The sequence below is a fragment of the Sinohyriopsis cumingii genome, chromosome 2 (genome assembly GCF_028554795.1).
Source record: "Sinohyriopsis cumingii isolate HCF-2022 chromosome 2, ASM2855479v2, whole genome shotgun sequence".
Lineage (NCBI taxonomy): Eukaryota > Metazoa > Mollusca > Bivalvia > Unionida > Unionidae > Sinohyriopsis > Sinohyriopsis cumingii.
Window position 1 is genome coordinate 8,848,064 of NC_142962.1, and position 72,089 is coordinate 8,920,152.

At 39.5% G+C, this 72,089-nt stretch overlaps 2 protein-coding genes across 2 annotated transcripts in view; both read right to left on the reverse strand.

Annotated features, from left to right (window-relative positions):
• Nucleotides 1–7,991: 7,991 nt before the first annotated feature.
• Nucleotides 7,992–59,607, reverse strand: LOC149804317 (A disintegrin and metalloproteinase with thrombospondin motifs 16-like). The gene is made up of 4 exons (XM_089932511.1): nt 59,475–59,607; nt 31,523–31,633; nt 31,206–31,247; nt 7,992–8,099 (listed from the first exon to the last, which is right to left on the reverse strand). The coding sequence occupies exons 1-3, from the start codon at nt 59,571–59,573 to the stop codon at nt 31,221–31,223; spliced, it is 237 nt and encodes a 78-aa protein (XP_089788637.1). The 5' UTR covers nt 59,574–59,607; the 3' UTR covers nt 7,992–8,099; nt 31,206–31,220.
• A 7,056-nt stretch (nt 59,608–66,663) lies between these two features.
• LOC149804318 (metalloprotease mig-17-like) overlaps nt 66,664–72,089 on the reverse strand; it is a 13,658-nt gene continuing 8,232 nt past the window's right edge. Inside the window, exons 4-6 of the mRNA XM_089932193.1 lie at nt 70,212–70,252; nt 67,296–67,404; nt 66,664–66,844 (exon numbers count right to left, since the gene is read on the reverse strand). Of these exons, the coding sequence (XP_089788319.1) occupies nt 66,664–66,844; nt 67,296–67,404; nt 70,212–70,252 (331 nt within the window). The remainder of the gene's footprint in view (nt 66,845–67,295; nt 67,405–70,211; nt 70,253–72,089) is intronic.

Here is a 72,089-nt window from a genome sequence, read left to right on the forward strand (position 1 = left end):
ACATTCAGATGTTACAAGATCTGGTCCAGGTGATTTACATTTTGCTAAGTTGGCTTATTGTTTTCCTTGTTGCTCTATATGTTAAAAATTCATCGCACTTTTCCTTTTGATCTACTGCGATTGTCACACAGTTTACTCCATCTATATAATTTATTTCTTCCGTTTCAAATCTTTTGGACGTGTACCAATATTTGTAAAAATTCCTCACGCTGTTTAGTGTCTATTTGTTGCAGTGTGATTGTTGTTCTCCTCTATAATTCTAAGTGTTCTCTCCCCCGACTCCCTTTTATATAGATGTGTTTTCCTCACATTTGTCTCTTTTCCTAATGTTTCATTTAATTGTTTCGTAGCCTATTTCGTTCTCTTCTTCAATCGTTGTTCTTTTATTGCTTCCTTAGTTCATATTGTTATTTATTATGTTTACTGGCCTGATTCTGCAATATTTATTAGTTTTAATTAAAAGTTCATATTCTTTTTCTTCTAAGATTTTATTATTTATTTTGTACTGGCCCAACCCCCAATTTGTTGCTATTTTCCTTGAATAAAATTAATGTTATTAGTTTATGATCTGATATCTCCTTGTCATTTATGGTGCATTTATTTATGCATTATTTTTCCCAGTTGGGCTTTATTTTGCGACGGAAAGTCTACATTTAGGATATCCATGTTTTAAGTTGATCCTAAAACTCTTTTCCTACGTTTAGTTGTATTCATAATATGTCCATTTCATTCTTTTTAATGGTTGCAACTCATGGCCAATATCTGATTTTACTTACAGGACTCTAAATTGTTACATTTCAATAGACAAAAAAATATTCCCAGAAAATAGTCCTATCCCAAGAATTACAGTGAAACCACTGTGCATATCTAAAAACTCTCCGTGGTCGTATCTTAAACTCTCATGTTTGTGCATTTAATAGTGCACCAGGTAACTTGCATTACTAATAGATAGACACACAAAACGACACGACACGAATACATAATACATACCTCTTAAACAATTCGATGTGGATAAAAGTCATATGCTAATGTAAGTATTTTGTTGTTTTATTTAGACATTATGATTGTGAATACAGAAAAGACATAACAAATTGGCATATCTTTAAACTTAATGACATAACTTAAAACATTACACATTGACTATACTGATAAGACTTTGATTTTATTTTTCAATACTAATTATACTTTCATTACAACTATCATCACCATGTTGGAAGGATGTTTTCTATTTAACTTACTAAAATGATATTCCAATTATTCATAATATAAAAAGTCTCTGCACAAGTCTCACAAGAAATCATATTGTCAAGCATTTAATAAATAATAGAGCGTTTGTTGTTAATTTGTTTCCGGGTCTGTTCTTTTTTCCTCTACCAATTTACTTCACATCAGGGGTTGGAAGCTTGTAGTTCCGTTGCATTTGTTGTAATATCAGCTATTTATTGACTCTCAGTCTCCTTCATGAAATTAATCCCATCTGAACTGACTTTCATCCACATTAGACACTTCCTCTTCTGAGACGTGGGTGTTCATCACACTAATGTTTACGTGGAATCATCAGGGTCTACAATAAAATCTGCAGTTGTACGAAAGTGTATTTGGCTTCCAATATATATGCATACCCAAATGTTTGACAGTACCTTATGGGCCAGAATATTGAATCTATTACAAGAACTAAAATTCCCTAAAAGTTTCTAGATTTTTTTAATATTATGCAGTAGTGCTCCTGTAATTAGAGTGCCTTGCTGATGACAGGCTGATTTGAGTACAGGAAGGAGAAAAACTAGATCATAAGGATCAAATGATCATCATTAGTTATTACGAAGTATAACATTTCACCTAATCGCTCGCACCATTCAATTTATTCTGCAAAGTACAGATTTGGATACGTTTTCAGTACCACAAATGGTAATGATTTGCAATTTTGCAAATGTGGTATGGAGAATAATAGTATATATCTGAATGATTATTTTTTCGTCATTTCAATAAAACGTCTCAGATAAATGTTCATGGTTATGACTTTATATGCACCCATCTTCAGTTCCGGTTCGCACTCTTTAGCGTATATTAAGAGGAACCATTCAGTAAGTAAAAATTTAGGAAAAGTAGTTACGTTTGGAACGTAATTTATTCATTACTTTATTTGCCGAAAATCAATTAAACAGTGTGCTAGGTTCTTCCTCTAAATTGGATGTTAATTGGAATTGCAACACTGACAGCACACGTCTCACAATGAATCAAGCCTGGAGATCTAATTGTAAAACAAAATATTAATGTACGCCAATTTTCAAATCAGCCTCTAGAACCTATTGTTATCATAAAATTATTTCATACTACATAAACTAGGTGTAAGACACTAACTATATAAACGACGGGGACTGGATAATGTAAGAAGAGAGAGCCCGGGCAAAATCTTAGGACATACGTATCCGTTATAACACAAGTTTGCTAAAATGCTTCAAATACAACATCCAAAGAAAACAGATCTGCAAATAAGGACAAAGGAGCTTTGTTCTAGATGTATTTCACTGGAGATATTAAAATGATTACTACACAACAATTCAAACTGGAGAACATTCACTCACAGTGAAACGAGTTAATATTGCACGAGAGAAAAGAGAGACAAGGGACTGTGGTATCTTTCTTTGATAGACAGTTCTGTAATAACATTTTTGCAACTCTAATCTTAAAATCTTGAAATGCATGAAGAATATATTCATGCTTTTGAATCATACATCAACAAAGGAATAGATTAAAAAAAAGATGTGTTCATATTTTACGAATAGCTGGAAAGCATTGACAGTAATAGACAACCGTTTAGGAGAAAACATTTTTGGAGGGCATAGTCGGAGAAAACTGTTTTAAATGATTAATTTACAAGGATGGAACAACTACAACGTATTTAAGAACGGTATGCAATATGTATATTTGGTAATATTGTTTCCAGCGGAATCGTAATATCTCTCCTAAATTTAATATCTCTACGAACTGTGTGGCTCTATCTCCTGTTGAAAAATATAAATTCCATATTGAAAATGTGCATCTTTTACAGGTGTCCAGAGGTAAATATGCATCGGAAACATTTTAAATTTACATTCCGCATAGGTTAATTCATTTCATCGTCTGATAATATTCAGCTGTAAACCGCATCAGATTCATAGTGGAAATGACGTTTGTTGCCTTTAATACATCAGAAGGCGTAGACTTCCAAACCCAATGCTGTTAGTCTTTAGTTTTCGTGGTCTTTTCTGGATCACAGACACACATATTTACACACACAGACACAAACACACACACATATATATGTATAGGGCGATATATATATATATATATATATATATATATATATATATATATATATATATATATATATATATATATATATATATATATATATATATGGTTAGGTACCTACTCTTACGCTGTCGTTTCTTGCCTTTTTGAATTTTGGGAGCTGACAGTCATTTGGCACATATCTATGACGCTTTTTATTAGGATTCATCAGCAGGGAAGAGATATTACGAACGTACGCTTGTTTTTGGAAATAAGTCTTATATTTGATTTCTACTTTTACAAGTTCGTGACATTAATGTAGGGCAAGAACTAGCAAGAAATATGAAAATCTGGTGTTACTTTAATAAACAGGCAAAAGTTCTTCTCTCATTGTGTTTTGAACATGATTCCAGAAATATGGTAGTCAGTTTTAAGTTATCAAACTTATTACATGGCATTAAGAGGTCAATTTACTACTAGTAAGGTTATTATTTTTCCCGCTGAGTCTAATACTTGAAACGCGAGATATCATTATTAATTGCATACAATAAGTAAAATGTATTATATTATATTATAACTATCATGCAAGAAAATACGAACATAATGTTTTCTTTTAAAACGTGTCTTCTAAACCTTCATAATTTGAAGATTAATCTAATTATTAAATCTATATATTACAAATGAAAAAATACTGAAGCAGACATTGTATAGTTTCTTAGTTATTCGGGCTCGTTTAGGCCTATATTTTAGAGAAATTCCATAGCCACGAGATATAGAATAAATTCCTCAAATGATATATTATGGAGGAACATACCAAGATGGATGCTACGGATGCGATTAATTGTATATTTATTGTTGTTTTAAGAGTTTGCTATAACATTGAGGGTTTATACAAGTATGAATATTTGTTATTCTTCTGTACGACATGTCATCGTAGAACAAGTGTATAAAGCGCTCAAATAAGTCCTATAAATGGCATGTTTTATAAATTATTTCCATTGTATTTGTCCTGGAAATATATTGTCTCTGACAAAACTTTCAATAGTTTCATGAATATTATATTTGTGCAAAATATTGCATATGGTGAGAATAAAACCATTTTATTCTGCAATATTTCTTTCTGGAGAGAAAAATGTAGAACTTAAATAAAAATATTCTTTCAGATGTTATATTTTCTGAAAGATTGCACAAATTGCCAAATAAGTTTGGCTTCTATTTATCAACTTCGATAACAGTCTTGTAATCAACGAATTTTTTTTTTCGCTCATTCAGGATCGTATGGATTGGGGAAATCCGTGTATACGTTTTGCTCAATTATGTTGAAATTCATCCACCTTTCTAAGGCCATTGTTTGTGATACAGCTATAAGGGTATGATGGTATCACAATTATTGAATTCAAACTGTCTTCATTTTTGCCAGTCCTTACAAGACAATATAATGATTTTCTCCCTTTCGTACCAGCTATGTCTACATTTGTCAAACATAAATTACAGCATGTTCAGTTACATTTAACATAGGTATAGCATGAATGCTATCTTCCATGTTATTTGTCTATTCTGGCTAAGATCTGTTATACAACGCTTATTAATGTTGAAGTCGAATTTCATTTCAGAGAGTTTCACTTACATATAGCAAGTACATTTTGTAAATCGAATGGTGTGTTTGCAAGCAGTTATATCATCTCCTAGCGATGGAATTTCAGATGGAGCGAACCCATTAAGTAGCCCTAATTGTAATTCCTGTAATTCTTGTCGAAGGTTTTTAGTGTACGTAAGGTATAAGGATGGTGTTCAAACACCTCCATGTTGGAAGCCCCGATTTATTGTAAAAGCTACGGACTTTTTAAATCTCTCCACCAAGACCATGAATTGCATTTTTGAATGCAAATCGTTGGAAGCCCAGCTTTCTGAGCCTACTGGAAAGTCCACCGTGCTTCACATCATGAAATGCCTTTTGGATATCTAAAAAAGCAGCTAACACTCTTGAAACTATTTACAAAGTGGACAAAAATAATTTCGTTTAGAATCAAGGATGCTGCTAAACACCACAATTAGTTTCGAAACTCGTGTTGTTCGGTATTAGGGAAGTAAAAATATATAGTACTATTAGACCATGTAGTCAGTCTTTCGAATACGCACTTCTCAGATAGTTTATTTAACTCTAGCAACGGAGCAATATATTCATAATTGTCAAGGTCAGTATAATATTTACCTCTAACTTGAAATATGCGGACAATTAATCGTCATTTTCAATTGCAAGAAATGTAACACTGGTTTGTTACTATTTTAAAAAGCATTGGGATAATTCAGAATCAACTAAATTGTACTTGCATAGTCTATCTAAATATCCGCGTTGCTCGTTTAGCGAAGATTATGTGATTGATGTGCATTAGTAAAATTAATTTTGTGCTTATCTTTTCTCGCTGTCAAAAGCTTTTATATCTGGTATATCAGGTCCCAATTAGTAATGCAAAATGTCAAATTAACAGTCACTTACACCATTTCATGGCTGTTCTGCATATATACGGCAAAAATCAGTCTGCCGAATTAATTGTTTCTGCTTGAGGTGGCAGTTTTTTTTAGGTCTAATTGTTGTATTTAGCTGTTCTTTAAGACTATTGCAATTTTCACAGAACCCAGTTGGTATATGTTTGATAGTATGATCTTCGTGTAGGTTTTAATATCCTTTGAATGCACATGATGAATGCTTATACGAAAACAAATACGTACTCCTTTTTAACACTTTCAATGAGTCTGTCAGTATGTTAGTGGTAATTCTGTTTAATACGTTGGTCTTAAATACGTCGTGGTTCTTTCAATGTCTGGAAAAATATTAATGTAGATAGTAATTTACATTCCGGCATCCATTAAAGTCGGTTTGTCTGAGACAGCAGAATTCTTTCTCCAGCATTTAATTAAAATACATTACATTGATATTTAAACAATAATAAGCGAATGGTTCAATATTTCTTGGATATATAAACAAAGCAAATGTTAATTGTATTGTACTCATCAATTTTAATGTAAACGACTTCACCAATATACTGCAACTGATGATCTGATGTTGATTTGTGGCAAAGTTATTTAAGAGAGACAATGTATACCAAGTAGGTCGAATTGAGAGAAACGTCTGTATACACTAATTAGTCAGTAAACTGGGACAATATCGCCGCGAAAATAGATTAGCAAGGTGTTTTTTGTGGCATTGTTGTGTTGCGCACTGTTTACATAATTGTGTTCTCTTTCAATGCACAATCAAGAAAATATAGTTTTTTCTAAGAGCATGGGTGCATTATTTGCTCAGTTGAAACATTTCAGCTAGTTGTGAAATGTCATCATACTGGAAAGTGCGTTAGTATTTAAACAAAATGGAATCCATAAATGCTCGCGTACAGGGATACATTTAATAAATTGTAACTGTTAAAGTTGCGCACTATACTCATTCACATAGCTGGTAATGTAGATGGTGTCGGATGATATTGGGAATTATAATTTATATGTGGATACTTTAGTTTATTTATTGCTCGTAGTTTTGGTGAAAGCCTTTGGGAAAAAGATGAAACTATTAGAAACGTGTGAAAGTAGGCAAGATTAATTTGATTTTGTTTTATTATAAACCACTCCATTTGCTATCTAAGATTGTATCATCTCATAAAGATCGTGCCCGCATCTTTCTCCATTGATGTCTTTATTAGAAGGCTGTGCTGGATCGAGGAATATGAAAGTTGCACCATATTCATAACTCTGTTTACACTAGTTAGAAACCACCCTGATGTGTCTGAAAAGTAGGTATCATCATGGAGATTAGAAAATAACGGCTATTGTACTGTATCATTTTTGCTGCCTAACTTTGCTCACATACAAAACTGAAGATAGCAATATGCAACTTATAGCATTAAAGAGATGGTTAACTACGAGAGTCTTCAGATAAATAATCCGAAACGGAACTCTGACGCGATTTTACATCGATACTACTAATCAATATTTTATTCACTCTCTCTACTGAGCATGCAAAAACATTGAATGATGTTTTATTTCATATTAAAAAGCATTTTAACATGCTGAAAGTTTCACTATTCTGTAAACTATCGATTTTCTCATATTCGAGTTACTCGAGTCTCGCGTTTACACGCGTTAATATTAACACGAAAGAAGAAACACACGCACCGTGACCTTTGTCATTGTCGTTTAATGCAACAACATACATCCGTACACACTTGCCAGAAAATCAGACTCGATCGATTTAATTACAACTGATATTGTTTATTGATTCCGTCTAAGAAACTAACGTGAACAAACCGTTAATATTATACATTTGTATATTTGCTTTAAACAAGTATTTTATTATGGTTAGCACAGTCATCTTCCTTCGTAATGAATCATTAGCATAACGAAAGTTCTACTATAATGTAAACTCCCGATTTATGCATATTCTGCTCACTCGAATGACGCATTTACGCGGATTAAAAGTGAGCAAAAAGCAGAGAAACACACCGTAAGACTTGTCATTCGCGTTTATACCACCAACACACATCGCTACACATTATTATTCACCGTTATACCCCAACCTACATAGACACACACACGCACCCACACATGTAAACACACAGAGAAAGTAACCAAAAATAGTATTGAGATAAATATTTATTCAAAATTAATGATGCCTTCTGAAGTGATTTTTTATATTCCAAAGCTTCAAGAATAACTGACTCAAAATACCCATTAGTCTTTTTCAAATTCGATTTCTAGTTGCAAAATCCACACTCTTTGGAAGATATACCCCTTTGTTTCGTCGTTGTCCATTAAGAGCTGAGGGAAATCACATTCTGTGGACGAGATGGCAAAGAATAAAAAAGTAGGGTAAAAACACAATAAACAACACAACTATATTAGAGTGCCTGTAACAATATGACCAAGACGAGATAAAGAATGTATCGATCAACTGACGGACAATCGAAGGTAAAACTACAAAGCATCCCATACACATGTTCTGGGGGCCCCGAGTGGCCGAGTGGTCTAAAGCGCTCTCGTTACGGATCACTGCCATCTCACCTCTGTCTGCGTGGGTTCGAGTCTCGGATTCGGCTAATGTGGGTATGTGAGAAAGCTTGCCAGTAGCTTCTCGTGGGTCGGTGGTTCTTTCCGGGGTTTTCCCGGGTTCTTTCTCCACCATTAATACTGGCCGCCATGTATAGCCTATCGTGTGCTGAAAAATGGCGTTAAACCCCACAACAACACATGTTCTGTAGCAACTCTATCCAGCATAATGTAGAAAAGTAGGTCAATAAGGAATGAATGTCTTGTTAGTTAACTATAATTAGTTTCTTTATTGCTTTGTTCATAGAGTTCCTGGTATACTGTATTTTAATTTAATATGTTTAAGAAATCTTTTGTGAAACAAGGTAGACTTTACAAAGATATCTAAAGTTTATAACTTCTTTTCAGATCCAATAGTAGTGAAGGGGGGCACTATACGTACAATGGGAATTAGCATTAAAAACACCCTTGGGGCACTATACGTACAATGGAAATTTAACATAGAGAAAAATCGTGGGGCACTATACGTACAAGGGGAATTTAACATGGCGATAAATCGTGGGGCACTTTACGTACAAGGGGAATTTAACATGGGAATAGAGTTTGGGCTTGTTTAGGGACAAGGGGAATTGAACATGGGATTTTTTTTTTAAAAAAAAAATTTTTTTTAAAAAAAAAAAAAAGGGGTAGGCAATTCAAAAGACTATCTCTTTTCGAGAAATATGGCTGGCCCTGAAAAGGGCCTTTGGGTTTTCTTCTTCTAATTTCTTCTTTTCCTCCACCAACTTCTTATTTTATCTCCAACACTCTTTCTCTTCTTTTTTTTCCTCCTTCTCTTCTTTCTTCTCTTCCTCCTCTTCTTCTTTCTTCCTCTTCTCATTTTCCTCTTCTTTTTCAATTTTTTCGTTCTATGTTCTTATTCTTATCTTTTCCTCTTCATCCTCCTTCTCCTCCTTGATCTCTTTCATGACACCACTAATCTTGTCCTTTGCTTTCCTTAAATTGTTAATTTCCATCTTTACACGATGGGGACTATAGGAATAATGGTCTTCAACCAGTCTTAATAGCATCTGTTCCATTATTCCTAAGTTGTCTAAAACGTCTTGCAAGGTTTGTAATTTGTCCATTTGGTTTGACGCCATCTTCTTTGTATTCTTTGCAGAATGGTTTGAACGACGAATACTGTGGATTCTTATACGAAAAGCGCGAACGTGAAGGAAAACATCCCCTAAAACATAAAATGGATCTTACCTAGATGATGACCGAACATCGCGCGGACGTGAAGGAAAACATCCCACTTTTCTCATTTCATATAATATAACCCTAACTATACTCTCCACATTTGCTTAGAAACCCATAATCTACTATTCACACCAACATACCTGAGCTCTTACAAACACACAAACACATACACTTCCACTATTAATAAAGAGTTAGTTTTTATTTTCACACTACTCTACCTACATACATTGGCAAATTAATAGTTATTTCTTTTCTAGAGTATTGGGTAGCCCTGAAAAGGGCTGTTTTGTTTGGAACTTCATGGACACCTGGTTAATGGTGGCACCTTCCAGGCCTGGCGCCACATACACATCTTATCCCCCAGTTACTTTTTACCTTTTGGGGGGAGAGAGCAGAGGCAGGATATGTCGCTTCAGAATCCCAATTTTCACTCTCTGGGATTCTGAAATTTTTTCTTCTCTCCTTTTCCTCCTCCTCTTCTTTATATCTTCTCTCCTCCTCTTCTTTTTTTCTTCTTTCCTCCTCTCTTATCCTTCCCTCCTCGACAATGGCTTCAGCGGCCAGTTCATTTAATATGCGCCTGGCATATTCCAGATGCACATGAAGTTCCAACAGTTTCTCCAGTCTCGTGTTCATTTTTGGTGTTGATCAATCAACAAGGGTAGCTCGACTGCCCAACGAGTTTCAATTTATACTGAAAGCGCGAACGTGAAGGAAAACATCCCCCTAAAAACATAAAATTCATCTTACCTAGATCATGACCAAAAAACAACAACAACGCGCGGACCTAAAAGAAACACTCGCTCACTTTTTTATGCTACCCATCACTTCAATGGACTATCCACATACTCAAAGCAATCCAATCTAACCCAAAATCTACACCTCAATCAGCCCCCCCCCCCAAAAAAAAAAACAAACATCATTTTAATCTACTATCCACACCAACCTACTTTATCACTTACAAACACAAACACTCAAACACATACACTTCCACTATTAATAAAGAGTTAGTGTTTATTTTCACACTACTCTACCTACACACATTGGCAAATCGATCGTTATTTCTTTTCTAGAGTATTGGGTAGCCCTGAAAAGGGCTGTTTTTTTTTGGTTTTTTTTGCTATGGCATTCTTTTTTTAGTTTCTAAGAATGCGATGTCCTCTGAGGATAGACTTTCTGGCGATTGGTCTGCTTCTTCGGAAAGAGAAGAAGAATTCTTTGGTGTCGATACGACAATCCACAAAGCCTCTGTCAGCTTCAGGTTGCTGCTGCTGTTGCTGTTGTTGCTGCTGCTGTTGCTGCTGTTGCTGCTGTCTCTGAAGTCTGTACTTCTCTGTCCATTCTTCTTTCTCCCTGTTCATTTCTTCTCTGAAGAGCTCTTCTATCAGGTCTTCAGTGATTTTTAACATTCTCACATTCTCTATTTCTTCTGGCTTCGGTATCAGACTGTGTCTGACCCTATGCAAATTCACGTAGGCTTCGTTGAGCTTAGCTAGTTTGGAGCACATCTTCTTAGGAGGACGAGTCGACAATGGATGGCTAGACTGGGAACAACCCGGTTCTTAAAGTGAAAGCGCGGACGTGAAGGAAAACATCCCCCACGGTTTTCGAGCCGCAACGTTCATGAGAGGGATAGTAAGAAATGAAAGAGCATCAATCCAACATTCTTATAGCTAAACAAACCACAAAGGCATTTTTTTTCAAAACACAACATTTTTTATTCAAAAATCACTTAACACTAACTAACAACAACATTTTTAACAATAAACCAACACTATAACATCAAACAATTTTTTCAAATCACAAACAATTTTTTTCTTTAAATGCAATCTACTTTAAACAAGGCTGACAACTTTGTGAATGAAATTGTGATTTCCACTGTTGGAAATCATTAGGCCATTGATGGACACTACGTTTCCTAGCTTGAGACAAAAGATAAGCATAATGGTCACAAAACCATCGATCTACTTTCACATCGTTTCTAGCAGAAGAACGAGGATCGAAATGAGTCACTAAATGTTCTAAGGAATAGCCCAGGCTGCGATGATGCAGAAAATACACGCAATATTGTCCACACACAAAGGAATCTGTGCCTTGTAATTTCACGTTATTGAATCGGTTGGTTTGAGCATTTCTTCTCATAAAGTCGATGATATCGTCTTCCAAAGGCGGCAATCCATACGAATCGAAATATTCCACACATCCTTCTTGAGGAAAGTAGACGGCTACCCAGTGGGTTCCTGGGAGATGACTGTCGTCCGTGTTGATCACGTAAGCTTGATGGTCTTAAGTTTGCGATGAGGGAGTTCATCTTTAGCACAGACGACAGGATTCCAAGAAGACGTATACGAACTGTGGTTCAAAAGGTAATAAAGTTCCCAGGTATCCATTGTTTTGTGTTGTTTTTTTCTTCTTCACAGGTAATAATAAGTCGTCAATTCGATCCTGACTTTTTGCTTGAAAATGTCTGACGAATAAACGGTTATTCGTTCTGTTTCTTCACTCTGATTCAGGAGAGCTTCGATACGATGGATCTCTTGAGTGGTTAATGGTGGACAAGAATGTTCACGCAAGTCTTTATACCACTGGTGCAACACGTCTTCGTTCGAGATGAGACTCCAAGCTTCGTCCAGATACTCGTCCAATTTTTCTTCTTGACTCAACATCAGGCATTTATCGTGTTGAATTTGACTGGGATGATCGTTTTGACATCCATAGCAATTTTTCTTGATCGATTCCGTCATTTTGTCGACCAAGTGTTTGGCAAAACAGGAGACTAAATGGGCTTCTTGTTCTGGCCATCTCGACTTCATCAAAACTTCTTCGTCTTTGTCTTGAGATTCTTCTCCTTCCACGGTCTCCTCACATTCCATCTCCAAAGTTTCTCCACTAGGTAAAGAGGGATAATAGTCTTCCATGGCTTTCTAATAATCTAGAATGACTTCTCTCAAACTGTTGATTTCTATGGTATTATCGAATTCTGCATACAGGATGACGTTCACTGTCTGGATCAGTGGCTTTGCAAACTGAAGTTCCACACGAATCTGGCCAGATTTTATAGGGTGGAAATGTCCCTCGTCGCTGCCTTGGTCTGGAGTGAAATCGAAAGCCCACAAAGCATAGCCTCCGTCATAATCGTCGTACTCAATGCCGTGACTGGTGTTGGTTCCTAACTGACCCGTGGCTTCGTACAGGGACAAGTACGATCTCAAGTAATTCTTCTCGTCGTCACCAAACTTAGGTTCAAAGGGTCGGGTACACAAGGTCTTGCCATCGCGACTGACTTCGATCTTGGACACGCCGAAGTGTTGAAAGTTGAATGGATTTTTAGCGATGGCTCCGTTGAAGGCTTCATTCTCGACCATACCAAGGATTAAACGCTTGGGTAGCTGTCCTTGAAACAGATGATCTTGGGTTATGGATTGAAGGTTAGCGGGAATGGTGAACGTTTTCACTTCCACGCGTCGGATGGGATACTTGGCGGTCGTTCTGCTCAACGTCTGACTGATTTCGTTTGCCACTTTAGGTAACACTTCTACGCGTCGTACGTAGAGTTTGGCTTCTTGGATTATGCTTTTAGGAGCCTTAGCAAGATCAGCAGCCTGCAAATGGAAAGTGGTACTGCTGCGATTCAGTCTCAAGCGAACATTCACCCCGTTCAGCAAATATTTCTCTTGCAACCACATGTCCAAATGCAAACGATCCATCAGTTCTAAACTTTTCTTTTTTAAGATTTTGTTTTCTCTTGCCTCAAAGCCTTCATTGCTTTTATCTATTGAGTCGAACTTGTCCGGTGTGTCATCTACCCATAGCACACAGGCATTGAGATGACTTGTCTTGGCATCTGTTCCGTACGTCAAGAGATTTTCCAGGTAGGCACGGTAAGGGTAAGTATCCATGCTGCTGCTGACCAGTTTGTTATTCAAGTACAAATCCACTGAGCTGAACAAGGAATGCATGAAATTGTTGACGGGAGCTATATCGTCATCGTCTTCTACTCCTTTATCATCTTTTTTTAGAACTTGGACTTTCAAGTACAAGTAACTGCTATTCAGATCGATGTAATCTTCGGGCTGTCCTTTGATTTCAAACTCGATGGGAGCGGAATCGGTCAATGAGGAGATGGGATTAAATTCCACCCACTGAAATTCTTGCATGGTCATCATGGTGGGGGGCATGGCAAACAGATCCAGTTCCGTCTTGGAACAAGCGCAAGACTCTCGGTGCATCATTTTGTTCTGTGTTTCAATAATCGAAAACGTCTAAGTCTCGAACGGTTCTTCTTTTCTTGGCCTTTCTCGCTTGAAGTCTGGTGAAAGGGTGTTTTCTTCTTCGTCGTCTCTTTCTGCCTTGTCCTTGCTGAATGCTTGACTCGGTAGCGTGCAGGGCATTTATAGGTGTGTCTCGTTGGCCTAAAATGTCTTTGCCCGTTTGCAGCAAGACATTTTTGCCAGCCCTCATGAAGGCTTCTTTAGGGTTCTGTTTGTCGATGATGACATTTTGGAGAAATTCTTTGCCTTGCGTCAGTGCCGCATCTTTCAAGGCGTGCAATCCGCGTGTCACCATCGGTTTCAAGACTGGGGCCACCGAACGAAAGGCCGATTTTAACATGTCTCCTAAACCGTGTCCTCGCTGTCGAGCCACCCCTTGGTACACTGGATACATGACTTACTTACGAGTCGTGAGAGAACCGTTTTCGAAAATGGAGTTTCACCGTGACTTTTCCTTTGGTGAATGGAATATTTTGTCCCAGATCTCCTTTTATAGTAATGTTGACCGTGTCCAAATACGACTTGCTGACCGGCAAATAGTGAGGATGGACAAATTCGCGGTGGACGTGGTAAGTGTTTCCACCTTCCTCGTCAGCGTTCGTGGCAGAATCCACTTTGAAAGGAATGACACGCAGTAACGGTACGGAGGTGTGTCCCACCACGTTGTACTCCACTATATCGGAATACACAAAGATCAAATTCAGTCCTTGGTTCAGTTCTACCGGGAAACGAAAATACCTGGCAAAAATATCGTTGTCGGAAATGACTGGCAATTCGTTTTTCTTCATCATGACCATTCTCATCTCTGTGTCACCGCCCAATATGTCAAACAATTCAGGACAAAATAAGAAAGACATGAATTTTTTGGACCCCTCAGAAAATTTCATCAGAAAGCGACGAGCTATTTTGTGGTATTCCAGGGTGACACTTTTTTGGACATTACTCAAAGCTTTATGGAACACGCCATTAAACTTGGAGGCTATGGCGCTGACCAAATGATGACCACTGAAATAATAGCCTGGGGGAATGATAAAGTTGTAGGTCCACGTTTTAGTTTTCTCATCATAGGTTTTATTGGTATATGTGCTACTAGTCTTATCCAACTCTACTTGCAATGGTTGGTCATGAACTTCCACCTTAAAAGTATTTTGATTGTTAAGGACATTGTGGACTTGGGTCGGGTGAATCATTTCCACTAAAGCCACTTCCCAATGGGCTTCGTGATCTAACGGGATGGCTTGAGGTAATTTGGCCGTGTAACAGCACAACGTGTTGTTGGGAAACACCTCCATGGAACTGTCACTGGGTAAGGTTAAGTAAAATTGGTTTTGGTGACTCATAATTCCAGAGTTCTGTGGCTGTCCGAGGGGTTAGTGGATGTCAGAGGCGTGTCTCCGCCCAAAATGGGGTTCTGGTTGTGGTTGTTGTGGTTGGAGTGGTGACTGGCACTGACACTGGCACTGGACACAACGTTCCCGTTCGAGGAGAATTTCAGGGAGGGATTGGGAAGCAGGTAACCGATGCAACTGCTCAATAAAATGGTCCACAATTGTTTGTCTCCTTGTTGCAAACTCAAATTGGCGATGGCTGCCCCGATGACACAATACACCACGAAGATTTGGCAGAAAAAGACGATTTGCGTTTTAGGCACACGTTCTCCACACCACACCCACAAGGGTTGTTTTTGTAAATCTTGCACAGAAGAACTAGGGGAAGAAGGACTGGTCGACGTAGCTGCGTCTGATGTGTGAAAGGGCATGATGGTCACTTCTTCTTTTTATAGTCGATGACTTGCGAAGCGTCGATCCAAGAATCGAAACTGGGTGGATATCCTTTCCAACGTACTTTGACTTCTTTGACACGTCGTTTGCCCACTTTACGGGTTCTGCGTTCGAGAATGCTTTCGATGTCGTACACGTCGTCTTCTTTTTTGGTGACACGTTGTAACTCGGGCAAATAAAACGTTCCTTTGAGTACTTCTCCGTTCATGTCTTCCAATTTATAGACGGCAGGATGACGGCCATGCACTCGTCCAGTGACGCGAAACAGTTCGGTCGTCCAGTTAGGTAAGTAACCTTTGTCGAAAGTGCGTTTGGTTTTGCCAATGCGCACCCAATCTCCTACGGTCAACTCTCCACTTTTCTTGGGGACAGCCCTCGTCGGGGACGTACCGAACAGGCGCTCGAACACCAGCACTTCGTTGTCGGGAGTCACGTCTTGCGGGGCACGTCCGATGCTTCGATGGTAAGATTGGTTGTACGCTTGCACCAGGTGCGGTAAGATGTCGATGTACTTCAGAGTGTGGTGATGCGTAAAATATTTCCACATGCGTTCTTTCAAAGTGCGTTGAAAACGTTCCACGATGCTGGCTTTGGTTTCGGGATTCTCGGTGGTAAAAAAATGAATGTCACGTTTCTTTAATTCTTTTTGGAAAGCTTGGTTCAGAAATTCGGTGCCTTTGTCCGTTTGCCATCGAAGAGGGCGACGACCGCTTTGTTTCAACACCCGTTGCAGGGCTCGTACTAACTCGCTGCTCGATTTGGAAGTCAAGGGCACGACCCAGGCAAATTTGGAAAAGACGTCGATGACACAAAACAAATATTTGTAACCACGATTGTAGCTGGCCAAATGAGAGACATCGGCTAAATCGGCTTGCCATTGATGATCGATGCCTTCCACTCGGGTGCGACTTCTGGCAAACTTGCGTCGAATGGGTTTGTGCAAAGTGTAGGTAGCTTGTTCTTGTAACCATCGTTGCACTTGAGGTAAACGGAGACTTTTCAGTCGCGTTTTGGCAGCACGATGCAATTTTTGAACTCCTGCGTAACCTGCAGGATGCGAGGGATCGTAGTAAATGCTAGCTAAGACTTTTTCCATTTTTTTTGTGTTGATTGGTGTGTTAATAAGGCACCCACTCTTGGAAGAGGCTACTCTTTTTCTCTTGGGGTATTTTCTTGGATTGCAAGGCTTTGCGTGTGCGACCGGCAATAGGTGTCGAAGAGGAGGAGGATGTCTGAGCGGGGGATATCGGTTCTTGTTTCACTTCTGTCTTCACTTCTGTCTTCACTTTCTTTTTCTCTTGTGAGGAAGAAGGGGTGGCCATCATCTTTTTAATCCATCCAATTCTGGAGGTAGGTGGTGTTGTTAACTTGCGTACTTTTTCTGGTGGAGTTTGAAACCCTTCTTCTTCTTCTTCTTTTCCTTTTTCTGTCTTGGTCACGGGTACTGGTGGTACTGGTACTGGTACTGGTGATGGTGCTGGACTTTTCATCAAGGTCTTAAAATCTTTCAAAGTGGGTAAAGCTGTTTCGTCTAAAGCTTTCTGGTGAAAGAGTTGCAGTCGTTGCAAGAGTTGACCGTACTTTTGCGATTTTTCTGTTTCGGACAAATCTTGGCGATCCAGCAAGGATTGCAATTCGTGTTGTAACTGGGACATCTCGCTCAAATTGGGATTGGGAGGTAAATGCGGGGTGCGTTGTTCTTGCCACCGATGGTATTCCATCCATCGTTTGTAAGGCACTAAAGCTAGTTTTCGTCCTTCCATGGGGTTGTCAGGGGTGAATTCTGAGATCTTGGGACTTCCGAAGGCCTTTTTATCTTGCTCCCACCAGTCCTCCCAACATGGTTCCCAAGACTCCTTTCAGTATGGGGCCTAACAAGAGAGGTAAAATACCTCCACGTTGGACCAACATCTTTTTTTTTTGACGAATGGGAATTTTCTTTTGAACCATTTTCCGAAGAACGTGACGATGTTTGCCTAAGCATTGTTTCTGGTGTTTGGACAAAGGGATCGTGCCTTTCAAGACGTTCAAACAACATTCGCACACGGTATCGATGACCTCTTTGGAAGCCGTTTGAATGAGTTTTTTTCGTAGGGGTGGAGAAGCTTTGGACAGGACAGATAACAGGTCCCCATGTTTGGCTAAACGTGGTGGCAGTCCTTTCCTTTTCTTTCCTTCGGGTTTTCTGGAGGGTGACATCTTTGAGTCTTTAGGAGCACCTAAAAACACTGATACCCTACTCGGTCACAGGCCTTTTTTATACTGGAACGCGTCGCCACTGATTGTCTTTACGTTTTATCAGTTTGAGGACAGGCATGACACGTCGTGCAGGGGTACGTAACGGACTAAATCGAGCCAGTTCTTGTTTGGACAAATCCAGTAAACTTTGTAACATGCCCGATCTTTCTTGGACTTTGATTTTGGGAGAAGGTACTTTGTGAGCAGCAGCCACTGCCGCTAAATTGGAAGGTCCTGCCACTGGGGAAGTTCTTTTGGGGGTCATCAACGGAGAAGTTCTTGGTGTGATCAACGTCTCCAAGTACTCTTCAGTTCCTGGTGACATCAACGGAGAAGTGGACAAACGTGAGGCTGCCGGAGACGCAGTCACCGCTGTGGCAGGTCGTGGCTTGCGAGTGTAAGGTTGCGTCCTGGCCGAAGTGCCTCTCTTGCGACTAGTTTTCTTCTTCTGTGGACTTTTCTTTTTCTGAGGACTTTTTCTCTGTTTCTTTTTCTGGGGGCTTCTTTTCTTTTTCCGGGGTGATGGTGGTGGTGTCTGGTAAGAGGAGGGTCCTGCCACTGGAGAAGTTATTCTTCTTTGGGACCTGGTCTTTTTCTTTTTCTTCTTGGGGCTTCGTTGAACTTTTGTCTTGGGGATAACTTTGGGGGCATTAGGATCCCATCTTAAGAGTGAGCGAATGATGACCCCTCCTAGAGTACCGCTCCCTCCAGGTTTCAAAATGATTTGTTTTTTGGTTTGAGTGTCGATGCGGGGATCGGCCAGTTGGACCAAAGCGACTTTGTTTCGATCGAAAAAGCGTTGGGTTTGATGAGGAATCTGAATGATTCCTTGGAGTAATTGACGTGCCGTCACCGTGAACCATCGTAAGACTTCTTTGAGACTAGCTTCTAAGACACGGGCTCGTGTTTGTGGATCTTTTTCTCGGCTGATGCCATACAAGGCACGAATCAATTTGACGGGAAGATGTGACTGAAGGGACGTCATGTTCACACTGTGTGAGACAGACGAAAAAGGGTCTGAGGTTTTTATAGATTTTTTTCATGGGAGGAGTGAAATGAAGTCGAGGACGGAGACGTGTACAGGACAGGTCCTCCGTCTTGGCACCAGTGGTGAAACAAGTGGGTACGAAATCGCAAATCCTCGGGGGTCGTAGGTTTCAAATCGACGAGTAAATAGGCGTGTGGCGTTTGAGTGGCATCGTCGTACGCCTGAGTCAGCCAAGGCGTTCCTAACTGTTTGGCTAAGACTTGCACTTGCGATTTATCTCGAGGGCTTTTAAACAAGACTACGTAATGCGCATTGAGACTGATGGTGCGATGGGCTTTACTTTGTTGAAACAAATTTTGGGTGATGTAAACGACACTGGCATTACGGTGATGCCCTTTACGCGTAAACCACAATTTAATTTCTTCTTCGTCTTCTCCTAACATGTCGTCGAAAATGACCAAATGGGTTAGACGGGAGTCAGAGACGATGCCGTCGTCTTCTTTAGGAATGCCTTCCACAAACACGATGGAATCGCCTTGACTTTCTCGCAAGAGGCTGTACGCCGATTGCCACTCTTTGTAACACCACACGATCCGTTGAGGGGGCCGATCGATCAAATGATGTTTATGTTCGATCAAACGTTTGACGAATTCGGTTTTGCCTGAACCGCTAGGTCCAGCAATGAGCATGTTAAAGGGATGGCGAAGATACAAAGCCTCCCAACTGGCACGATCTAAGTGTTCGTCGATGACTTTGACAGTAGAGGAAGAGGGAGCAGAGACAGCAGAGGTAGCCATGGTATGAGAAATGTCACTTGTGACACGAAAAAACAAACAAGACAAGAGTTTATATACTTTTTCAGAACACGTTTATTGAATGTTTCAAATATGAACACGAAAGACAAAAATACATACAACCCAAATAGTGATGTACAGGAATATAAAACACAGCAAAGCGATCAAAGTGGAATATAAACAAGTGTCTGTACAACATGTTTTGGTTAACCAAGATGTCCTAGGGACAGTGTGTAATGTTCTTACAGTCTCTACATGAGGTATTGTCACACAAGTGTCCTCCCGGAATGACCTTTCAGGCATGTCCATGACAGTCCTGTCCTGAAGCGAGTGGTTGTTCTCGGTGACGGGTTCTTCTGGCACCGTCACTAACACAGGTTGAAAAGTAACTTTTTTCCTTGAACAACTCTTGTGCATACTGGGCCACTTCTTGGGTCCAAGCCTCAAAACCCCCCTTTTTCCAATCACGAACATCTGTCCAATGAGGGTGTAAGTCACAAGCTACACACACATCGTCATACACGTCTTGGGTCGCTAAAAGTTGACGAATCTTTTTTTCCTGTTGAGGTCGAGAAGTATCCAGATGAAAACGCAAGGCTTTGAGCAAAAGGAGTTTTTCGTGACCATTTAAGGCCATGGAGGTGGTAAGTACTGATCGTAAAGAGTCCACAAAGAATCGGCTGGTAAACGAAATCCCAGAAAACAAGTCACTAAGACACACACCACTTGTCGTCCAAAATTGAATGGATACAGTTCTTGTAATAATTGATGGTAATGATCCACGGTTTGAATATGGTCATTGAGTTCCTTCCACGGAATCTGTTGGATGACATGTGACATAAACCGTGGCATGGCAGCCTGTTTTTATATTCTCTTTTTTTCGGATGCAATAGACGTACTTTCTAGCCAGAGATCTTCGTTCTCCAGTAGGGAATCTAAATCTTGCATACTGTAACCGAAACGTCAGAGTTCGTTTAGGTGTTTCCTCTTCCTCTAAGTAGATTCCACGTAAAATATGTTGGTAATCCTTTAACTTGTCTTCCTCAATGTATTGCTGTAGGTGAATCTCGAAGTAACCATAATCATGAACATGTCGATCATTAGCGACCTCAAAGTTTTGAACAATGTCTGACCATTGAAAGAATTTCTGACGAATCAGTTCTCTTATACCATTCAAGTACCAGTGGTTAAAGATCTGGTGACGTATCGGATGCAATTGTTCTTTACGTTTCACTTGTATTTTCACCAGCTCTCGGTAAATGCGTTCTCTCAACTCCACAGGCAAAGCACGAATGTTCTCTTGTAAAGTATCCATGAATAGGTCATACTAAATCCTCTTTGGTCTGACACAAGAAATGTACTCTTTGCACAAACATGGTTTCACTTCAGTGTCGAATTTAAATCGTTGAGTCACTAATCTACACATTACAATTCGTTCAGAAGTTTCCTCTTTCACCAAGTTGACATTGTGTGAAAGATGTTGGTAATTCGTTAACTCTTCCTCTGGAATTCGATGCAATACGTTTACAATGTAGTAGATAGAATCGTCAATACCAAACCATTCCTTTTTATAACCAGGAGGTCGTTGATCAATGTCTGTCCAATGGAACACTTTCAATTGAATCAGTCCTTGTATAGCCTTCAGGTACCAGTGGTTCAAACACCGGTGACGTATCGGATGCAATTGTTCTTTACGTTTCACTTGTATTTTGACCAGCTCTCGGTAAATGCGTTCTCTCAACTCCACAGGCAAAGCACAAATGTTCTCTTGTAAAGTATCCATGAACAGATGATTATGGTAAGAAGTTACTTCAATGTCTCGGTCCCACTAAAGGTAAGTAATGACAATTCGGTGACCATCGAGCATGTTCTACGTAGGCCGAATCTTGCGGTTCCCAATGGTGAAGTGACACACCGCAACTGAAGCACTTGACTTTATCTCCTTCGCCCAAGTAGAAAAATCCGGCTCTGGCTAATTCTTCGGGGGTCGGTCCTCCCAGATACTTTGGCCATTTTCCTTTGAACGATTGAAGACGATTTTCAAAGTCGCAGTATTCCGACGAACGCACAGGAAACGAATATTCGTTTTTCACAGGTTCGTTTCGATGAGGGTTGAGTGAAATGGGTAGGAGTTTGCTCAGGGCTGGATGACATCCGTAGGGAGGTAAACGTGAAGGTCGACATTCCCCTTTAAAACGAAACCCAGTAAAATGTCCAAGAGGACGAGCAGCATCGCTTTCGCATCCCACAGGTTTGACACGCACAGCATCACTTTCCATGACAGGGGTAGGGGCACTAAAGTTCCCATGATGCTTTACGGCATCGCTCAGGTCACAAGGTACAGCATCGGTCCCATCGCAAGGCTCACAATCGCACTCGTCTGCAAACTCCGTTACGCAATTACAATGGTAACCACATGGACAATCGCAGTTTCCTTCCGGACATTTTCCGTCGCAATGCATGGGTCTTATCCATCCAATATTAGTCACACTAGAGGAAGATACAACTTTTTTACAATCCCCAAACTGGAACGATGTCTCTTTCAAAGTATTCATCTTGTTTGCTCGGTCTTGGTAGTCACAATGAACTATCGATCTTGCCTAGGGTTCCTTTTTTATATACAGACCAATACCGACGTGACCGTACGGTAAGGTGAAATGATTGGGAAGTCGAACTCGCTTCTGGTATACAATTTGATAGACTTTTTCCAAGGGCCGACTGACGATGTGGTGAGTGGGTAAACGTACAATTTTGTTCGGTTGGTAGGTGGTCACTTTAAAGTTTCCATCCTCTCCCGATTGCAAGGCTTCTTTCAATACCCCAAAGTTGACCACTCGACTGGTACGATAATTCAGAGTCAGTCCTTTCACTTTGCACGTCGTGTGCACTTCTCCTTGTTTGTCACGGTATTCGTAGCCGTAATTTTTGGGACCGCCACTGACGAAACTTAGAATCTTGTCGTCGGGATGTTCGTCTGTCCAGGCTCCTAAACGGTCTCCTTCGATGTTAGGGTGATGTTGAATCGGGTGATGGATGTAAATGCAACTGTCCGTGTCAAAGTACAGGACGCGTTCCCCTAACAGTTCTAAAGCTTCGTACAATTTTAAGCGAGCATGGGCTGTCACGTAAGCCGCAATGATGACATTTCCAAAAGGGTCGTCTTGTACAAAGTCCAGATCTTCTTCGTAATTGACCAAGATTAAATTCTCTCGAACGACGTCCACGTGTTTCATGTATTTGGTTTTGTCGTGAATCATCTGGAAGTAGCGGGAAGGTTCTGTCAAATATTCCGTCTTGGGTAAACACGGTCGTTGTGCCATTTTACCCCACAAGCAATTTAACATCACTTTGGCAAACGATCGCCTGCCTTCGTTTTTCTCGATGTGGTCTAAAGTGATGCCTTCTTGTTCCCGGTATTTCTCTTTGAATTGTATTTGGTCTTCGGGAGTGTGACACCAGGAAGGATAGCCGCTGGCTTCTTGCTTCAGTTTCAAAAAGGCATCCACGTAGTCTGCGAAAATGCCTTTCTGAGTAGGGTCACCCTTGTGGTATTGTTGTGTCTTGGGAAAGTGGCAAATTTCGTACACTTCTAACAGTTGGTATCCCATGTCCAGAGCTTTGAACAATTCTACGCTGACCCAGGTTCCCGTCAAGGCCCGTTCTTCCTGGGCGTGCTGACAAAGCTGGTCTTGGTTGCACGTTTCGGCACAAGTACGGCACAAGGGAAACATCAGTTTGCCTTGACAATGGTGAGGTAAGACGGGATGGTATAGGTTCGTGGGAGGCAAAACTTTGCACTTGATCAAGCCTTCGTATTGTCGAATGTTTTTCAGGTCGATGTGTTCCGTCAGCAATTGTGGGTGCCCTACGGGAAAACGACAATATTTGCACACGTAGGGATACAGCGAACACACGTCCAAGTATTTGATTTCTTCTCCTTTCTCTTCGTCGGCTTGGTACAGCAAACAGGTGGCATTGGTCCTTCCTCCGTACAAACTATCCCTCGGGTTCAGCGGGTCCACGAACTGGTAACTTTCCACGAGGCGTTTAAACTCGGGATCGGTTTTCATACGGTGATCGTACTCGTGCTCCCACATTTCCACCACTTGGTATCCTTGCTGTTCCAACTTTAGGCGCCGCTGACAAGTGTCCTGGTACAAGTCTTCCATGGTTCGTTGCAAAAACTGATTTTTAGTGCCACGGTCAGGGTAACAGACGGGACATCCGTGAAATAAGCAACCGTTAAACTCGTACACGATCTTGGGGTTTTCTAAGTCCCAGCCATCGACCGAATACGTTCCGATGGTCTTTTCGCCCCCTCCGTTGCGGGCATGCTGAATCCACTTGTCTTCCTTGTCGCACAAGTAATGTAACCAACGTAGGGCTTTGACCGAGTATTGACGTTTGACAAAGTGGGTCGTTTGAGGACTGATGACAGCCACGGTCTTTTCAGGCATGAATCGTTGTCGATACACTAAGGAACACGCTTTGGCAATGGTGCAAGCTTCTTTCAAAGGATCGACCCCTCCGTGTTCCATGAACAGTTCTCGAAATTTTCCACAGCAACGCCGTAAAATGTCCACGTCGGAACGACAATACTTTAGCATTTCTTCCTGAAAGTCGAAAGGGTCCGAGGCGTGAGCCTGGTACCAAGCGTAGAAAGCTTTTCGTTGTTCGGTACGCATGTTGTCGGGGTCGTAATAGTGAGCCTCAGGTAAATGGGGTAGAACGGCGTGTTGATTGGCTTCCGTATTGAAAAAGTGTGGAAAGTACCCTTTAGCCATTTCTGTCATTCCAAACGTTTTAGGCATTCGACTCAAAGGCATGGCCAAATAGCTCATCGAATCTTTAAACTGCACTTGTCCCACTTGCATGAAAATGATTTTGGCTCCATTCAAAGTCACTTTAGGACGTTCGGTGCCTTGTTCCGTATAGTACCTCAAAAGAAACTGTCCATCGTATCCGGAGAAATTGTGAGCCATCACCGTGGCATGACGATGACAATCTCCGTAACGTTCGATGTCCTCTTGGCTCCACGTCTTGTCGACGGGGTCTAAGACCCATTGGGCAAAATCGGCTAACGTGTTTGGTCCCCGAAAGATTTTTTCACGCCCTCCGGGTATCTTGCTGCAGTGAGGGCAATGACTGAAGATAGGTTCTTGAATGCACTTCTCGCACGCTCGATGAGCCACGCAGAAATTAGGAATGTGAATGCCGGTCTCTTGCATGCATTCGAAATCGAAAAAGATGAAATTGCCTTTCTTCTTGTGACCGTCCTCTTTCTCTGGTGGGGGTTGGTATTTTTGCACGTAACATTGGTGTTCCAAGTCCACGATGTGGTGACAAATGTGACATTTTTTCTTTCCTGAACATACGTGTGCCTTGGTATTATTGGTACGTATGACTTGTTCACACGTAGAGCACAATCTCAGCAGTTGACAAGCGCATTTCTTCTGTGAACCTTGCGTCTTCAGATGTTGTTGGTAACAGGTAGGGCTGACAAACGTGCGCAGACAAGTTGAACAAGGCACTGGTTCTTCGCTCAGACAGGGTGAAGAGGCCAAACATCCTGTGCATTTCGATCCACAATGCTTGTGTTGCTCTCGATTGTTATAACCATGGTCACATTTCTCACAGTAATAACTGTATTTAAGGAATCCGGTGATACTGGTAATGGTATCGAAATGTTCATCGTGATGATAAAGGTGAATGTATTTTCCGTCCTTAAAGTCTTGGCCTCGAAACAACAGAGGTCCGCGCACTTCTTGAGGGTGCACTTTCAAGGTGTATCGTGGAGCTAGGGCATCTTGCAATTTTTGCATCTCAGGAATACCACAGGGTGTGTCTTTGGACAGGCCGGCTTGTCGTAACAGGAGTTCTGCTTCGCTTCGTTGTTTGGCTCGATAGGAACGTTGAATAGTGTTCCAGGTTCTTTTCCATTCTACCGTGTCGTTCTTGTTGGCATAGGTTCGTCCCACCACGATGGCACGGGCTAAACACATCTGGTCATGAGGATTGTGAATTTGGACAAGGCTACGCTTAATGCTGCGAAGGTCGTTCACCAATAACATCTTTTTGCGTCCAGTCCCTTGAGGAGGAGAGACGTGGGTCATGTCCAATGTGGCTTTTCCATCGGTGATGTCAAACTGGTCATTAGATTGTTGCACGTGTTGAATCTTGTCCATGACTTTGGAAGCGGTCAATTCTGCAGGGGTGCTAAACTCGATCCAAACAGGGGATTTCAAACCGTCGTGTTGTATGGAAAGTCTCAAGCGATCGTCTTCTTTGGGTTGACATTGTTGCTTGAGTGCAGTGAGCAAAGAATCCCACACCTCAGTGATGAACACTTCTGCTTTCTCTAACGGCACTTCAGCCTTGAAATCTTTAAACTTCACCGTGTATTTGTAAGCCGTGGTTCTAAATTTACTAGAGGAGCGCTTTTCCGTCTCTCGAATGGAATAGTATTTTTCAGGGTTGACTAAGGGTGGTGAACTTGTTTTAGAGGGTTCTGATTCTGGTTCACTCATGTCCTCTTCAAAATCACTGGCATGAATTTGTGCCAAGATTTCAGCTCTGGTACGAGGCGATAGATCACGTTTCTGCCTCTTACTTTCTTCTTCCTTCTCGAATGAATGGGATCGTTTCATCTTGAAAGCAAAAAGTCAAATGACTCAAGTTCAAACACCATAAACTACTTTATAGTCATAGCAGACCAGCGTATATAAAAGGGTGTGTGTCTTGTCCTTTCACTATTCATTTCACTCTCAAGCCGAGCACAACGATGGAAGAGACTGACCAGATGGAACGTTTCGTTAGAGCTTTGCGAGGGGTCATTAGAAAATTCTCTTCAGACCAGCCTACGGACTACTCTCCTTCCTTTAGAGATAAAAGTCAAGATACTTGCTATATCTGTCAGAAGAAAGGGCATTGGTCTTCAGAGTGTCCAGACCGTCAAAAAAGAACAAAAACAGGGACTAAAAAAGACAAAAGTCAAGATACCTGTTATTATTGTAAAGAAAAAGGACATTGGTCTCCAGATTGCCCAAAAAAGAAACAAGAGGAATCAGAAGAAAAGAGGGATTCTTCAGAAGAAGAAGAGAGGGGTTCTTCAGAGGAAGAGAGGGATTCTTCAGAGGAAGAAAGCAGACAGGTGAAGAAAAAGAAACAGGAGAAGAAAAGAAGAAGGGAAGAAAGTGAGGAGGAAGAAGAGGAAAAGAGTGTGACAGTGAAGAAATTCAAAAAACAGAGAGACTAAACAAGGAGACAGAAGAAGTCAATGAACTTTTAATTAAAGTGTTGTGTTGAGAATTGTGAATTGGATTGTAAAAAATGGAGAAAAGAATAAATGAATGATATAAGGTAAGAGTCTTTGAGTTTTGATTTTAAAATAAGAAGCTACACTCACGCACTCATACACAAACACGTACTATAGGGGTAACATGGGTGGGTTTTTTTTGAGTGATTGGCAAATTGAAATTGTATTTCTTTTCGAGAAATGTGGGTGGCCCTGAAAAGGGCCTTTTTCTTCATGGTGCAGGGGTGAGTTTAAGCAATCAATTTTAACTGCCTTATGCCTTTGCCACGGCCAAGGCCTACTTCTGAACTGCGTAATGCTGATGATTGGGTTGAAATCATTAAGGGTGGTACGGTAGGCTTAGTCACAGGGTTGACGTGTTTAGCTCGGGAAGGTCGTATTCTCTTCGGTCGTGATAATGAAGTCTGATACATTTGTTTCAGACTTCTTAACTCCGCTAAAATGTCCAACAGTACCGTGACCGTTTGATTTTCACCCTCTTGTTTCTTTGCTGCTACTACTTCTTCTTCTTGCTGTTGCTGCTGTTGTTTTTTTCTTACCTCTTCTTCTTGTTGCTGTTGCTGTAGGAGAAAAGCCTGTTCCGCTTCCTTTTGTCGTTGTATAAATTTCTCCAATTCTTCTTTTTGTCTCTGTCTAAAATTTTCCACTTGCGGTAATGAAGAAGGTAACGCAGGTTCCGGAACAAATTCTTGCGAGGTAAGAAAATCCACAAAATCCCAATTCACTTCTTCTGAAAGTAAGTCCGAGTTCCCTTGGGCAGTCTCTCCTGCTGGTGCACCCCAATGGATCGTTTTCTGAGTTTCCGTCATGTTGAATGACTGTCGCATAGATTGACTGCACACAAGCGCTAGCAGATCTATATTGACTACGTGACGTCACAGACTGCTCTCTTCGGATTGGATGCGGCTGGCTGAATTTTGTAACGCGTGTTTGGATTGGTGAATGAACTCAATCCGTTTCAATCCTACCTGTACCTATAAATAAGCGCCGTTGACTGCATTGATTCACCTGTTCTCGTCGCTTCAAGATGTGGACTACAGTTGAGTCATCCACCCTTGTGTCTTCCATGATGTTTCGGACAGACTTGCTCATGTATGTCCGATCGAAGTGGACCGTTGTCCACAGGACAAACACCAGCCTGTGGATACGTAGGATCTACGTTGAAAGACAAGGATGCCTAAAAAGAGTGCTGATGTACGGACCAACAGTGAGACGTAGCCTAAGAACAAGAAGAAGACCAATGCGGTGCCATTTATGTTAATGAATAGATTAACATAAAACACAAAGGCCCTTTTCAGGGCCAGCCATATTTCTCGAAAAGAGATAGTCTTTTGAATTGCCTACCCCTTTTTTTTTTTTTTTTAAAAAAATTTTTTTTTTTAAAAAAAATCCCATGTTCAATTCCCCTTGTCCCTAAACAAGCCCAAACTCTATTCCCATGTTAAATTCCCCTTGTACGTAAAGTGCCCCACGATTTATCGCCATGTTAAATTCCCCTTGTACGTATAGTGCCCCACGATTTTTCTCCATGTTAAATTTCCATTGTACGTATAGTGCCCCAAGGGTGTTTTTAATGCTAATTCCCATTGTACGTATAGTGCCCCCCTTCACTACTTCCAATCCAGGACTGATTAGAGCCTTTAACAAAACCCAGGCTTAAAAGTAATTGCTGGAAAGCCAAAATCAGAAAAGAGAGAAGAGAAGGAAATGAAAATTCAGAGAAAGAAAGTAAAGAAAGATAAAAACTGAGAAAGAAATGCAGATGCTGATGTAAATAGAAAAAGGGGCAATGAAACTGAAGTAATCGAAATTCTACTGTAAGGCAAAACACACTTTTGCCACTTCAAAAGCCCTTTTGGTTTTAATGCTAACATAACTATTTGGTCAACATTCCCTTTACAATAAAATAAGTATATCAATACTTTCCTCATTTTGAGAAGATTGCTGGAAACTTGAAATAGCCAAGAGATCATTTCTGCTTATTACTATACATCGTAACTTTTGGCAAAGCTAAGAAGTCGGCAAAATAAGTTTCGCTTATAGTATAGTTAAATAATGAATCTTCAACGGTTATGAGTTTGTGCCTGATGCATATCGACAAAATATTAGGAAGTGTAAAACACTGAACAAGCCCATGCCGAATTCGCATGTAAAAATCGAATATCTGTAACTTGATATTTAGCCATAAAGATTGATGAAGATTTATTTCAGATAGCTCATATTAGTTGCAGAAATAAAGAATTACGTTGATTAGGTTATTTGATTGATCATTAAGGAGGTATTATCTCAATGATCTTCCTTTTACAACTCACTCTCTATATTCTAATCTGATGACAAAAGACAATCATTCGGCGTCGAAACAAACAAGATCATGAAATTTCCGGTTTGTTTCATATGGTTTTTCACGAACCGAAGCCACACAAGGGAAAATGAGACAAAGAAGTCCACTTGATGTATCGGCTGAAGACAAGTTGTCAGTGGGCTATGAAATTATTGTTCGAAAGAAATATCGACAGCAAATTCTTAGTCCAGACAATGAAACTCATTTGGCTGGTCATTTGGTAGTTAATTAGACTAATCAGACAATCTTGAATCATTTTATTGCCTGAAAATTAAAACTGATGTTTCTAAATGCGGCAGATCTTGTCACAATTGTCAAATTGTAGGAAACCCAGTTAGAAGATATCTAAGGCTATGTTTTTCTTTAAGAATATGTTTCGGTCATGTTTATTTGATTCAGGAATATAATTGGATGAGAATGTCCATTTGTTTCTGTTTGCTGGTAGAAAATATGTTCAATAATTATTGGGTTTTGGTTCTTTTGAAACATCTATAGACGCATTGGCGTTGAACCGTTAATGTTATTAATGCAGAAACCTCTTTCAAATGACGATTCAAAGCTTAATCTTTTTCAGTATGTATATGTTGTCGTTGGAGGGTTTTAATGCCATTTGTCGGCACTATATATACTATACATGGCGGCCAGTATAACTGGTGGAGGAAGAAACCTGGAAAACTCAGAGAAGAACCACCTAACCACTAGAAAATACTGACAAGCTTTGCCACGGAACGACGTTAGCCGAGCCCAAGACTTCAACCCACGCAGACAAAGGTGAGATGGCAGTGATTTGAAACGGTGAGCTCTTTAGACCACTCGGCCAATCGGATCCCCACTATATATCTGACTTCAAATATAAGTTGTCAAAATGAAATTAAGATATGGTATCAATTCATTGAAAGTAGTCCTCATCATGGTATTAGAGATCTGACTCTCTTGCTCCTACCTCAAAATACCTCGGGCTATGTATTATGCAATTGAAAAGAAAAAACACACAATGTTGCCATAAATATATGTTAAAGGAGTATGTTGATTGAGATAACCTAATTACGAATTTAATGACTTTAGTTGTACCGTTCGCACACAGTGAGATTTAAGCACTGGCTTGCAATCTTACTTAATGACTTTGGTTTGCCAATTTTCGTAATTCAAAAATTAAAAAATATCTGGAAGAGAAATTTTCACAGCTGTAATCACAAGAAAAGAAATATAAAAAAATGCGTTGGTGTGAATATTGCCACTTGTTTCCAGATGTTCCAGCTAAACAAATACAATATACAGTGATGTTGAAATAAATCCTACACCTGTTAAATTGCACAGTTACAGAATGAACCTTACCCAGGAAGAATGCTTGGATAAAGAAATTCTATATTTGCTTAAGAATGATAATACTTGCCGTTCTGGCGATAAGAAAGTAAACAGTGTAACCAAAAAGATACATTTCCAACAAAAATAATCAATGATTGCATAACAATTTGGAAATGCAGAATGTGTCGCTAACCTTGATCGTTTGAAACACTCCTGGAAACAGCATTATAGATTTTGACATTAGTAACTCCAAATGTACTTTATTAATATAAAATGATACCCTTTGGTACGAAACATTTTACATCAACATTCCAGTGCTTAATACTTTTTCATCGCTATAGTTATATGTGCACTTTAAAGTACACGAAATCTTAAAGTTTCACGTAACAAAATTTGTATCAGAAGCTAATGGTTAAATTGAAAGTAATTCATAAAGGGTTATGTGTGTCGTTGGTAATTAATGGAATATCTATATAGTGCAATAGATAAGCGCACATAGATATACCGGAGCAGTCGAATGTGACAGTTCTCAGCATGATTCAAACCTACAGCCTTATAATCTCGCTTTTTCAGGCTAACCACAATGGTAAAGTGGTTCCTAACCTATGGGAACTACTCACCTATTTCGAAGCTTTTCAAACACATAATCCTTCCTTGCACCACTGCAATAAAATGATTTAATATATTTGTAAGAAAGAACAACGAAATGAAGATTGTGCACAATCTGGTTCTAAATGGGAATATTTTGCATAGTATAACACGTAACTGCCTAATATAGTGCAATTAGTTATAAGGAACAAGAACTATGTTGTTTATATCATGCCTTTTTCTTAGAAAAGGGCACCGGATTAACAGATCATTCCAACATTGGTTGACAGCTTTATTGTGTGTTTGTGTGTGTGAGAGAGAGACAGAGAGAGAGAGAGAGAGAGAGTACCATATTTTCTCCACATTTTGTTCCCCTAGCCGCGCTGATAAATTTCGGTAAGCACTTTTTCGTTACCGGATGCGTACACTCCATGAAGCGACAAATATCATTAAGCTCTTTCTGAAACAAGAAAAAGACGACTATCTCTCTGTGTGTGAAGCCGTTTAACCAATCAGCACAAATAGTTGAAAAACTGTTGAATCACGGTCGATAGATTCTGGATGGTTTCATATTAATCTCCGTTCAGGTACTCTTACACTTTATTATATGATCAGGGGTTTGCTGATGGTGACTCTAGCGTTAGGAGATATTTTCTTGTAGTTTCGTAATATTTGATATTTGCAAATATAATGGCATAACATCCATAATGGTTCCTTATATAATCCCTTCATTTTATCTACATTTTCTCGTGTATCATTTACAGCACACAAAGATCATTTTATAATCATCACCCCATAACAAAGGCACAGCCATCGTATGTTGTATTGCATTACCGATAAATATTTCTTTAAATAAATACATTCTATTCACTCGAGAGTGTGTTCGAGTGTTCTAACATAAGCGCCTGCCTAGAAGGAAGTGTACATGGTCGTATAAATACTATATCTCCTCCCAAGTCAACATGAGACCCGCTACAAGATATACATGATGTTCCAGTGGCAACTGAAACGTCTGTAGGGACTTAACTCATTAACCCCTGGAGGTTTTTGCCGTTTTCGCCTGAAATGCAAGGAGAAAACACATTTTGTGGGCTCTTTATGAATACATCCTGATACACCGAATTTAAATATGATTTCACATTAACCTAATGCCTAGTTGTGATCGAAACATCGTTTTTCATTGGTTATGTCACTCGCGCATGATCATAAATGTAAAAGTTGGAGTTCTATTTTTTGTTTTTTTTTTTTGCTTAACGGACATATCAACTTTGCATTGAGACCACTTTTTATTCTACAGGCCTACTTTTGGCAAAGGTTTACCTGTCTACGTGCAGTTCGGACTGGCCTGCCTTAGATTTGAGGCCAAGCAGTCTAAAAGCCGGACACAAATTCGGATTCCAACCACCAGCGAATGTTCGGTAGAAAAACATCGGGTAAACAAAAATAGGTTAGTAGTGAATGGGGCCACCCTAGGGACAATGGGACTTAGCATTAAAAACACCCCTGGGCCACTCTAGGGACAATGGAAATTTAACATGGAGAAAAACGCTGGGTCACTTTAGGGACAATGGGAATTTAACATAGAGTTTGGGCTTGTCTAAGGACAAGGGGAATTGAACATGGGAATAGAGTTTGGGTTTGTCTAGGGACAAGGGGACTTGAATATGGGATTTTTTTTTTTTTTAAAGTTTTTTAAATTTAAATTTAAATTTAAATTTTAAAAAGGGTAGGCAATGGAAAGGCTATCTCTTTTCGAGAAATATGGCTGGCCCTGAAAAGGGCCTTTGGCTTTCTTCTGCTTCTTCTTCTATTTCTTCCATTTTCTCATCCACCCCCTAATCTTTCCCAAAATTCCTTTGTTCTTCCTTTTTTCTTTTTCTGGTAACCTGTCTGGGTGACCCATAGCCCTGAACTTCTCTTGTATCTTGATCCAATTGTTGTTGAGTTTGTCAAAGGCCTCTTTTTTCTTTAAGTTTTCTTTCTCCTTTCGTTCTTTATTCCACTTGTCTTTGATCTTTTTCACTTCTTCGTCCATTACTTTTCTCATAAGTTGTTCCGATTTCTTAAGCTGGTCTAGGCCTTTTTTGACAAAGGACCACTCTGTCCATTCCATTACGTCTTCCAAAAAGCACCTGACTTCTGTCACGTTATCCATGGCTTCCTTTAAGTGACCAATCTTTACATACTCTGGATCTGTAAAGCCTCTTAGTCTTTTTACTTCTTCTTCTATCATCTCTGCCACCAGATCCATGGCTAATTTTAGGTTTGTCACTTGCCTTCTTACAAAATCCCTGGTTACTTCATACTTCCATTCTCGTTCAATCCTTTCCACTGCATAAGCTCCATCCACCATCCAGTACCAAATGTCTTTCAACTGGTTAAACAATTATGTTACAGCTACCATCTTCCTTGTATCTTATTCCGTAGAATGGTTTGAACGACGAATACTGTGGGTTCTTATACGAAAAGCGCGGACGTGAAGGAAAACATCCCCCTAAAACATAAAATTGATATTACCTAGATCATGACCTAACATCGTGCAGACGTGAAAGAAAACATCCCTACTTTTCTCATTTCATATAATATACTATCCACATAAGTGAAGCAACAATAAACAAACCCCAAATCTACTATTTACACACGAAAATCATTAAAACAAAATCCATAATCTACTATCCACACAATCGTACGTGAGCGCTTACAAAACCCCAACTATACTCTCCACATACGCTAAGAAACAATAAACAAAATCCATAATCTACTATCCACACAATCGTACGTGAGCGCTTACAAAACCCAAACTATACTCTCCACATACGCTAAGAAACAATAAACAAAATCCATAATCTACTATCCACACAATCGTACGTGAGCGCTTACAAAACCCAAACTATACTCTCCACATACGCTAAGAAACAATAAACAAAATCCATAATCTACTATCCACACAATCGTACGTGAGCGCTTACAAAACCCAAACTATACTCTCCACATACGCTAAGAAACAATAAACAAAATCCATAATCTACTATCCACACAATCGTACGTGAGCGCTTACAAAACCCAAACTATACTCTCCACATACGCTAAGAAACAATAAACAAAATCCATAATCTACTATCCACACAATCGTACGTGAGCGCTTACAAAACCCCAACTATACTCTTCACATACGCTAAGAAACAATAAACAAAATCCATAATCTACTATCCACACAATCGTACGTGAGCGCTTACAAAACCCAAACTATACTCTCCACATACGCTAAGAAACAATAAACAAAATCCATAATCTACTATCCACACAATCGTACGTGAGCGCTTACAAAACCCAAACTATACTCTCCACATACGCTAAGAAACAATAAACAAAATCCATCATCTACTATCCACACAATCGTACGTGAGCGCTTAAAAACCCAAACTATACTCTCCACATACGCTAAGAAACAATAAACAAAATCCATAATCTACTATCCACACAATCGTACGTGAGCGCTTACAAAACCCAAACTATACTCTCCACATACGCTAAGAAACAATAAACAAAATCCATAATCTACTATTTACACAAACTTACGTGAGCAGTTACAAACACAAACACAAACACAAACACACAAAATAAACAATAAAGAAACCCATAATCTAATATTTACACCAACCTACGTTAACAGTTACAAACACAAAAACAAACACATACAATCTCACTATTAATAAAGAGTTAGTGTTTATATTCACACTATTCTACATACAAACATTGGCAAATCGATAGTTATTTCTTTTCTAGAGTATTGGGTAGCCCTGAAAAGGGCTGTTTTTTTGGAACTTCATGGACACCTGGTTAATGGTGGCACCTTCCAGGCCTGACGCCGCATACACATCTTATCCCCCAGTTACTTTTTACCTTTTGGGGGGAGAGAGCAGAGGCAGGATATGTGGCTTCAGAATCCCAATTTTCGGTTTCTGGGATTCTGAAATTCTTTCTTCTTCTCTCCTTTTCCTCCTCCTCCTCTTCTTTGTATCTTCTCTCCTCCTCTTTGTATCTTCTTTCCTCTTCTTCTTTATATCTTCTCTCCTCCTCTTCTTTGTTTCTTCTTTCCTCCTCCTCTCTTATCCTTCCCTCCTCCACAATGGCTTCCGCGGCCAGTTCATTTAATATGCGCCTGGCATATTCCAGATGCACATGAAGTTCCAACAGTTTCTCCAGTCTCGTGTTCATTTTTGGTGTTGATCAATCAACAAGGGTAGTTGGACTGCCGAACGAGTTTCAATTTATAGTGAAAGCGCGGACGTGAAGGAAAATATCCCCCTAAAAACATAAAATTGATCTTACCTACATCATGACCAAAAACAACAACGCGCGGACCTAAAAGAAACACTCACTCACTTTTTATGCTACCCATCCCTATTTTAAATTTTTTTATAAATCACTTCAAGGGACTATCCACATACGCAAAGCAATCCAATCTAACCCCAAATATACACCTCAAACACCAAAAAAAGACATCATTTTAATCTACTATCCATACCAACTTACTTAAGCACTTACAAACACAAACACACAAACACATACCCTCACATTTTTTTAAAAAAGAGTTAGTGTTTATATTCACACTACTCTACCTACACACATTCGCAAATGGATTGTTATTTCTTTTCTAGAGTATTGGGTAGCCCTGAAAAAGGCTGGGTTTTTTTGTTTGCTATGGCATTCTTGTTTAGTTTCTAAGAATGCGATGTCCTCTGAGGATAGACTTTCTGGCGATAGGTCTGCTTCTTCGAAAAGAGAAGAAGAACTCTTTGGTGTCGATACGACAATCGACAAAGCCTCTGTCAGCTTCAGGTTGCTGCTGCTGTTGTTGTTGTTGCTGCTGTTGCTGCTGTCTCTGAAGTCTGTACTTCTCTGTCCATTCTTCTTTTTCCCTGTTCGTTTCTTCTCTGAAGAGCTCTTCTATCAGGTCTTCAGTGATTTTTAACATTCTCACATTCTCTATTTCTTCTGGCTTCGGTATCAGACTGTGTCTGACCCTATGCAAATTCACGTAGGCTTCGTTGAGCTTAGCTAGTTTGGAGCACATCTTCGTAGGAGGATGAGTCGACAATGGATGGTTAGACTGGAAACAACCCCGGTTCTTAAAGTCAAAGCGCGGACGTGAAGGAAAACATCCCCCACACGGTTTTTGAGTCGCAACGTTTAGTGAGTGTCATGAGAGGGATAGTAAGAAATGAAAGAGCACCAATCCAACATTCGTATAGCTAAACAAAAGACAAAGGCATTTTTTATTCAAAAATCACTTAACACTAAACAACAACAACTCTAACATTTTTTAACAATAATCCAACATTAAAAGTTTCTCCACTAGGTAAAGAGGGATAACAGTCTTCTATGGTTTCTAGTAATCTAGGATGACTTCTCTCAAACTGTTGATTTCTATGGTATTATCGAATTCTGCATACAGGATGGCGTTCACCGTTTCATCAGGGTCTCGGTCTTTAAACTGAATTTCCACACGAATCTGGCCGGATTTTATAGGGTGGAAATGTCCCTCGTCGCTGCCTTGGTCTGGAGTGAAATCAAAAGCCCACAAAGCATAGCCTCCTGCGTAATCGTCGTACGTAATGCCGTGACTGGTATTGGTTCCTAACTGGCCGGTGGCTTCGTACAGGGACAAGTACGATCTCAAGTAATTCTTCTTGGTAAAGTCAGGTTCGAAAGGTCGGGTACACAAGGTCTTGCCATCGCGACTGACTTCGATCTTGGACACGCCAAAGTGTTGAAAGTAGAAAGGATTTTTTTCGGCAGCTCCGTTGAAGGCTGTATTCTCGACGATACCAACGATCAAACGTTTGGGTAACTGTCCTTGGAACAGATGATCTTCGATCATGGATCGCTGTCCCTTGGGAATGGTGAAGGTTTTCACTTCCACGCGTCGTATGGGATGCTTGGCGGTCGTTCTGCTCAACGTCTGACTGATGTCGTTTCCCACTTTAGGTAACACTTCCACACGGCGTACGTAGAGTCTGGCTTCTAGGATTTTGGTTTTGTAACCGTCACTATCAGCCATCAAATTGAAAGCGGCACTCCTACGATTCAGTCTCAGACGGATATCCACCCCGTTCAGCAAATACTTTTCTTGCAACCACATGTCCAAATGCAAACGATCCATCAGTTCTAAACTTGTGTTGACTCCCGTGATTCTCTTTTTTCGTTCTACTAATCCGTCATTGTTGTCTTTCTTTTCATCAGTTTCCAAATTTTCAAACTTGGTAGGTTCGTCAGCTTCCCATAGCACACAGGGATTGAGATGAGTGTTCTTGGCATCTATTCCGTACGTCAAGAGATTTTCCAGGTAGGCACGATAAGGGTAAGTATCCATGCTGCTACTGACCAGTTTGTTATTCAAGTACAAGTCCACTCCACTGAACAAGGAATGCATGAAATTGTTGACGGGAGCTACTGCTTCATCGTCTATAGCACCTCCAGTCTTATCTAGAATTTTGACTTTCAGTTTCAAGTAACTGCTATTCAGATCGATGTAATCTTCGGGCTGTCCTTTGATTTCAAACTCGATGGGAACGGAATCAGCCAATGAGGAGACGGGATGAAATTCCACCCATTGGGATTCTTGCATGGTCATCATGGTGGGGGGCATGGCAAACAGATCCAGTTCCGACTTGGAACAAGCGCAAGACTCTCGGTGCATCATTTTTTTGTTCTTTCTCAATAATCGAAAACGTCTAAGTCCCGAACGGTTCTTCTTTTCTTGGCCTTTCTAGCTTGAAGTCTGGTGAAAGGGTGTTTTCTTCGTCGTCTCTTTCTGCCTTGTCCTTGCTGAATGCCTGACTCGGTAGCGTGCAGGGCATTTATAGGTGTGTCTTGTCGGCCCAAAATGTCTTTGCCCGTTCGCAGCAAGACATTTTTGCCTGCCTCATGAAGGCTTCTTTACGGTTTTGTTTGTCGATCATGACATTTTGGAGAAATTCTTTGCCTTGCGTCAGTGCCGCATCTTTCAAGGCGTGCAATCCGCGTGTCACCATCGGTTTCAATACTGGAGCCACCGAACGAAAGGCCGATTTTAACATATCTCCTAAGCCGTGTCCTCGCTGTCGAGCAACCCCTCGGTACACTGGATGCATGACTTACTTACGAGTCGTGAGAGAACCGTTTTCGAAAATGGAGTTTCACCGTGACTTTTCCTTTGGTGAATGGAATATTTTGTCCCAGATCTTTTTTTATAGCAATGTTGATCGTGTCCAAATACGACTTGTTGACAGGCAAATAGTGAGGATGTACAAATTCACGGTGAACGTGGTAAGTGTTTCCACCTTCCTGGTCACTTGTCGTGGTACTATCCACTTTGAAAGGAATGACACGCAGTAACGGTACGGAGGTGTGTCCCACCACGTTGTACTCCACCACATCGGAGTACACAAACATCAAATTCAGTCCTTGGTTCAGTTCTACAGGGAATCGAAAAAACTTGTAAAATTCCGTATTGCTGTTGATCTTTGGTTTAAAATTTGGAGCCATTTTTGTGTCTCCACCTAAAATATCAAACAAGTCACGATTAAATCTGATGGACATCGTTTGGGTATCCTGAAATTTCATCAGTAAGCGACGAGCCACTTTATGGTACTCCAGGGTGACACTTTTTTTGATTCTGTTCAGGGCTTTGCCAAAAGTTAACTCGAACCTGGAAGCAGTGGTGTCCATCAAATGTTGGCCACTAAAATAAAACCCTGCCGGAATTTTCAAGGTGTAGATATTGAAGGGTGAATTGTTGGATGGTCTTGTGTCCCCTGAAAACCCGATGTCATTCATGGCTTCTTGTAATTGTTGGTTCAGGATTTCGACCTCAAAAGTGTTTTGTTTTTCGGTGATGTTTTGGATTTGTGTAGGGTGAATCATTTCTACCAAAGCCACTTCCCAGTGGGCTTCGTGATCTAAGGGGATGGCCTGAGGTAATTTGGCCGTGTAACAGCACAACGTGTTGTGGGGAAACACCTCCATGGAACTGTCACTGGGTAAGGTTAAGTAAAATTGGTTTTGATGACTCATAATTCCAGAGTTCTGTGGCTGTCCGAGGGGTTACTGGACGTCACAGGCGTGTCTCCGTCTAAAATGGGGTTCTGATTGTGGTTGAAGTGGTGACTGGCACTGGCACTGGACACAATGTTCCCGGGGTTCCCGTTCGAGGAGAATTTCAGGCAGGGATTAGGAAGCAGGTAACCGATGCAACTGCTCAATAAAATGGTCCACAATTGTTTGTCTCCTTGTTGCAAACTCAAATTGGCAATGGCTGCCCCGATGACACAATACACCACGAAGATTTGGCAGAAAAAGACGATTTGCGTTTTAGGCACACGTTCTCCACACCACACACACAAGGGTTGTTTTTGTAAATCTTGCACAGAAGAACTAGGTGAAGGAGGAGTGGTCGACGTAGCTGCGTCTGTGTGAAAAGGCATGATGGTCACTTCTTTTTATAGTCGATGACTTGCGAAGCGTCGATCCAAGAATCGAAACTGGGTGGATATCCTTTCCAACGTACTTTGACTTCTTTGACACGTCGTTTGCCCACTTTACGGGTTCTGCGTTCGAGAATGCTTTCGATGTCGTACACGTCGTCTTCTTTTTTCGTGACACGTTGTAACTCGGGCAAACAAAACGTTCTTTTGAGCACTTCTCCGTTCATGTCTTCCAATTTATAGACAGCAGGATGACGGCCATGCACTCGTCCAGTGACGCGAAACAATTCGGTCGTCCAGTTAGGTAAGTAACCTTTGTCGAAAGTGCGTTTGGTTTTGCCAATGCGCACCCAATCTCCTACGGCCAACTCTCCACTTTTCTTGGGGACAGCCCTCGTCGGGGATGTACCAAACAGACGCTCAAACACCAACACTTCGTTGTCGGGAGTCACGTCTTGCGGGGCACGTCCGATGCTTCCATGGTAAGACTGGTTGTACGCTTGCACCAGGTGCGGTAAGATGTCGATGTACTTCAGAGTGTGGTGATGCGTAAAATATTTCCACATGCGTTCATTCAAAGTGCGTTGAAAACGTTCCACGATGCTGGCTTTGGTTTCGGGATTCTCGGTGGTAAAAAAATGAATGTCACGTTTCTTTAATTCTTTTTGGAAAGCTTGGTTCAGAAATTCGGTACCTTTGTCCGTTTGCCATCGAAGAGGGTGACGACCGCTTTGTTTCAACACCCGTTGCAGGGCTCGCACTAACTCGCTGCTCGATTTGGAAGTCAAGGGTACGACCCGAGCAAATATGGAAAAGACGTCGATGACACAAAACAAATATTTGTAGCCACGATTGTAGCTGGCCAAATGAGAGACATCGGCTAAATCGGCTTGCCATTGATGATCGATGCCTTCCACTCGGGTGCGACTTCTGGCAAACTTGCGTCGAATGGGTTTGTGTAAAGTGTAGGTAGCTTGTTCTTGTAACCATCGTTGCACTTGAGGTAAACGGAGACTTTTCAGTCGAGTTTTGGCAGCACGATACAATTTTTGAACTCCTGCGTAACCTGCAGGATGGGAGGGATCGTAGTAAATGCTGGCTAAGACTTTTTCCATTTTTTGTGTTGGTTGGTGTGTTAATAAGACACCCACTCTTGGAGGATGCTACTCTTTTTCTCTTGGGGTACAATCTTGGATTGCAATGCTTTGCGTGTGCGGCCGGCAATAGGTGTCGAAGAGGAGAAGGATGTCTGAGCGGGGGATATTGGTTCTTGTTTCACTTCTGTCTTCACTTCTGTCTTCACTTTCTTTTTGTCTTGTGAGGAAGAAGGGGTGGCCATCATCTTTTTAATCCATCCAATTCTGGAGGTAGGTGGTGTTGTTAACTTGCGTACTTTTTCTGGTGGAGTTTGAAACCCTTCCTCTTCTTCTCCTTTTTCTGTCTTGGTCACTGGTGCTGGTGGTACTGGTACTGGTACTGGTACTGGTGATGGTGCTGGTCTTTTCATCAAGGTCTTAAAATCTTTCAGAGTGGGTAGAGCTGTTTCGTCTAAAGCTTTCTGGTGAAAGAGTTGCAGTCTTTGCAAGAGTTGACCGTACTTTTGCGATTTTTCTGTTTCGGACAAATCTTGGCGATCCATCAAGGACTGCAATTCGTGTTGTAACTGGGACATCTCGCTCAAATTGGGATTGGGAGGTAAATGCGGGGTGCGTTGTTCTTGCCACCGATGGTATTCCATCCATCGTTTGTAAGGCACTAAAGCTAGTTTTCGTCCTTCCATGGGGTTGTCAGGGGTCGATTCTGAGATCTTGGGACTTCTGAGGCCCTTTTTATCTTGCTCCCACCAGTCCTCCCAACATGGTTCCCAAGACTCCTTTCAGTATGGGACCTAACAAGAGAGGCAAAATGCCTCCACGTTGGACCAACATCTTCTTTTTTTGACGAATGGGAATTTTCTTTCGAACCATTAGGCGAAGAACGTTACGATGCTTGCTTAAGCATTGTTTCTGGTGTTTGGACAAAGGGATCGTGCCTTTCAAAACGTTCAAACAACATTCGCACACGGTATCGATGACCTCTTTGGAGGTTGTTTGAATGAGTTTCTTTCGTAGGGTGGAGAAGCTTTGGACAGGACAGGTAACATGTCCCCATGTTTGGCTAAACGTGGTGGCAGTCCTTTCCTTTTCTTTCCTTCGGGTTTTCTGGAGGGTGACATCTTTGAGTCTTCAGGAGCACCAAAAAAAACCCCACTGATACCCGACTTTGTCACAGGCCTTTTTTATACTGGAACGCGTCGCCACTGATTGTCTTTACGTCGTATCAGTTTGAGGACAGGCATGACACGTCGTGCAGGGGTACGTAACGGACTAAATCGAGCCAGTTCTTGCTTGGACAAATCCAGTAAACTTTGTAACATGCCCGATCTTTCATGGACTTTGATTTTGGGAGAAGGTACTTTGTGAGCAGCAGCCACTGCCACTAAATTGGAGGGTCCTGCCACTGGGGAAGTTCTTTTGGGGGTCATCAACGGAGAAGTTCTTGGTGTAATCAATGTCTCCAAGTACTCTTCAGTTCCTGGTGTCATCAACGGAGAAGTGGACAAACGTGACGATGCCGGACACGCAGTCACTGCCGTGGCAGATCGTGGTTTGCGAGTGTAAGGTTGCGTCCTGGCCGAAGTGCCTCTCTTGCGACTAGTTTTCTGTGGACTTTTCTTTTTCTGGGGACTTTTTCTCTGTTTCTTTTTCTGGGGGCTTCTTTTCTTTTTCCGGGGTGGTGGTGTCTGGTCAGAGGAGGGTCCTGCCACTGGAGAAGTTCTCCTTGGGGACCTGGTCTTTTTCTTTTTCTTCTTGGGGCTTCGTTGGACTTTTGTCTTGGGTATAACTTTGGGGGCATTAGGATCCCATCTTAAGAGTGAGCGAATGATGACCCCTCCTAGAGTACCGCTCCCTCCAGGTTTCAAAATGATTTGTATTTTGGTTTGAGTGTCGATGCGGGGATCGGCCAGTTGGACCAAAGCGACTTTGTTTCGATCAAAAAAGCGTTTGGTTTGATGAGCAATCTGAATGATTCCTTGGAGTAATTGACGTGCCGTCACCGTGAACCATCGTAAGACTTCTTTGAGACTAGCTTCTAAGACACGAGCTCGTGTTTGTGGATCTTTTTCTCGACTGATGCCATACAAGGCACGAATCAATTTGACGGGAAGATGCGACTGAAGGGACGTCATGTTCACACTGTGTGATACAGACGAAAAAGGGTCTGAGGTTTTTTTATAGATTTTTTGATGGGGAGTGAAATGAAGTCGAGGACGGAGACGTGTACAGGACAGGCCCTCCGTCTTGGCACCAGTGGTGAAACAAGTGGGTACGAAATCTCAAATCCTCGGGAGTCGTAGGTTTCAAATCGACGAGTAAATAGGCGTGTGGAGTTTGAGTGGCATCGTCGTACGCCTGAGTCAGCCAAGGCGTTCCTAACTGTTTGGCTAAGACTTGCACTTGCGATTTATCTCGAGGGCTTTTAAACAAGACCACGTAATGCGCATTGAGACTGATGGTGCGATGGGCTTTACTTTGTTGAAACAAATTTTGGGTGATGTAAACGACACTGGCATTACGGTGATGCCCTTTGCGCGTGAACCACAGTTTAATTTCTTCTTCGTCTTCTCCTAACATGTCGTCGAAAATGACCAAATGGGTTTGACGGGAGTCAGAGACGATGCCGTCGTCTTCTTTAGGAATGCCTTCCACAAACACGATGGAATCGCCTTGACTTTCTCGCAAGAGGTTGTACGCCGATTGCCACTCTTTGTAACACCACACGATCCGTTGAGGTGGCCGATCGATCAAATGATGTTTATGTTCGATCAAACGTTTGACGAATTCGGTTTTGCCTGAACCGCTAGGTCCAGCAATGAGCATGTTAAAGGGATGGCGAAGATACAAAGCCTCCCAACTGGCACGATCTAAGTGTTCGTCGATGACTTTGACAGTAGAGGAAGAGGGAGCAGAGACAGCAGAGGTAGCCATGGTGTGAGAAATGTCACTTGTGACACGAAAAACAAACAAGACAAGAGTTTATATACTTTTTCAGAACACGTTTATTGAATGTTTCAAACATGAATACGAAAGACAAAAATACATAAAAGCCAAAGGCTTAAGTACAAGAATAAAAGGCACATGATAACCATGAACGTGGAATAAAATCAAGTGTCTGTACAACAACCACATGTTTTGGGTAAAGTTCTAACCAGTTCTATAGTAGGGGGTAAGGTCACACAAGTGTCCTCCCGAAAGGGTCTTTCAGGCCTGTCCACGACAGTCCTGTCCTGGGTGACGGGTTCTTCTGGCACCGTCACTAACACAGGTTGAAAAGTAACTTTTTTCCTTGAATAACTCTCGTGCATACTGGGTCACCTCTTGTGTCCTAGCCTCAAAACCCTGGGCTCGGTGATGTCCAACATTTGACTCCTAACCAATCTGGTTTCTTCTTCGTCAACGACATGGTAAGTTACTTCAATGAACAATGAACTATCGATCTTGCCTAGGGTGCCTTTTTATATACAGACCAATACCGACGTGACCGTACGGCAACGTAAAGTGATTGGGAAGTCGCACTCGCTTCTGGTATACAATTTGATAGACTTTTTCCAAGGGTCGACTGACGATGTGGTGAGTGGGTAAACGTACAATCTTGTTCGGTTGATAGGTGGTCACTTTAAAGCTTCCATCCTCTCCCGATTGCAAGGCTTCTTTCAATACCCCAAAGTTGACCACTCGACTGGTACGATAATTCAGAGTCAGTCCTTTCACTTTGCACTTCGTGTGCACTTCTCCTTGTTTGTCCCGGTATTCGTAGCCGTAATTTTTGGGGCCGCCACTGACGAAACTTAGAATCTTGTCGTCGGGATGCTCGTCTGTCCAGGCTCCTAAACGGTCTCCTTCGATGTCAGGGTGCTGTTGACTCGGGTGATGGATGTAAATGCAACTGTCCGTGTCAAAGTACAGGACCCGATCCCCTAACAGTTCTAAAGCTTCGCACAATTTTAAGCGAGCATGAGCTGTCACGTAAGCCTCAATGATGACATTTCCAAAAGGGTCGTCTTGTACAAAGTCCAGATCTTCTTCGTAATTGACCAAGATCAAATCCTCTCGAAATTTTCCACAGCAACGCCGTAAAATGTCCACGTCGGAACGACAATACTTTAGCATTTCTTCCTGAAAGTCGAAAGGGTCCGAGGCGTGAGCTTGGTACCAAGCGTAGAAAGCTTCTCGTTGTTCGGTACGCATGTTATCGGGGTCGTAATAGTGAGCCTCAGGTAAATGGTTTCGAACGGCATGTTGATTGGCTTCCGTATTGAAAAAGTGAGGAAAGTACCCTTTAGCCATTTCTGTCATTCCAAACGGTTTAGGCATTCGACTCAAAGGCATGGCCAAGTAACTCATCGAATCTTTAAACTGCACTTGTCCCACTTGCATGAAAATGATTTTGGCTCCGTTCAAAGTCACTTTAGGACGCTCGGTGCCTTGTTCCGTATAGTATCTGAGAAGAAACTGTCCATCGTATCCGGAGAAATTGTGAGCCATCACCGTGGCATGACGATGACAATCTCCGTAACGTTCGATGTCCTCTTGGCTCCACGTCTTGTCGATGGGATCTAAGACCCATTGGGCAAAATCGGCTAACGTGTTCGGTCCTCGAAAGATTTTTTCACGCCCTCCAGGAATCTTGCTGCAGTGAGGGCAATGACTGAAGATAGGTTCTTGAATGCACTTCTCGCACGCTCGATGAGCCACGCAGAAATTAGGAATGTGAATGCCGGTCTCTTGCATGCATTCGAAATCGAAAAAGATGAAATTGCTTTTCTTCTTGTGACCGTCCTCTTTCTCTGGTGGGGGTTGGTATTTTTGCTCGTAGCATTTTTGTTCCAAGTCCACGATGTGGTGACAAATGTGACATTTTTTCTTTCCTCGACATACGTGTGCCTTGGTACTGTTGGTACATATGCCTTGTCTACACGTAGGGCACAATCTCAGGAGTTGACAAGCACATTTCTTCTGTGAACCTTGTGTCTTCAAATGTTGTTGGTAACAGGTAGGGCTGACAAACGTGCGCAGACAAGTCGAACAAGGCACTGGTTCTTCGCTCAGACAGGGTGGAGAGGCCAAACATCCTGAGCATTTCCATCCACAATGCTTGTGTTGCTCTCGATTATTATAACCATAGTCACATTTCTCACAGTAATATCTGTATCCCAGGAATCCGGTGATAGTGGTAATGGTATCGAAATGGTCATCGTGATGATAAACATGAATGTATTTTCCGTCCTTAAAGTCTTGGCCTCGAAACAACAGAGGTCCGTGCATTTCTTGAGGGTGCACTTTCAAGGTGTAGCGTGGAGCTAGGGCATATTGCAATTTTTGCATCTCAGGAATGCCACAGGGTGTGTCTTTGGACAGACCAGCTTGTTGCAACAGGAGTTCTGCTTCGTTTCGTTGTTTGGTTCGGTTCGATTTTCGAATGTTCTCCCAGGTTCTTTTCCATTCTACCGTGTCGTTCTTGTTGGCATAGGTTCGTCCCACCACGATGGCACGGGCTAAGCACATCTGGTCTTGAGGGTTGTTAATTCGGACGAGACTTGTTTTGGTGTTGCGAAGGTCGTCCACCAATAACATCTTTTTGCATCCAGTCCCTTGAGGAAGAGAGACGTGAGCCATTTTCAGTGTGGCTTTACCATCGGTGATGTCAAACTGGTCATTAGATTGTTGTACGTGTTGAATCTTGTCCATGACTTTGGAAGGGGTTAGTTCTGCGGGTCTGCTAAACTCGATCCAAACAGGGGATTTCAAACCGTCGTGATCTATGGATAGTGTCAAGCGATCGTCTTCTTTGGGTTGACATTGTCGCTTGAGTGAGGTGAGCAAAGAATCGCACATCTCGGTGATAAACCCTTCTGCTTTCTCCAAGGGTACGTCGGCCTTGAAATCTTTAAACTTCACCGTGTAGGTGTAAGCCGTGGTTCTAAATTTTCTAGAGGAGCGCTTTTCCGTCTCTCGAATGGAATAGTACTTTTCAGGGTTGACTAAGGGTGGTGAACTTGGTTTAGAGGGTTCGGATTCTGGTTCACTCATGTCCTCTTCAAAATCACTGGCATGAATTTGTGCCAAGACTTCGGCTCTGGTACGAGGCGATAGATCACGTTTCTGCCTCTTACTTTCTTCTTCTTCTTTCTTCTCGAATGAATAGGATCGTTTCATCTTGAGTGCAAAACGTCAAATGACTCAAGTTTAAACACCATAGACTAATTTATAGTCATGACAAACCAGTGTATATAAAAGGGTGTGTGTCTTGTCCTTTCACTATTCATTTCACTCTCAAACCGACCACAACGATGGAAGAGACTACCCAGATGGAATGTTTCGTCAGAGCTTTGCGAGGGGTCATTAGAAAATTCTCTTCAGACCAGCCTACGGACTACTCTCCTTCCTTTCGAGATAAAAGTCAGGATACTTGCGATATCTGTCAGAAGAAAGGGCATTGGTCTTCAGAGTGTCCAGACCGTCAAAAAAGAACAAAAACAGGGGCTAGAAAAGACAAAAGTCAAGATACCTGTTATTATTGTCAAGAAAAAGGACATTGGTCTCCAGATTGCCCAAAAAAGAAACAAGAGGAGTCAGAAGAAAAGAAGGATTCTTCGGAAGAAGAGAGGGATTCTTCGAAAGAAGTGAGGGATTCTTCAGAGGAAGAAGAGGAAGAAAGAAGACAATTCTATTTAAAAGAGGCAAAGAAACAGGAGAAGAAAAGAAGGGAAGAAAATGAGGAAAAAACGGTGAAGAAATTCAAAAAACAGAGAGACTAAATAATGAGAAAGAAGAAGTGTACGAATTTTTTAAAGTGTTCTGTTGTGAATTGTGAATTGGATTGTAAAAAATGGATAAAAGAATACATGAATGATATAAGGTAAGTGTCTTTGAGTTTTGATTTTAAAATAAGAAGCTACACTCACGCACTCATACACGGACACGTACTATAAGGGTAAAATGGGTGGGGTTTATTTTTGAGTTATTGGCAAATTGAAATTGTATTTCTTTTCGAGAAATGTGGGTGGCCCTGAAAAGGGCCTTTTTTCTTTATGGTGTAGGAGTGAGTTTAACCAATCAACTTTAACTGCCTTAAGCCTTTGCCACGGCCAAGGCCTACCTCTGATGATTGGGTTGAAATCACTAAGGGTGGTAGGACAGGCTTAGTCACAGGGTTGGCGTGTTTAGCTCGGGAAGGTCGTATTCTCTTCGGTCGTGATAAAGAAGTCTAATACATTTGTTTCAGACTTCCTAACTCCGCTAAAATGTCCAACAGTACCGTAGCCGTTTGATTTTCACCCTCTTGTTTCTTTGCTGCTACTTCTTCTTGCTGTTGTTGCTGTTGTTTTTTTCTTACCTCTTCTTGTTGCTGTTGCTGTTGCTGTAGGAGAAAAGCTTGTTCCGCTTCCTTTTGTCGTTGCATAAATTTCTCCAATTCTTCTTTCTGTCTCTGTCTAAAATTCTCCACTTGCGGTAATGAAGAAGGTAACGAAGGTTCCGGAACAAATTCTTGCGAGGTAAGAAAATCCACAAAATCCCAATGTACCTCTTCTGAAAGTAAGTCCGGGTTCCCTTGGGCAGTCTCCCCTGCTGGTGCACCCCAATGGATCGTTTTCTGAGTTTCCGTCATGTTGAATCACTGTCGCATAGATTGACTGCACACAAGCGCTAGCGAATCTATATAGACCATGTGACGTCACAAACTGTTCTCTTCGGATTGGATGCAAGCTGACTGAATTTTGTAACGCGTGTTCGGATTGGTGAATGAACTCAATCCGTTTCAATCCTACCTCTGCCTATAAATAAGCGCAGTTCACTATATTGATTCACCTGTTCTCGTCGCTTCAAGATGTGGACCACAGTTGAGTCATCCACCCTTGTGTCTTCCATGATGTTTAGGACGGACATGCTCATGTATGTCCGATCCAAGTGGACCGTTGTCCACAGGACAAACACCAGCCTGTGGATACGTAGGATCTACGTTGAAAGACAAGGATGCCTGAAAAGAGTGCTGATTTACGGACCAACAGTGAGACGTAGCCTAAGGACAAGAAGAAGACCAATGCGGTACCATTTATGTTAATGAATACATTAACATAAACCCAAAGGCCCTTTCCAGGGCAGCCATATTTCTCGAAAAGAGATAGCCTTTCCATTGCCTACCCTTTTTAAAATTTAAATTTAAATTTAAATTTAAAAAAACTTTTTAAACAAAAAAAAAAATTGCATATTCAATTCCCCTTGTCCCTAGACAAACCCAAACTCTATTCCCATGTTCAATTCCCTTTGTCCCTAGACAAGCCCAAACTCTATGTTAAATTCCCATTGTCCCTAAAGTGACCCAGCGTTTTTCTCCATGTTAAATTTCCATTGTCCCTAGAGTGGCCCAGGGGTGTTTCTAATGCTGAGTCCCATTGTCCCTAGGGTGGCCCCATTCACTACTTAGGTTGTTCCCTCTGTATTTTGTAGTGCAACTAGAACTTCCTGATTATTTGGTATCATTGTAGAGCTACATCTGCCTACCTTTCTATAATAACACACACTTTAGTGTATCATACATGACCTTGACGATACAGAGATCGGCAGAAAGCTACTACCTCCTGCCACGTAAACGCGGCACCAGGGGTTAATGAGTTAAGTGGGTGACATGTATGAAATGGAGAACTAGTGTGTGTTGGTAGTATGTGTAGCGCTACCATACACCAGAGGAGAAGAACTCCAGTGATATCAGTTAGTTGCCTATGCTATCGTTACTGAGTGATGAAGGAGTGATATTATTTTTCGATTGGCAATGATAATGACTAAGCGCATGATTAGCAACACCTATATTAACATTCCTGTGCAGAGAAGTGGAGTCCAATGATTATCTGGATTCATTGATTCATTCATCAAATCAAATCATCAAAGAAGATGCTAGTCGGGAGTAGAATTTGATAATTGTATCATTGAACGTTACGTATGTCTATGATGTAATCCCCGCAAGATGTATGAATTAGGTCTTGGTCATTACCATACAACTGAGTGTGTACAGTATCTGCTCATTATATCTTGCAGCTACATTCAGCTAAGATTTCACAGCATAGCAGTTATCCACTTGGAATAGTACCAAGCTAAGATATCACATCATATTAGTTCCCCACTTGGAATAGTACCAAGCGGTTAAAAGCAAATAAAAGAAGTGCTTCAGAAAATTAACAGATGAGGGCTTCGTGGAGCACTTAAAGCATGTATGTTGCAGAATAGACTAGTGTCTATACTGAACTGGCAATTGATGCTCTAAGAGATATCAGCAACAACCGTATTTTAATAGAAGGGTTGGATACCCAGAATTGCGAGCAAGGCCAACGCAGGTACTGGTGCTGCCATAACGGTCGCGAATTAACGCCGACATATGTCATTTGCTGTAGCTGTAGTAATGAGTAAGTCTTTCTTTGTACCGCTTAGATTCAACTCAAGACTTTCAAAACGTTAGTGGTTTTACAATCAGCGACGATACGAAAACTGCCGTACTCCAAATATGTGGGGTTGTAATATCATATAATGTTAGAACTGCCGTTCAGGTGTATGCCTTATGCCGTTATCTCGATGTGAACTGCTGTCCATGGACGAAGGCAAAAAACCTATGCACAACATATCTATGATATTAATATATAATGTGCAATTTCAAAACAATTCATAATTAAATTCCAAGTAATCGTTAATGTCCCGCCATTAATAAAAACATAATAATGTTCCAAATGAATTACACAAGTCAACATGTACCACAATGCTATATTCCAAACTGTTTTTGAACGAGTTTTCCATATTTCTAAGGTAATGCTGTAGTCCAACTGTCTACGATTACCTTCTGATTCCGCTGAATATATTGAATACATAATTACACTCGAATTATATATGAACACAGTTATGAGTCAATCCATTGTATGAACATAAAACAAGGATATCGTTTTAAAGATTCTATGCACAAGAATTACACTATACCAACAAACACCAATATATTCCATTATATTAAATGAAGGCCAGGTAGTGAAATCGGATTCAAGTAATCATGTTATACGTCTTAAATTCGTGACAAAACTTAGGTAGGCGTTGATTAGATAACACTTAATCACGTAAAATAATATGCACACAATCTACATTTGTATATTAGTACAAGCGACATAAGTTCGCTCGTGCTAATCATTTGACCCAGAAAAGGTCGAGACTCACTCAAAGCTTTAGCAAAATCTGTTTGCAGCGGAAAAGCAGCGGAAATCATTATGTTCTGTGGTTCCTCGCCGACCAACGTGCACACATGAACAGTATGGACAATAGTTGGCTGATATGAGGCGTATCCAACGCGTTCTTGCCATACGACGCGGACTTTCAGGAACAGGTTGATAAAAACGGATGTCAGACCGACCGATAATGTGCATGCTTTGTAGCAAATGTGAAAGTTAGGGAACCGTCATATTCGCTATTGTCCGCACTCGGTATGGCCTGAATGTCTACTGTGAAAGTAGCGAATAACTAGAACTGTTGTTAAGTATGCTCGAAATTGGGAGTTGTGCGTCTCTAAACCCTATAGTCACTAATTAATGAGTTGAATTTGATCCCGCAGAAACTTCATTAATCCCACTAAAATCAGATAGAAGCCTTTCTCATTTAAGATGTATTATTCATTTACATAACTGAAACCAATAACAAATTGCCTGCATGATTTATTTACATGTTGATACTTGCTAATATGGGTTTCTTACAGTCCATTAGACATTGAATTTGCAATAATAATCAAAATAAGAAGGTTTTACTTGTAAGTTCGGATATTAATATTTACTGATTCGTGTTTTATGATGGTATTTATTAGGTGGTTTGAAAATACAGTACGCATTGTGCTATCAGAGATCAGATAGTAAGCATGGAGCAGAATGTTGCTCGATTCATAACATGTGTTACCTTTTTAATCAGCATTACTTATGCTGCATTCATTTACACATCGGTGATCTTTTAAAATTGTACAAATAAGCTATCTCTTAAATCATAAAATAATTGTAATTCTGATTTTGTACCTGGTAAATTACATTACATCCTCTCAATTCTCAGTTATTTGTCACCACCATTATCTAATTATTAGTAAACTCATGTAATTTTTTTCTTTTAAGCATTTTCGTTAAATTCAGCAAATTAGCTGTATGTTTAGCTCCATCAAGATTATCTTCAATATGCTGAACACTGACTTGAAGACAGCATATCAGTATATGAAAATGGCTTACTCAGCAGTTTCTAAACGACAACTAACGTGAATATTGCATATTGGCAAATAAACATCGGTCATGTTGCAGTTTCTAAAAGACAGTTGTGTTTAATACAACAAATTGGAATTATATAGACTATATGTTAACATTGTTTGAACACTAGTGGAACAAATGATAACGATATAGGTTTAACATGGAAATGGTATTATACGGACAAAAGTGTTTATAGGGACACAAATGTTCATGAGGACCACTATCAACAATGTTACAAGTGGCTGACCCCAATCGGTTTTATATATTAATATTGTTAAAACTGACCTCAATAGGCGCCACTAGAAACACTTATTAGAAATACTTAAATTTGTCCATATGTTTAACATGGGAATGGTATTATAGGCACAAAGTGTATATGGGACTAAAAGTGTTTATAGGGACAACATTGTCTCTAGGGACAACAATATTTATGGGGCCAAAAGTATTTATGGGCCAAAAGAGTTTCTAGAGACTAGGGAAATGTAATGAAAACATTTTATTTAGTATAGACGTACGGCAAACAAAGTTAATATTTTAAGATCCTATTCAATATATACTTTGTTTTGGAGTTCTTGTTACCAGTCGCGTTTTGACTACAATTTAAAGATACGCATTACAAAGCAGCACCTGCTTTTTTGTTACAATCCAGCACATTATTTTTAATTATTATCCAAACATACAATATATAAATTCGATCAAATGTATTTTGTTTTACTATAGAAAATATATAAGGTTCATTGGTAATGTCAAAGGGTAAAACGATTTGAAAGTGTATGGGTTTCTACGAGAATTTCACAAACGAAAAGGTATCTTCTATCCACCACCCTTTAAATACATTCTGAAAGTCTTGAGTAATCCCTAAGCATCTGCATATACCCTTAGAAGAAAAGTGTATGATGTAAGAGAATATTGAAATCGCAGAAAGATACCATCCTTCACACCATATATTCTATCCAAGACACCACCTACAATATCCAAACTTCTTATGTCTTCCATAAAATTCTTTACCTATTATCAGAGAAAACGAATAAAGCTAAAGAATGGATGAAAATCACACAAACTTACTATCCAACACCCATCCTATATTATCCAACACCCAATACACACTGGGGCGCCGAGTGGCCGAGTGGTCTAAAGCGTTCTCCATTACGGATCACTGCCATCTCACCTCTGTCTGCGTGGTTTTGAATGTTGTATTTGCTATATTTTTCCTAATCTTTCCTTGAAATTTTCTTCTTGTAACAGAAACATTAGACTTGCTGCCATAGTCAGCCACATCTAACCAGCAAGAACCCACTTTTATAACATTTGGAAAAGCTTTCTTCATTGACACTGATGCAGTAATCGGAAGCCAGAATTATCCAATTATGAATGACCAATTGTATTTAACATTACATAGTAACATTTCATTGGATGAGTTTCGTAGCAACACCATATGTTGTTTCACGGCCAAATTATATCAAGCAATACAATCTGATCACGAGACTCATTGGGAGGTTGTTGTTTTTACTGTAGTTTTTAACCAATTGATCAGCCCAAGTTAGGCTATACACAGCGGCCAGTATAAATGGTGGAGAAAGAACCCAGGAAAATCCCGGAAAAAACTACCGATCCACTTGGGATGTCGTTAATGAATGTGGAAATCAAGCCACATTCACCGTCGAAATCCGTAACAAGCAAGTTTGAAAACGAGTGTATAATAATGATTCTGGTTATTACGAAACAAAGGAAGAGATAGGGAGCAATAAAAGCCAAACAGAACAACAATATAAAAAGCCAATCATCAAATGAATATCGATTCGTTGGGTATTCCGTCAATACTTTAATTTGTTGTTCAATATCTAGTCAAAACGATTGCCACTATTTTCAACGATTAGCTTGTCAACGTCCTCTACAAAACTCAGCGAAGTGTACTGATATAGTACCATAAAGTAGCTCATTGTCTCAATATCAATGTTTAGGATGGCGAAACGCTTTCCACACACGTTTTCATTCGATGCCTTTACCATTTTAACTAGAGAAATACAAATACAATTCAGAAGACATCATTATCAACGAGATGTATTTTGTTAACCTATCAAACTGAACCAAGGATATAATCTAATGTTTGTGTTCTAAGATGTGAATGAGTAGAACGTGATGGGAATACAGCCACTCTATTATCCATGTCGTTCCTTTGAAAGTGAATATTGTCAGTGACAGCCGCTCTATTATCCATATCGTTCCTTTGAAAGTGAATGTTGTCAGTGACAGCCGCTCTGTTATCCATATCGTTCCTTTGAAAGTGAATGTTGTCAGTGCCAGCCGCTCTATTATCCATATCTTTTCTTTCAAAGTGAATGTTGTCAGTGACAGCCGTTCTATTATCCATATCGTTTCTTTCAAAGTGAATGTTGTCAGTGACAGCCGCTCTATTATCCATATATTTTCTTTCAAAGTGAATGTTGTCAGTGACTACCGCTCTATTATCCATATCGTTTCTTTCAAAGTGAATGTTGTCAGTGACAGCCGCTCTATTATCCATATCGTTTCTTTCAAAGTGAATGTTGTCAGTGACAGCCGCTCTATTATCCATATCTTTTCTTTCAAAGTCAATGTTGTCAATGACAGCCGCTCTATTATCCATATCGTTCCTTTCAAAGTGAATGTTGTCAGTGACAGCCGCTCTATTATCCATATCTTTTCTCTCAAAGTGAATGTTGTCAGTGCCGCTTATGAGGAAGATGCAAGTACATATCACGTTAAGCGTGAATTTGTATTACCTCACTGCCATCCTTTCAGTAAATCACATTTTGACAGAGTCAAATTTAGCATAGAAGGAGTAGGAGGAAATACTCTATCCTCAAAAGTAAAGTAAAGTAAACTTCATGGTAAAACTATGTTTTAGAAAAACATAATTGATACCAATATATCCTATCACTAAACAAATGACCCGACAACGATAAAATGATTCACGCCATATGTTAAAATCAGTTTTACTTACCGTAATATTCATTTGGGCACTCGAGGACTGGATGCTTAAAAGATAATCCTTTGAAGGAAGGGAAATAATTTCTTTCAAATATCCTCATCGACAATATCTTAAAGTAGCCGTCGTGATATCCTACAAAAATGAGCTCCTTCAAACAGAAGAAAACCCTCTTTTTGGTCGCCCAAATACTCCTATAAAATAGCTGCATGCTTCCTGCGAGGGTATTACGACGTCTTCTACTCCACTTCAAGGAAGAGGCAGTTACAGACGTTTAAAACCCTGCAAATCTCATAACATGTTCACAAAGGGAATAAGAAAAGAAATAGGAAGTGCCAGAGAACTGGACGTGTTTGACTACTAACTGAAAACAATAATTCACGGAGAAACTTGAGAATGTTCCCAGACAGAACTCGATAAATTTGCAGCGCCACTATCAATCGTATGGGCTATTAGGTTTCTGTGCATATAAGTATAATCGGTAAACCACGTCATCCTTTTTGGTTGGTTAAAACAATTGGGTGGGTTAATTACTCAAACATCATATTGGAGAGTTAAAAAGCAATTGGTGGGATATATTATATACAAAGTTGGCTTTGGATAAGATGCAAACGGTTGGATTGGATAGTATAGATATTAGGAATTAGATAGCAAATGATATGTTGGATAGTACGTTTGTGAGATTTCATCGCACCTTTTATATCATACCCATTTCTTCTGGCAGGAGGTGTCAGTATTTTGACACTACACTGGACGTTGATGAGAGGGTGCTTGGGCTGTCGAGTAGGAGATAGTTATCCTCGTGTGCAATTATCGTATGCTCCCCATAAAAGGTTCGACCCTTTCAATTCGCTATCGACGATTTTTACCTTCATATTCCCGTTAACCCATATACCTCTCGATAGTAAACAAAAAGTGGTGGGTGATGGATTCTATATTTGGTGTTTTATACTGTAATCAAAAAGTGGGTGTGGATTGTATATGGAGAGTGATGGATTGTAAATAAAAGTTGCCGGAATACAAAAGCGGGTGTTGAATAGTACTCATAATGTATGTTGGATAGTATCTAAAATGTCATCATTACATTTCCCTTACGTCCCATTATTTGTTCAACATGGAAACGGAGTAAAAAAAAAGTTACCATTAAATTGTCCCTTGTCCCTATAAATTAGTTCGTTCCCATATATACATTTGTCGATATAAAATAATGTTCTCCATAATCATACTTGTTGCTTTCGCTGCATCTTAAACTTGACAAATTTAATGTAGGATTTCGCTTAAGTACCTATAGTGGCACATATTCAGACCCAACCCTAACAATTTACAATGTGACCTACATTGGGGTCATGGGATCGGGTGGTGAGTGGTCTATAGCACTGGTCTTTACTGATCACTGTCGTGTCATCGTTGTCCGTATGGGTTGGTGATATGGCACGTATTGGAGAAGCTTTCCAGATGCTTTAACTGCGTCAGTACTTCTTATCGAGTTTTCATGCGTTCGTCATCAATCAGTTATTCTGACTGCCATGTATAGACTATCGTTAGCTGAAAATAGGGTTAAAGCCACAACGCCCAACCAAATGAGCTCAGACATTTGCAACAATGTTACATTTTGTACCTATACACTCCTTTTCGCAATAAATATGTTTGGCCAATTAACACCATTGGCCTATATGATTATCATTTGTCTTCAAAGTTCCTCCTTGTTATTAATCCCATGTACCACATAGTAATACTGGCATATTTCGAAAAGACGAGTGGATCAAAACGTTTTCTGAAATTGATAGTTGTCACCCCAATTAATCATTCTACTTTTCTTCGTCATCATGTGCCGAAGCCTAGAGGATGAGTCAGAGAACATAGTATGTCCCATTTGGAAAATCTCCAGGGAAGCTGAGACAAAGATAAAACTTATTTTTTCGGTGAATACAATAAGATGTAATAATAGCTAATCATCTTAACTAGAATGGCGACACCATTTCCCTGTAATTACTGGGCTATTAGGTTCCAGTAAGATATACCAGTAAACATTCACCTTCCAGTAAGATATACCAGTAAACATTCACCTTCCAGTAAGATATACCAGTAAACATTCACCTTCCAGTAAGATATACCAGTAAACATTCACCGTAACTAACATCCATCACAGATATTAGTGACCCAACATCGGTCTATTTAGGGGTAATTGAACCCATTAAGACATTGTAATTGTCGGGTTTGGTGTGGTTTTTAGGTTGCTACTCCTTAACGTTAAAAAGACTAAACGACAAACCATGCTTACATCTGGCATATTATCGAAATAAAAGTGGTGTATAAAAAGACTTAATGCGGAACGTAAAACGTGACAAAGAACACCTTGTTTGTCGAGGACTGAGACAGAATTTTTCACCAAAATATATAAACAGAAAGAGAGAGAATATATCCCCCATATATATATTGAAAGCAGAAACACGAAACATTTTTACAACATTTAACTATTGAAAATGTTTCGTGTTTCTGCTCTCAACTCGGGGACACACACACATATATATATATATATATATATATATATATATATATATATATATATATATATATATATATACAGTGGAGCCTCGTTAATCCGGACACATTCGTTCCCAGTGAATATGTCCGGATTAACCAGCTTTCCGGATAATTGAATCATGCACATTTTTATTTTACGATGTCATCACACTGTATGCATGTACATGTATATGCTAATTGTAACTGTACTGTATATTCAATAATGGTTGAAATAAATTAATGAATACTTCTACTGACGTGTGTTTATTTCATATTATTATAACATGTGATTGTACATACATGCTCAGTAAATATAAGTTTAGAGAATGAACACTTTGTTCATGTCGACACTCTCTGCTTCTCCCTCATACAATTTGCCTTTGATGCCCCGCCGATTCTTGGAATTTGTAGCCAACCACGAGAATAGGCAAAGTCAGTGATGCCGAGTTGGTCTCCCAGTATATTTGCCTTGGCAATGAGCATTTCATCGGTGACGGCGGCGTGGTGGGTCCACATGTCTGAGAACCACAAGAAGACGGGCATCATCGACTTCTTGATATTTGGCGTGGCGAGCGCGAGTTAGGTCTGCTGAGTCTGCAGGTATGGAAAATCATTTGCCCGTGGGTTTTTTTATGATGTCCGCAACTGTCGACATGCCAATGACTAAGGATGAATAAGCCATAATATGCTGGTGTATATCTTGAATGGTAGCTTTTGGGTGATCTTTGTGCTGGCAAATCTTTTTTATGCTGGCCGGTATCTCTACTCGTCTACACTTGCTTGATGGTGTCGCCATACTATATGTAAAATGTACAACGAATACAAACTGATATCTCACGTTACGGTAAACTAATGAAATGCAGTCATTTCTATTAGTCGTATTTTACAGCTGTTATTGTTGCTAATGAGCTGATAATTGACGTCCACATTTTATTCTGATATGAAGCCCTATACTGTCCACAGCTTAAATCAATTAACTGTATTTGTACAGCCATCAATAAACTATGATTGTTACACACAATTGGTAAACAACAAAGAGGCTTAATAACACACTTAATTTATTTACCATATGTTATCTCAAAAAGCGTGGACAATTTGATCCCAGTGTGATTATTTAATTATTAACACCCCTGTCGGCGACTAGCTAAAACAGACATTGTTTATACAATCGCTGGTTACAACATGGTCACGCTACCTAGTTTTTCCACACACATGATCACGTGATTAATCGATAACTTTAACATACCACTAGAATTTTAACAATCAGAGATTGATACATTGGCACACTTCCAAATTTGCGTAGGTGAATCTGTATTATCCGACTGACCGTATTTTCATATACGATTTTTCTATTTTTCTTATTTTTGGACAGATTATTTCCGGATTATCGGTACATGTTTTAAAGTAATTTTACACTCTGGTCACCGATTTTGATTTCCGGATCCGCAACGCGTATTTCTTGATTAACGGAGCAAATTAACGTTTAGGAATTCCGTTCCCCTTTGAATTATGTCCGGATAGCGAGGTTTCCGGATAAACGGAGTCTGGATTAACGAGGCTCCACTGTATATATATATATATATATATATATATATATATATATATATATATATATATATATATATTCGGATTCGCCCATTTTGTGAGAAAGCTTGCCAGTAGATTCTCGTGGGTCGGTTGTTATGTCGTGTGCTGTATAATGGCGGTAAACCCCACAACAACAACAGCAACAATATAAAGAGAGAGAGAGAGGGAGGAGAGACACACAGACGCACAAACGATGTTCGTGTGTTGTTTAGTATGCTGCCTTTGTGATCAACTGTATCAAAGGAATGTCTTACTCGAATATAAAAGTAACACGTGAGACATTTAGTACACACTGTCTGCGTTGCGGATGAAATGTAAAATAAGAAAACACTTCCCTTAATGCACTGCATAATCTTTCTGGGAGATGGAAATTAGATCAAGCACAAACATTCACATACAATTTACATACCCCACAGAAGACAGATCCGTGGCCATGGGCGAACTCACACTGCTCATTGAGAGAAAACGCCTGTCCTGGCATTTGGGTCATAAACTTTTTCCATTCCATTATGTCGTAAAAATCACCCACATTGTCCAAGCAGGTTCTGAAAACACACAAATGGACGGTTGACAATGCTAGAAAGATATATATATATATATATATATATATATATATATATATATATATATATATATATATATATATATATATATGTATGTATATCAAGGGTCTCTAACTACTCTTCATCCTATCTACCTTGCTACATATATACATATGTACACTATATGCACATTGTGAACCAAAAAGGCAGACTTATACCATTAAAAGTTCACATTGAACAGCAGTAGATCGACAGAGTTCTTGTAACCTCAACTAAAATTGAATTACGGCACTACCGGTGAGTAGACTATATCGTTGGATCTGAAACTATATATATAGTATTCGGTAAGGATGTAAAGGTCCGATCTACACATTTTCTTGAAAATATCATTCGCTGCTGAATGGACTACTTAAAGTCCTAATATTTTATTTTCCCTGGATCTGCGTGAGTTCCATGTTTTAGTCCTTCGATATCAAAATCCATGTCAGCAATCTCTGATGTTTGTCCTTCTTATTTCGTTTATGGAACTTTCGTCTGTGATCACTAAATACATCAATAGAAAAAGGTTAAAAACATTCAAAGGTAATTATAGAGCAAATCATTCTTTCTACTTTTTGGAATAACTTTTCCTGCAGCTCGCTTTTTCTTTAAACAAATGGCAAACTGAATTATCCACGCCCTTTAAGCCTTCTTGAATGATTACTAAACCAACCCTTATGTATGTTGCATCAACAGATATTGCACATAATTGACTGAAAGCCGGAGGTAATATAAATGGGCCGAATCGTGGACTATACTATATTAAAAGCCTTCTAAAATTGGCAGAGTAATGAAACATGGTATCTTAAACCAGATAAAGTATTCGATAATATGCAGTCATACACAAAAATCTCGCCAGTTACCTTAATACTAACAGGTACAAGAATTAGACGTAGTTGTTGCCAGTTTAACTGGACTGTGTCCCACAGTATGTCCTAAAATGTAATACAAGCACGTCAAAAGTCAGTTTACCTAAATATCAAATCAGCATCATCGAATCAATCAACGAAAATCAGACTGAATAACAAGTGATATTTCCAGATTCGTTGTTGATGATTAATTTATGGATATACTAATAACATTTGTCCAGGTGAGATGTAATCTTGTTGCTTAAATGCTGGAATGCTGAGAAGGAATGTCATCCGATATGGCGTCACGTTTGATACATTCCTTTTGCAAGAATTCATTCAAAAATCCAATCAAACCTGATGACGTATGATGCATTTCCAATTTATCAATACAGTCATAAATATTTGTTATTGGAAATTAATCCAATTTGGTGAAATTGCCAACTGTTATAGTCAGTACACATACGGTGAGTTTTATTTGGTTTAGACACAAATTATATGCCGAGTTCCAGTTAAGTTTGCTTGGTTCAGTCTCCGGCAAAACTGACTTCCTTTATCCAAGCGTCTCTGCTTGAGATGATTCATCTTGTACGTACGCTATTTCAAAGGAATAGGACCTACAATTTTAGCGGCACAGTAGATTTTGTTTGTTCTTGTTGGAACATCTGGAAACATGTGTTCATATTCACAGAGCAGTTGTTGTAATTCAATATTTTCATCTGGCCATGGATGTTAAGGTTTACAGTCCAGATTGCTTAATAATTTTGAACTTAGATGATTTGCTACTCCAAAGTCACTTCAGCAGCGTGTTTCTGTTTCCTTCTCCCAGGAGTAGTAATGATATAGTTTGAGTCACTTACCTTCCTTTTACCTGTACATGGTCCATAATACGTAGCCTGAGAGGGACTTTGCCTTAAGAGCAAGAGAACCAGAACTATGTCACCAGGATGAAAACTTCTTTCTTGTATATGTATGTCATATCTCAACATAATTGTAGACTAAATGAGTGCCGATTAGTTCGTGCTGCTTCACGTGCTTTGTATTTGAAATCAGAAATATTGTCAAAAGATGAATTTCTTAATCTTCGGTTGAAGAAAGTTTAATAATTTCAGTGGTTCAAGGACAGTAAGTCCAAACATCTGCTTACAATGATCAATAGATAACAATTCTTAAACTGATTTCCTAGCAGGAAAACAACAGCCAATCAACACCTTCACCCCAATCCTTTTCTGCATGAAACCAATATGACCGAATATTATTCTTGAAAGTTTGATAAATCTTTCAAAATCCCTTTTGCTTGATGGGTGATAGGCAAATTATTTTTTAACCTGTTGTATGTTTAATTGATACATATCTTGCTAAAACTTATAGACATAAAAACGTTATGATCTGAGATTACAATGGACCGATTTAGGAACTATTAGAAATCTAAAAAAGCTTTTACTATATTTCAATATTCCTCGGAAGAATTGCCTCTGACAATATAGGTTGCCTGACAAGGTATGAGGTAGAAACCAAAACACAGTATCATTATTCTTGTACATGGTTTGTAAATTTCAATAATTTGTTGCAGTTCAACATGTGGTATTTTCTCATTAGGAGTTTGCTACTATTTGAATGGTGATAGAAGATGTACAGAACTTAAAGCATAACTTTTAATTTTCGGCCAAAAAAACAAACAAGATCTTGTAATAGAGGTACGTGTGGGGCCTGAATGTCAATAATAAACCTCTGAAAACGTTGATCTTATAATTTTATTTCTGTTCGACCCTGTGATTGTCTTTTACTACCCTGATGAAAATAAAAAAGTAGAGAAGTAAAAAGACAATAACTGTGAAAGTCGTATATTCAGCTAGTACGTTTGCGCATGATGATGAAATTTCATTGGCCTTATGATTTTAGAAACAAATAAAAACGTCAATGTTGTTGAAGATAATTACATTGATGTCAATGATATAATAGCCAGAGCTGAATCGATTGCAGCTTCTGTTTCTTGTAAAGTAAAACGTTACACCACAATGTCTCATTTAGACAACGATATATTCTAAAAAACGCACTGAGACTATTAATGAGGTAACGCTTTTAGTTCCAACAAAGCAAAAGTAGTAGGTTGTAAGTTCCAGTTTGGACAAGTTAATCTGCAACCTACAAGCAAATTGTAATGAGCAGTTTGAAATCAACAATCGATATAGTACTCCTAACCCTGAAAAATTAAAATAGATCACCAGACAATGGGTGTACCGATACGATTACATGAGTGGATGGGAAACAATGATGAGATAATTTCCAGACATAAGCGCCTTTTACTCGTGTCTGACACACTCATCGAATATTTGACCTTCAGGGTTTTCGTTCTTTTGAATATACTGGCAGCTAATGCTTATCACTTACAAATAACTCTTTTCACGGCCTTGTCGTCCATGTACTTGATCATGCTGAAGAAACAAAAGAACAACGTGATGAATTAAGTTAAGAGCTTTAACATTAACCATTTGCTGGAAATTTTTCTATATGCAGGTACGTAAATTTGCCACAGTATCTGCTTATTTGACTCTGCTATATCAACCCTATGGGGTCGTCCATTAATTATGTCAACAAAATGGGGAGGGGGTTTGAAGAAGTTTGACAATTGTTGACATGGGGGAGAGGGGAGTTCAAGATAAATTGACGTCAACAATGTTATTTTTTGAAGAAGCATGTTCAACAGCACCGACAACGCGATCTTGGGCCTAGGCAATTACCACATGCTCCTCAACCGCAAAGAATTCGGCCAATACGAGTGGCTGCCAAAAGACAGAGAGAGCTGATGGCAATTATTGCTCATGGAGAGATGTTAAGCGCAGAATGGTTAGATGAAGATGATGTTGACTTGTCGGTGTATCGGTTCCACAAGAAATTAATGAATCAGCCACTATGCCCATTATAACAATTGAGGAACATTTGGCTTTCCCATGGGAAGATGATAGAAGCTAGAAAATAAACTCTCGATTTATTCATGAATTCAAAGTGTTATAGTCAATTTGAAATCTGCTAAACAAGTAAAAAAAATGTGTTAAAATTTATTTGTAGACCTTTTAATTTCCATAATTCTATTTTTAGCATAAAAGCCAGCCGTATAACATATTGCTAGTTTATAGGTGGGGGTAAAATTTTATTAGGGAGGTCACTGAAAGATTGACAGTTGTTGACAAGGGGGGGACGGGGGTAAAAAATTGCCTAAAAATTGTTGACATAATTAATGGACGTTTCCTATGGTAACGTTTGCCCCGCTCGCTATCGTTTCAGTGGCATTATATTGATGTGCTTTAGCTCCAATAAGTGGACGTTGTCGGCGGTGGTAGACAGTTATATTAAAATCGTTCTGTTCATTCTTCCATTGACCATCCGTTTGGCAATTATTTCTCCTATTGAAATAATACTAGCGTTCAACGCATGGATGAAATATACTGGTATATCAGTACGATTACGCACAACGATATAATTTGATACCTTGTACGTGATATCTTGTCTGTAAGAAGTAGCATCTATACAGTTTATAGGCTTTTCTCCGAGCTTCTATTGCTTGTGACAATAATGTGGTATGTGCAGCTGTGTTCCAGGGCCGTAGGTCACCGAAGGAGCAAGAGCTGCTTTTCATCAGAATATTTACTCGGCAGTGTACCTGGTAGTATTGTTATTGTAACAGTGACATCACCGGCAAAAAGGATGTTATTTTCACAAACTCACAAAATTCCGCTTGGACTACTAAGCGTACGAAATCGAGTTGGAATACCAGTAAGTAATTGTGCAATTCAATAATTGACATTCAACATTCGCACAAAAAAGAGAAATCGAGGATTTCTCTGTCATTTACTTCTCTGCGCAGGTAAATCCGAGACCACACACGCATTGTCATATGAGTTCGCTTTTTAGTTATTAACCAGGCTGGATCTGGAAAAGTTAGCTGAATATGATAATTTGATTACGTCGTCAGCGGGAAAGCAACCAGGTAATAATGTACTCTTGATTTTAGGGAAACTGCGCAGTCATCATCAAGAAGCAACTCGTTTACTGTTCATTTCTATAACAAAATCATTCAAGCTCTTTTGTGGGCCATGAATCAGGTGCAAATGATCCTAATGTACACGATGATGTAATTATTATAGAAACACATGAAAACATCAATGTTGTTGAAGAAAATTAAATTGATGTCAATGAAGTTATAGCCAGAGTTGAATCGATTGCAGCTTCTGTTCCTTGTAAAGTAAAACACCAAAATGTCTCATTTAGACAACGATATGTTCTAGAAAACGACGCACTGAGACCATTAAGCGGCGCGAATATTTTCCCGAGACCGACATAAATGCACATATGTGATGATCCCAAATATCACCGCCGTGGGGAACCTCCTAATGTGTCAGTGATCAGTGAGGCATGAAGACAATTAAAAATTGCTTTTGCAACTATGACGTGTAATTCACCATCAAATCCAAAGCGGTTGTATTTTCCGTCGATTATGTTTAACCATTATTAAGTCAGCTGGAAATAGAGATAAACCTGAACAATTATTTAACAAGAACTCACTTGACCGTGTAACAACTTTTGGGCAAAGACGAGAACAATCGTTTCAGAAACATTCGACTGAGTAATCATTGTGGTCTTTATAAAACGTAAAGCTGGGCCCGAAAAACAAATTATCGCCGAAAATGCAATTGCTTCTCCAAAATAGCTTTTCTTTGAATATGTGGCATTTGTATCGGTGAAAAAGAACACATAAGTTTGAAGTTCATGTGCTAGTTGCACCTGATGATGGACGATCTTTCAACAAATTACATTGCTTTTTATTACTCATAGATGAGATAAGGAAGGCTCTTAAACTTACCGAAGAGTAAAATAATCGAGGCTTAACATCTGCGAGATAAAATTAAGTAATCGCAATATTCATGACATACATGAGCAAGTACATTTGTATACCGTATTTGCAACCTCGCCTCTGCAACAACCGTTAGTATGGGTGTGGTGGGAATCGCAACTACCACAACTATTACTGGCACACTATGTGGTGTTGTTGCTGGAGACAAATCAATAGTAAGTTGTTACTGCTGGCGCGGATAAATGAATTTATTTACGCATGCCTTCGCAAATACGTGTGACTTTAGAACTTCTCTCAGAGGCACCAAACAGTATAGCATTACAGTCAACTGCTCCCGACCTCTGTTGAGGATAAATCGATTAACATGGGTAAGGTCGATACGTCGTTGGTGAAATGGTTATCACCAATGTGTCTGGGCAAAGATACGGATCGGGTTTTACTAAAAATAAATGATTTTACAGGTAGTAAAAGTTCAGTAAATTCTGTATAAAACATAAAACAACGTACATTCGAATGACACAAATATTTCTACCACCGCTAGGTATTGCAGAAATGCAACACCTGCATGTATCTTTTCTTGTCAAAGCAGTTCCATAAAATAATGGAATAATCTCAAGTAAATTATATCAGATATAGAATGCTATCAAATTGGGCCTATCTGTAAAAAGTCTGGTAAACACAGAAAGATCTACAGCCATAATATATATTATAAGTAAATGAAAACATCAGATATCGATAAGAGTCAGTCTAATCCATAATTAAAAACCTCAAAATAACAACGGATGGATTCCATGTTTGGGAAGACAAAATATCAAAGCTGCATTCAAACATATCAGGAACGGATAAAGGTGTTATAGTACATCACAAAAACTCCTAACACTGGGAATGCTTTCAGCTTATGCCGGATACTTTACTACAATCTGCATAGAGAATTATATCAAAAAATGATGAACAACTGAGTAAAATGTTTGAAAGAAGAATTCTTAGGTAACGTTGTTTAAGACGTCAAAGAGGAAATAACAGTACAAGATAACTCTGAAACCAAATGATTGTATTGCCTTTGTACTGATTTCGTGTAACCGATCGGTTTAATAAGTGTGATATAAGTTTTTTCTGATAGTGATTTTGGTTGAAGTCTTCCAAACCAAATGCCTTTCCTCTTTCAGGGGTTGCTGCTCAAGATGTACTTGGGCTCGCATACATAAAGTGTGAATATAACAAATTCATTAGGAGTTGAAGTGTTTGACCTATATAAGTAATACAAATAAAATATTGCGTTTTCGACACTACTATGACATATATCACGACATCTACTGATCATACATACTTGGTTTTTAGTACATCCTTGAACACTTCCACTGAGCAATTAGAAAAAATCCATGGGTTTCTGGAGTATGGTTTAGTCTTGTCGAACAAAGGGTCCTTGGGAGACATAAGAAAATAATCATCTGCCCTGCAAGCTATCGCGTTGCCTTCACCGTCATGGTCTGCTCCTAGACTGGAAGGAAGAGCCAGGAAAGGGATATGACTATTCAACATATAAGGTGTAGCTTTGACAATATAAACCTGGATTGGTCTCTACCCCTAGAGTATCAAGTTTTAGTCTACTATCAATTAATCAAATATCCAAAAACTGAACGGAGTAAGATGGTTTTGCACTACACCACGCATTTTGCATATGATAATCTTTCATCAAAATCATTCCAGTTGTAGTTAAATTACAGTATTCAACAAGGTCGACTCCATGGATTATAACAATTATTCTCGACCGTGAAAAATACGGTGCTTGAACTATAATAAATATGGAAACATCTTCAAAGGAAACCACTGGCCACGATAAGCAGGTCGTGAATAGTTTACACATGTGAAAATCAGAAAGCTAACGCAGGACACCATAGATGCTAATCGATTGGACGCAAATGCGTTGGATACGTTATGTTTAAACTTACTTGTGTCCGAGTTCGTGTGCTGCTGTTAACACTGTGAACATAACATCACGTGTCTGGATTATGGATCCTTTGTAATATGTATCACATACCGACCCAAAGTAGGAATAACCTGAAAGGAAATAAAAAGGAAAATGAGATCACCTATCATAACATTTTTTTAAATTTTGAAGTCTGAAGCTGTTCAATGTGTATATGAAAATATCCTGATAAAAAGTAAAGCGAAATAAACACGAAAATCTATGCTAGCGTTTATTCTAATGCGAATATTCCAAATTTCCTTTGTCATGTTTCTGGTAAATGTGTTTAATATATGGTGCAATTTATGTTCTAGAAAGAAACAAAAGCGTGAAATACATGTTTACCGATAAAAGTATTTGTGGAAACACTGGAACAAATTTGCGTTATACCCACACGCGAAAACAAAGCAGGTCTCTTCAGGACCAATACCACTAAGTCACATGAACAACAGCCCACAACCTCTCTATTTAATCATCCAATGAAAATGTACCCAAAAAGTGTAAACTGGTTTATCATTAACATTTATATGAAGGTCTTAAAACTTGCAGTTACCTATTTATAGCTCAGTATATTTAAAGACTCAATTAATGATGCAATATCACGTTTATAGATGATACATACAAGCTACAATCATTGACATATAACACACCTGCAAAATATATATATATATATATATATATATATATATATATATATATATATATATATATATATATATATATATATATATATATATATGTGTACATACATAGGCAGGATAAAATCTTCGCAAAGGATATAACTGATGATTTACTATATATAGGTCGTCATGCGTATATGTCTGCAATACACCAGTGCATAAATCACCGATTAAGTAACATCATTTTTTGGTGATGTGTGCTTAGTCGCTAGGGAATATGGGCTCGTGTATATATATATATATATATATATATATATATATATATATATATATATATATATATATATATATATATATATATAGAGAGAGAGAGAGAGAGAGAGAGAGAGAGAGAGAGAGAGAGAGAGAGAGAGAGTTTAGAATAAATTCTAGGTGATTTTTAGTTCATGTTTACGGAGTGAAGCTTACAAAATCATGTTATAAGTGGAATTTCATATCTGAAACAGCAAGATCAAATCATTATGATGAGTAATACAAATAGTGTATATAATTATACTAAATTTGAAACAACTTACATATCAAAGTTTTTTTTTTCTCTTTATGGAAATGAACATCACTTATAATGGTAGGGTGGTGAATGACATCAAAGATACATTATAATAGTCTATTTAGTTTTGTACACGTACATATGAAAAAATATGTGATGACGCCCAACGATTGGCAAAATAAAGACTTTTATAAATTATGTTTCCTCATTTTCAATGTCAGAAATGCGAGACTTCAAAAACTCAAGCAAGTTTTGGATACCAAAATAGTTTGTCCTGGTTAATGATGAACTCGAAATGTGTACTGCATCTGTTTTCTCGTTACAGTAGAAAGGAGATCTTCGACTTTGCTACCAAGTTAATGTTAAGAAACAAATGCACAGTCCGACGAACATCTCTAAAGCCGACCTTCCCGACCTAACTGTAACTGTCCTCCGTGGCAAAGTGGAAACGATTAGATTTTATCTTGGCAACACAATTAAAATGGTCTAATTTTCACTAAACAGTTGCAATACAGACGGTCAAAAACATCCTTTGACAAGATTTCAGCCAATTTATTTTCTACGTGCAGTCCTGGTACAGAGCGCACCAATGCCACACGAACTTGAGTAGATTCTGACATCACTGCTTTTCGAATAACCGATGTCCTATTGCACGGGTGTGCACCCTACACCGATACCAATGTCACACATGTGCAGTCTACTACGGTACGTTTGCCAGATTTGTGTGTCGACTTCGAGAATTTAGCAATTTTTACATCACTAAGAGTATTGTATTCGTGATTCAAAGCATAAAGTTAAATCTTCACCAAGATTATTATAGGTACAATTAAAATGTTTCACACAAAATCAAATTATATCGGAATTAAATCCGAACTTTTTTATTAATACGAGGACGGGTGGCTCTTTTGACGATTCGTGGATAGATAGATAGATAGGTTGGTAGGTATATATATATATATATATATATATATATATATATATATATATATATATATATATATATATATATATATATATATATATATAGATATATATATATAGATATAGATATAGACAGGTATATATCCAATGGTTCTCTTCGTAATAATTTAAGGATTTAAAAATAAAGTATTTATAAGGCCATTTGAATTTCGGAATGGTTAACTGTAACATTGCAATATAACATATTTTGGAAAATAAGTGTGGCTTTTTAGCTGTGTCACAGAATATATGTTTTCTTTCGTTTCATAGCATGTTAATAGCGTCATGATTATGTAATATGTTGAGAGACAGTATATATCGCATAAATCGTATTTTACAATCTGACGTAATAGATCAAGACAATAATTATATATGTTCAATGAAACCCCAATGATGACGTCGGACATAGTTCCATTGTACTATAAAGGCCATATTGTCTTTTACAAAAACGGATAATCGGTTTTGAAAGCTGCGAATCAGATACAATCAGTTGGAGATCATCTGGAGATTCAATGCATGATAAAAAATGACGTTTTCAACCTTGAATGTGTGGACTGGTAATATATGTTGTACTGTCTCAACAGGTTTAGAATAAGTACGTTGACAGCGACCTTAAACTAAAATTGATTTGAAAAGATTCTGACGTTAAAACAATACATATGTCACTGGCAACTATTATCCAATTTGATATTTGTATGAAATATTTAGAATGGTACATTATTTATTTTGAGAAGGAGAGTCAGACAGACAGACAGTGGGAGAGAGCACATACCGTTCAATATTTCATCAGGGTCATCACCATATATGTCATATCTGTAACAACAAAATTAGTCTTGACAAGAACGTGTCAGGGACATCTGATGATATATTGAACATTTATACAATAACAAATAAACAAACATTGTTAGGAAGTTTGGAACAAAACTAATGGACGTCTTTAAAAGCTATTAAATGGGTGGGAGTAGATTATGTATCTCATTTACGGCATAATGTTCCATACGAAAAAAATCAAAACAATCACGTATGACAAGAAACTTTAACGCCTCGTACTTCTGACCCAGCATTCATTACATTACATTAAAATATTGAATCAATAATTATGACATTCACAACACTATTTGATAGAGAAATGAAAGTAAGGTTTACAATTAAAGGCATTCATTTGAGATGTTAAAATCCTAAACCAATTCAGTATGCATTTAATAAATAATGCTGCAGAAGACAATACACCTCTCACCCTCTGCTCATTAAAATTGCACACACTTTTGGACAGAATGATGCTGATATACCTCAGAGGAGAACTGCCTGATTGGTAGGGAGCTAGCCAGATATAACATGAAAAAGATACCTTCAAACACGTCCGTAGAACTGTTAACACAATCTCCGGGAGATGCAGGATTCTTGGCTGAGTAACAAAGCTGATGAGATTCAAAGCCACGCTGTCCAGCATGATATGAAGAGATTTTATGATGCGCTGAATGCATTATTTGGCCCATCGTCATCAGGATCATCTCCACTCCTCAGTGCGGATGGGAACACACTGATTACAGACAAAGAGAAGACCCTCGAAAGGTGGGATGAATACTTTAACTATGTCCTGAATCGCCCAACATCCATCAATGATGAAGTCACTGCGTGTCTCATCAGCTTTGTTAGAGACCCAGAAAGCAATACGTCTGGGCTCTAGTGGCAGGTTCCTGGTTCAGACTCAATCGCAACAGAGAGATACAAGGAAGACGGGGCTGGTCTGACTGAAAAGCTCGATCGGTTGCTTCATCTCATGTAACAAAAAGAGCCTATCCTAAAAGAATTTAAGGATGCGAATAGTATACACCTGTATAAGCGCAAAGGAAATCTTCAAGCTTGTGAAAACTACCGAAGTATCTCTTTGCTCTCCATCTTAGGCAAGTTTTTCGCCCGGATTCTTCTCAACCGTCTCACATTACACCTTGACCATAGAGTTCTACCATAAAGCCAGTGTGGATTCCGAAAGGAGCGAGGAACCATCAACATGGTTTTTGATGCTAGGCTGTTGCAAAAGAAAGCCAAGAGCAGAATACTTACTTTTTCTCTACCTGTGTCGACCTAGGGCCTTCGACACTGTTAGCAGATAGGGCCTGTGAAAGATCATGGTCATGAACAGATTCCCAAGGAAATGTATCCCTATGGTGCAGCAATTCCATGACGGTATGGAAGCTAGAGTCCGGAACGATGGTGAGACATTTGATCCCTTTCCTGTCTCAAACGAAGTGAATCAGGACTGTGTACTAGCGCCAACACTTTTCAGTCTCATGTTCTCAGCCTTACTCAACGATGGCCTTAGAGATGGTGACGTGGGAATCAGCATCATATACCAAATTGATGGCAAACTTTTCAACATCAGGGGGCACTAACCAAAACCTAAGGTCACAACAGACATTATCAGAGAATTTCTATTTGCTACGACTGTGCCCTCAACGCGTCGAAAAGTTCACCGTTGCTTGCACAAATTTCGGCGTTACGATTAACTCGAAATAAGACTGCAATAATGTATCATCCAGCCCCAGAAAAACCATATGCTCAGCAGCAAATCACAGTCAACGGCAACAAACTGAGCAAAGTCAATAGGTTCACCTATTTTGGGCAGTTCTCTGTCCCAGAACCTCGTAAT

Excerpts from the sequence above, each read along its gene's own strand:
- LOC149804317 (XM_089932511.1), bottom strand. The coding sequence starts at position 59,573 with ATGGAATGGAAAAAGTTTATGACCCAAATGCCAGGACAGGCGTTTTCT. Across the intron at positions 31,634-59,474 it reads ACGGATCTGTCTTCTGTGGG|AAAGAGCTTAATGATATTTG; the intron begins GTATGTAAATTG and ends TTCTTGTTTCAG. Across the intron at positions 31,248-31,522 it reads CAAAATGTGGAGAAAATATG|TGGTGCAAGGAAGGATTATG; the intron begins GTACTCTCTCTC and ends ATTTTATTGCAG.